The sequence below is a fragment of the Capsicum annuum genome, chromosome 3, assembly GCF_002878395.1.
Source record: "Capsicum annuum cultivar UCD-10X-F1 chromosome 3, UCD10Xv1.1, whole genome shotgun sequence".
Lineage (NCBI taxonomy): Eukaryota > Viridiplantae > Streptophyta > Magnoliopsida > Solanales > Solanaceae > Capsicum > Capsicum annuum.
In genome coordinates this window covers 8,555,340-8,627,428 of record NC_061113.1, presented here as the reverse complement: position 1 = coordinate 8,627,428, position 72,089 = coordinate 8,555,340, and the positions used below count along the sequence as shown (strand labels likewise).

At 36.7% G+C, this 72,089-nt stretch overlaps 1 protein-coding gene, 1 long non-coding RNA gene and 1 pseudogene across 2 annotated transcripts; 2 read left to right on the top strand and 1 right to left on the bottom strand.

Annotated features, from left to right (window-relative positions):
- Positions 1 to 34,981: 34,981 nt before the first annotated feature.
- LOC107864580 (putative disease resistance protein RGA3) lies at positions 34,982 to 36,907 on the bottom strand. The gene has a single exon (XM_016710994.2). The coding sequence runs from the start codon at positions 36,905 to 36,907 to the stop codon at positions 34,982 to 34,984; it is 1,926 nt and encodes a 641-aa protein (XP_016566480.1).
- Positions 36,908 to 38,415: 1,508 nt separating this feature from the next.
- LOC107866598 lies at positions 38,416 to 40,961 on the top strand. Its single transcript, XR_001672997.2, has 3 exons — positions 38,416 to 38,541; positions 40,114 to 40,395; positions 40,585 to 40,961. It is a non-coding gene; the product is annotated as an uncharacterized LOC107866598 (long non-coding RNA).
- A 6,003-nt stretch (positions 40,962 to 46,964) lies between these two features.
- On the top strand, positions 46,965 to 47,877 carry LOC107865731 (annotated as a pseudogene).
- Positions 47,878 to 72,089: the final 24,212 nt, after the last annotated feature.

The window sequence follows — 72,089 nt, the reverse complement described above, 5'->3', positions numbered from 1 at the left end:
AATAAATATCAAGTTGGTAAACTCGATAGTATCATGATAAGTTGAATGGGATGGGAAAAAATGTTTAGGTTCGGGTAGGAAAAATTTAGGAGTGATGTGTTGATTGAATGCTTTGAATGTTTAATTGTGTGTTTTGAATGTGTTTTTTTTAGTTAGCTTATTTAATTTAGATGTATTCATTTGGCCGTGGAATGCCCTAAGGTTTCATGTATTTATTTACCGGGGAATGCCCCGATTTATTATGTACTCAGAGGACGTCTGTGATGAACGCCTGACACATTGGGTAAAGCACTGGAGCGTAGTGTAGGACTAGTGTAGGCTAGCATAGGTTTATATTTTCGCATTTTTTATTTGGGACTGTATAATTGGACTGGACAATAAATTTTGGATTATTTTGTTTTGTTTGCTTGATTGATTGCTTAGTATGTTTTGTGTGATTTATACCTTCGTAGTGTAAAATTAATCGATATTGATCCACCAAGTGACTGTGGTCAAACTACATGATCGAGGGGTTCCTAAAACCTTCCCTTGAGTCATAACAATTTCTTAGTCGGAATCTCTGTTCGTGGATCAGTTGAAAAAAGTCAAAAAAGTTTTAAAAAAGGATTCCTAAAGGTGACTTGGCACACCGAATTATGCCAAGTGGCGACTCTGAGTTTAAATCTAAATAATCCTTTTCGAAAAAAAATTTCATTTTTTGTCACTTTAATAATAAAACCCTTTCAAAACATAAAAATCTAATCTTTTTTTTGACGTTAAAAACTGTGACAGCACTAGCGACTCTGCTAGAGATTTTTCATAATTCGGGCTTATTTTTTGAGTTATATCGGTTTAATTTGACATTATGTGTGTATAAATATTGTTTGTGTTATCGTTTGTTGTTTATTTTATCATTGTTGAGTTCTACGTGTTTACAATTTTTCTCGTGTGTTATCACTTTATATCTGGCATCATGTGTATAACCTGAGTCAATTCTTACTACAACAAGTCCCGTAGTGCACATCGTGCGCATGAACTCTAGTTGAGTAACCCTTATTTTAGGCGGGGGAGCCGTTGAATGTATGGAGTAGGTGGAAAGCAAAGCAGCCACTATCGACCGTATGCTCCCCCGAACGGCCTTGTTAGTAAACCTCAACGTAAGTCAGCTTTTAGGTCATGCTTATGTAGATCATATTGAGACCTTGAGGGGCTCACTTGGTTCTTTGTAGGAGACTCTCCTCAAAAGCATCCCTATGTGCTAATTGTTGCATTTTTTAGGGTAACAAGGTCATTTGATGGACTGAATTGGGGAAAGCATGTGCTAGAATTTAAGAAGAGTGTGCAGGCATGGAAAAAAAAGGGAAAAATGAGAAAAGGTGAATCAAAAAGAGTTTCATAGTTTATGGGTTCTTTATGGCTTTTGTTTTCCACAATTCAAGAATAAGAAAAAAGATTTTTTTTACTTTTTGCACTCATTTTTCAAAATAAAATAAAAAAAAACATCAAAAAAATTTTCTTTTAACAAGCATTCACAATTCGAAAACACCAAAAAAATTTTTTAGGAGCTCTTTATAAAAGAAAAATGTATAAAAGAGTGGTGGAAGTTTTGTATATTTCATATAATGAAAATACCAAAAAGATTTTCTTTCATAGCTGTTGGTGTCATTTTTTATGTGAAGTGTCAAATTGAAAACTAAAAAAAACAAAATTTGTTATGTTGTTCATCGTGTGTCTTTGGTCGTGTCTCATGATAGGGTGAAATCTGTTATTTAATCATTAATTGTTCAATCTGGATGAACTAAGCACCCCTTATTCTCCTCTATCAGGAGTGTGATAGGTATGCAACCTATTGTTGGTTCGGGGATCTTATTTGAAAAAATCCAAAAAGATTTTCTTCACTCTTTATTTAGAGTAAGTGTTTCATGTACATCTTTAAAAGAAAACTACAAAAAGATTTTCCTTTAATAGGTTCAGGTTTTATTTTCATATGAAATTTAAAACTGAAAAACCCAAAAAAAAATTTCTTTGGTATCATAGATTTCACTTTGTATGAGGATGTTAAAGCTGAAAAATTCAAAATCATTTTCGTCAATTCTTTTGACAAATTGTTATTTTCTTTTCTTCTTAAAGTTTTGAGAAAAAGAAAAAAAAGAAAGAAAACAAGTTCAATTGGCCATTATCGCAAGACTTCACGAAATACGCACACCTGATTCTCCTCTTTTGGGAGTGATATACGTAGGCGCCCTTCTTGGGTTCGGTGATCTTTAAAAAAAAGGATAAGGAAAAAGAGGTTTTGAAAAATTGTTGAACTCTAATGCATTTTGCTATCTCTTGTCTATTTAGTTTAAGGTGGTTGGTTTGTGGCATTTTGGATGGTCCTCCATATTGCTCCATGTCACAACGAAAGTTATGGCCAACAAGGATCCCAAGTTAGTTTTCACTAATCAGATATGGAGTTTGGGAAATGAGAATTTAGGATCTAATAAAGAGATTCAGAAATTGAGGCAGCAAATGATAGAAATGCATCGAGTTTGGGCTAATGGGTTGCCGCCTCCTCCAATTCCTACTGATAATCTAGAATATCTTTCTAGTTTACCTCCCGTGTCACATGCACAATTTCCAATTTTTTGTTGATATGCCACAATATGCATCAGGATCGACTCCGGCGCAATAATATCCAACCACTTCCAATGTTTATTTTCTCACTCCCCAATCCAAGACTGCCACATTCTCGGCTCCACCTGTTGTTCATATTTTTACGGTGCCACCCCCACCTGAATCTCCTACTTTTGATGTTCATCCAGAATTTGTTCCTCCCAACTCTACAAAAGAGCCAGTATTGAATATTACTGGTGATCAACGTTACACTTTCGAGCCTACATTCAAGTTGACTGGTCTTTATGGTGACACCCACCCACCAGAATTTCCTCCTAACACTGAGAAACCTGTTATTTCAGAAGAACAAGAGGAAATGACTAGAAAATTGCGAAGTTTGGAACTGGTTATAAAGAAATTGCAAGGACTTGGGGGGTTACAAAAGTGTCTTATAAAAGGACTTATGCATGTTTTTAGGTGTCAACTTCCCTCCTGGCTTTAAAATGCCAAAGTTTGAGAAGTATGAAGGACATGGGGACCCACAGGCACATTTAAGGTGCTATTGTAACTAATTAAGGGGCACTGGAGGGAAGGAAGAACTACTCATGACTTATTTCGGGAAGAGTCTTCCAGGCCTAGATTCGGAATGGTTTGTTGACCAAGACATTGACAAGTGGATTAGTTGGGATGACATAGCTAATAGATTTGTGCAACAATTTCAATACAATGTGGAGTTGATTACTGATGAAAAATCCCTAACTAGTATAAAAAAGATGAAGACTGAGAGTTTCAGGGAGTATGCGATCAGATGGCGCTAAAAAGCTGCTAGAGTAAAACCGCTAATGAATGAAAGAAAAATAGTGGAGGTGTTTATTCAAGTGCAGGATGAAGCATATTAAAGACACTTGTTACCTTCATTAGGAAAGTGATTTATCGAGGTCCTTAAAATGGGGGAGATGATAAAAGAGGGAATTAAGACTGGTCGCATTGTGGGTTTTGCAACATTGAAAGTGAAAACTCAAGAAATTCAAAAGGGTTCAGGAAGTGTTGGGGAGACAAAGAATGAGGAAGTTGCATCTTCTATTATAATTGGACAGAAGTAACGGTCAAGAAGATCCCGTTGCTCTCACTCTCAGGCTCAAACCCAAGTTCATGCCCAAGATCCACATAATCACTCCCAAAATCCATTATACTCTGCTCCTCCACCTCTATATCCAGTATATAATGCACAGACACATGTTCAATCCCTATCTTACTCACAGTGGAACACACCAACTCCTCAGTACCGTCCTCTAACTCCATAAACATACTAAAACACTTCTAAGCCTGATTTTCGATCCAAGCCAAATGATGAAATGAGGCAGAAGTTAAGAGATCTCTTCACACCAATTAGAGAGCCTTATGCCAGTTTTTTTCATAGATTGGTACAATGGGGCATGATCACTCCTCTCCTTGGGTGCACTCTTAATCAACGTTCAACAAATTTTGATCCTAATGTACGATGTGCGTATCATTTTGATGGTCAGGGTCATAGTATTAAAGATTGTCGAGATTTGAAAAGAGAAATTGAAAAGATAATTCAAGATGGATTAGTTATGGTGACAGTGTGGGAAGCTCTAGTCATTCTGATATGCAAACCAGTGGCTAAGATGTCAGACTGAGCAATTAAGAAGTCGCCCTTCTCCCTACTAGGAAGAGGTCTGGTAGTTTGTTTTGTTTTATTTTCTGTTATCTGAATTATTTTAAGGGTATAATTCGGGATCTACCTTGTTTTTTCCTTTTTTCGTTTATGTTCAAACCATTCTATCTTTTGTTTCAACTAAATGAAGTATCCCATTTTTCTTTGTGTTTTAAATATGTGTTGTTTGTTTGTTTTCTTTACATAGTACATTTTATGTTGACTCTAGTGATATGACATTCTACTGAAATTTTCAGCCAGATCTTAATATCCAGTTTAAGCATAAGCACTGAATCAGAGGGTTAAAGTTATAAAAAGAGAGCGTCTGAGAAAATAGATAGAGTGTTAGGGCATTAGGTGATCAAGTTGAGGCCTGCTTTGAAACTTAAGGCAATTATTTTGAGAATCGTGAGAATAACTTTGTCAACAGTTGAAAGACATGTCTCAATTAGGTCAAATAGGGGATGTGTGATCCTACATGCAAATGAATAGTAAAATTAGCTCCACGAATGCATAAGGAATGTACAACAAAGATGGAGTTTGCAGAAGAAGTAGCGACGCACAGTCTCAGTTAAAATTAGTGCTGTAAAAAAATATCACAAATGATCTTCATCTCTCACTTTCATATTGCATGATATGTACTTGCATTTTTAAGGATTGATATGATGAAGGCATTTCATTCTGCTATCCAAACATCGTGCCATCCTTTATTTACCCAATTTGAGCTTTAGTCCTATTTTTTTTCTTACCCCTCTTTTGGAATCAAGATAGAGTCAGCAAAGTTCAAAGGAAAGGTGTCGAGCAAAAAAATTACAAAAGGTATAAAAAAAGAGAAAAAATGTGTCCAAAAAGAAAAAAAATAGTGTAAAGCAAAATAGAGTCAGAAAAATCTCAAAAAGAGAGTCAATAAAAGAAAAGAAAAGGAAATCAGAATCAAGCAAAATAATGAGCCGCTAGAACTATGCGTGACTTGATTTTCCTCTTTCGGGGGTGAGATACATAGGCTGCCCTACTCCGGGCTCGGTCCAACTAAATAAATAATTTATAATTGCCTAGTCAAAAGAAACTGGGCATGAGTTAATCCTCATTGTTTGAGTCGATTTCGAAAGTTGTAAATCCGACCCTACTTTAAGTGTCGTGTGGGCCCTATGTCATCCTTTCTGTCTAACACTATCCAAAATAAAAGTTACAACCAAAGAAAGACCTTTAGATCAATCTTTGAGGTTGTTAAGGCTAAGCATGCAAGTGATATGATGATGCATTCGGGAACTACTTGTCTTCCTCAGCATAAGAAATCTGGAGAGAAATAAAAATGAGAGTCTTATTGGTGAAAACCCTCACGGGCACCGTAAGATGATGGTAAGTTGAGAGAGATAAAAATGAGAGAGTCTTATCGGTGAAAACTCTCACAGGCACCGTAAGACGATTTTGAGTTAAAGGAAAAAAAGATAAGAAAGTCTCATTAGTGGAAAACCCTTATAGATACCATAAGGCAATGGTGAGTTGAGGTAAAACAAAATGAGAGAAGTTTGTTGGTGAAAACCCTCCAAGGCACCACTAGCCGAATGGGATCTTAAATACAATCGACCTAAGGAAGAAACATAGTTTCAAGGCCATTAACTCAAAAACAATGGGTAGAAAGTTTGGATGAAAGGATCAAGCTGCTTAATCCAAAATGCCTGGCATAATCATTAGTGTTGACTGTTATTTTTGGATGAATTTTTTGTTTCTTTGTTCCAAAAGGGGACATTCATTGTCTTTTCTTTCTTCTTTTTTTTTATTTTATCTTTTTTGAGTCAGTTATCCAAAACAAAAATTGTCATTCTTTTTTTCGTTTCTTGTCTGTGAGTCAAGTCTATGTCAAAACAAGTGAGAAAAGATTTCAAAACTAGCTACTAGCTTTTTTAATTGCACAAAGCAAGACAAAAGCTAGCACATGAAAGAGATATGATTGTGAGACGAAATAAGGCATACAAAAAGTTCTGTCAACAAACAAGTCTGGGACCTCATGGAAATACCAAAGTTCAAAGCGTTTATTTGAAGAGCATGGCAAAGAAAAGATACTGTGTTTGTTTCAAAGTCACTCTTAATAATCTGAGTTTGGGTCAATGATGCATCTAGTCAATGATATAAGTAATGGTTGGAAGCAAGGTTAAATGTGATGACGACAAGAACGTTTACCATGAAATCCAAAGCCACAAACTAGCCACCATGTTTTTAAACTCAAAACTTTTCTTTGCATGACACAGGAACACATGTTACTTTCAAATCAAGGATTTCAAAGCCTAAACATCAAGGCCCATAATTTCTCGCATTTACAAATACAGGAAGCAATGTTGCTTCATAGGTTTGATAATAAAATCATAGTAAAAATTCATCATCGTATATCCCTCGGAGACACACTTTCTTGTCCAGGGATTTCAGTTTTCATTTGCTGGGTGATACACTTCTTAAATTAAACCTTCACTCCTAGAAGACGTACATCCTAGTCGAGTCATTCCATTTGAATCTTAGAAGACATACCTTTTAGTTGTTTCATTTCCCTTGATTCTTATAAGACGTACCTTTAAGTCGAGTCATTCCCTTTGATTCCTAGAAGACGTACCTTGTAGTTGAGTCATTCCCCTTGACCCCTAGAAGACGTACCTTTTAGTCGAGTCGTTCCCTTTGATTCCTTTAAGACTCACCTTTTAGTCGAGACATTCCCTTAGATTCCTAAAAGAAATACCATTTAGTCGATTCATTCCCTTTGATTCCTATAAGACGTACCTTTTAGTCCAGTTATCTCCCTTGATTCCTATAAGACGTACCTTTTAGTCTAGTCATTTTCATTGAAACCTAGAATACGTACCTTTTAATTGAGTCATTCCCCTTGATTCCTATAAGACATACCTTTTAGTCAAGTCATTTCCCTTGATTATTATAAGATGTACTTTTTAGTCGAGTCATTCCCCTTAATTACTATAAGATGTACCTTTTAGTCGAGTCATTCCCATTGATCCCTAGAAGACGTACCTTTTAGTCGAGTCATCTCCCTTGATTCCTATAACACGTACCTTTTAGTCAAGTCATCTCCTTTGATTCCTATAAGACGTACCTTTTAGTCGAGTCATTCCCTTTGATTCCTATGAAATACCTTTTAGTTGATTCATCACCTTTGATTCCTATAAGATATACCTTCTAGTCGAATTATTCCAATTAACTTATAGAAGATGCATTTCTTTGTTTGGGATAATTTTGTTTTAGTTTTGATATGATTTCAGGAGCCCACCTGAAGAACAGGGCGAATACAGGAAAAGTCAAGTAACAAGGTGAAGAAATTGAAAGTCAATAGATTAAAAATAGTAAGTCAAGAGCTTGGCTGGACAACAGGGCAAGGAGATTGAAAGCCAAGCAACAAGTTGAAGAAATTGAAAATTAGGAGCCCGCCTGAAGAATAGGGTGATGAAACTTAAGTCAAGAGTCCAACAGAAGCTGTATAGATAGAATTTTTGTAATTTCATTTATGTTTTAACTTGTACTTTTTCATTTTGATGTAATGACAGAGTAGCAGATGGAACCTCGATGGAACCTCACTCGACTCTCCAACTTGGTATAGTTCCTCTCCTTTGAACCCTTTGAGATACCTGTGATTTAAATCTATCATAACCTGGGTAGGTAGGATGTCAAAGACCCGGTGGCCCATCTTTCTTCTCTTTCTTTATTTGAATAATGGTCGGGTCAAAATTTGGTCTCGTTGTCTGCTTTTGTTTTTGTTTGAAAACAATATTTGTTCACACACAAAAAGGGGCATGATGTGGACACCAAATTTTGTCCGTCCCAAAACCCAATTTATCCATTTTTTACTTCTTGTTATTATATACCCTTATCCGTATAATTATATCCCACAAAAATACAAAAAATAACAACCTTTAATAAAATCTCTAACAAATTAAATCCCTCACCTTATCCTAACAAACTTTATCCAAACAAATCTTATCCTCACCACCCCTACCCTCTCCCACGTGACCATTCCCCCTGCTTCTATATTTGTTTTACACAGTGTTAGCTTGGAGAAAAAGAAAAATATCTCACACCAAAAGGAACAGATATACACTTTTCCTCACAAAAAGGGATAGCAATAAACATCCGCATACACCATCACACACTTCCCACACACCAAAATTTAATTCACGGACAATTCACAGATACACAGTAGTCCATATACACTTCTTTTCTCTTCTTCTGTACTGGATTAAGAGAAACACACGCACCTCACTATTCCTTCACGGTCATTGTTCATACACTAATACGTAGATATCCGATCGGGAGAGGGAGGGATTGTGAGAAAAGAGAGGGATCTTGAGAGAGAGTGAAGCAGAGAGTGAGGGAGAGAGACACCTGAGCTTGATCTCATTCTGGCAACCAGATCTAGCCAGGGATTCGGCAACGACCGGTCAGGCGAAGAAAAACCCCATCTCCGGTTTTTTACTGGCCATGTGCGGTGGGATTTACAAATAATATCCCCCAAATTGATAGAAATTGACCCGTTCTGGTCTGATTCTAGTGAAATCCGCCAGAACCGGACGAAACGGGGTTAATTCTTCTTGAAATCGAATTCAGCCATGTAATTTTTTGGTGATTCTATTCTTGCATCAATTGGTTCTTTTATTGCGTGGTTCGACCTTCAATTTTTTACTTTTAATCACTTTAGACTAGATTTTGTCGTTGATTTTTGATATCGGGATGGAGTCTTTTATTTCGAGAGTTTCATTGGATATCAAATCTATTTGGGGTGGATTTCTCTATACTGATTTGGTGTTCGATGTTGAGGTTCGGTTTGAGGTTCTCGGTGCGGATTTCATCTCGTTTAATCGAACAATGATTGAAAGTGGCATTGAAGTCCATTTCTTATCTCATTCTCTATTTTATTTTGGAATTTTAGTTGTTTGTTACGGGTGTGAATAACTTGTTTTTTTAGCATGCTTGAATCTTTGTTGTGTGTACGTGGTTGATGTTGGATTTGGTAGTCGAAGAATTGATTAATTGTTTTGAGAATAAATTTGGGGTGCAATTGAGAAATTGATGAAAATGGTGATTTTAGATTAATATTGGTTTGTTGTCGTTTTGCTTAATTCGTAATAAATATCAAGTTTGTAAACTCGATAGTATCATGATAAGTCAAATGGGATAGGCAAAAATGTTTAGGGTCGGGTAGGCAAAATTTAGGAGTGATGTGTTGATTGAATGCTTTGAATGTTTAAATGTGTGTTTTGAACGTGCTTTTTTTTAGTTAGCTTATTTAATTTAGATGTATTCATTTGGCTGAGGAATGCCCCAAGGTTTCATGTATATATTTACCAGGGAATGACCAGACGTATTATGTACTCGGAGGACATCTGTGATGAAGGCCCGAGGCATCGGGTAAAGCATTGGAGCATAGTGTAGGACTAGTGTAGGCTAGCATACGTTTATATTTTGCCTTTTTTATTTTGGATTCTATAACTGGACTGGAAACTAAATTTTGGATTGTTTTGTTTTGTTTGCTTAATTGATTGTTTTGTATGTTTTGTGTGGTTTATACCTTCGTAGTGTGAAATTAGCCAATATTTCTCCACCAAGCTACCGTGGTTTATGCCTCTGTTCGCGGATCAGTTTAAAAGAGTTAAAAATAGTTTTGAAAAAGGATTCCTAAAGTTGACTTGATACACCAAATTATGCCATGTGGCGACTCTGAGTTTAAATGTAAATAATCCTTTTGGAAACAAAATTTTCATTTTTTGTCACTTTAATAATAAAACCCTTTCAAACTTAAAAATCTAATTTTTTTGTTGGAGTTAAAAAGGGGTGTGACATTTCCAAGTGGTGAAGAACCTTCTTCTTACTCGGAGGTAGCTAGTTGTGATGATTTCGGCTGATGGATAATTAATATACAGAAGGAGATGGAATTACTTCATAAGAATGGCACATGGGATTTGGTGAGATTGCCTAAAGATGAGAAAGTTGTCTGTTGTAAGTGGGTATTCAAAAAGAAAGAAGGAACATCGAGAGTTAAAGATGCTAGATACAAAGCAAGACTAGTTGCTAAAGGTTACAGTCAGGTTCCAGGTGTTGACTTCACAGATGTGTTTTCTCCAGTTGTAAAGCATAGTTCAATTTGAGCCTTGCTTGGTATTGTAGCCATGCATGATCTTAAGCTTGAGCATTTGGATGTCAAAACTGCATTATTATATAGAGAACTGGAGGAGGATATTTATATGCAACAACCAGAGGATTTTGTAGTCTCAGGAAAGGGGGACTATGTATGCTTGCTGAAAAAGTCTCTATATGGCTTAAAACACTCTCCCAGGCAGTGGTATAAGAGCTGTGACTCCTTTATAAACTCTCATATATTTTGGAGGAGTAGTTATGATAGTTGTTTCTACTTCACGGAGGTAAGAGATGGTTCATTGTGTATCTTCTTGTCATGACCCGAACTAGGGCTTGGCCGTGACAGACAACCCAAACCATGAAGGCTCAGACGTCCTACATTATCTGGTAGCCATGCACAATATTCAAATAATAAGAGAAGATGCAGAAATACAATATGATATGGAAACATGGTCATACTCTGAATTCAATTTAACAATAAGGAATGAAATTTGAAATCTACTAAACTACATCTAGAACAATCTACGGAATCTGTACTACATGATCAAATGACAACTGTCTAAAAACTGGGATAAATCCCCTAGTAGACCAAAATAAAAGAAATAACATAATCTGATATAATAGGCCTTCTGGAACAAAGAAGGCTCACCACTACACTTACCACTTCTCTCTGGACACTCTACTGCTTAGCCAGACCTCTAGATTGAGCCTCCAAACCTGAGAGATGGAGGGGTCAATACAGATGTACTGGTATGCGGAGCAAATCCAAAATAATAATTTATAATCAAGAAATACAGGTTGGGAAGGTCGTAAAATAATTCATCAAAGATTGAGAGATAAGAAAGAGACTAAGTCCCTTTGAAACTTAAAGAAATTTATGAGTTTTAGTGTATAAGCATGCTACTAGAAGCTAATACATGTACAATTTTTTAGGGGTTCTACATTATCCCCTTTTGGGATCATTCGTCCCCTAATGATGACGCAAAACACAGATAAGCAAGATTTCAAGCACACTAAGGTGATAAATGAATAAGACAGATTGTACCTTCTATTTCGTCATTCACCGGATCAAATAATTCTGGGTATCTATCTCTCATGTCAGCTTCAGATTCCCAAGTTTCTTCTTCAACTTTCTAATTTTTCTATAATACTTTAACCGAAGGTATCTCCTTGCTCCTCAATTTCCTAACTTGCCGATCTAAGATTGCCATAGGCTCTTCCTCATAAGACAAGGAGTTTGTCACTTTGATCTCTTCTATAGGAAACACTAATGAATGGTCTCCAATAGATTTCTTCAACATGGATATGTGAAATACCGAATGAACAGAACCCAGATTTATAGGAAACTCTAACTTGCATTCAACCCCACCTATATTTTTAAAAATATGATATGGCCCTACATAGCGAGGACTCAGCTTACCTTTCTTCCTGAATCGCATGACTCCCTTGATAGGGAAGAATTGTAGAAACACCCAATCACCAACCTCAAATTCCAAATCTCTCCTTCTAACATCGGCATAGGACTTCTATCGACTCTGAGCTGCCTTAACCGGTTCTCTAATGATTTTCACATCCTACATTACCTAATGAACAAGATCAGGCCCAAATAATCGTGTCTCACCCACTTCATACCAAACTATTGGTGACCTATATCTTCTCTTATATAATGCTTCAAAAGGAGCCATCTTAATACTGGCATGGTAGCTATTATTGTAAGCAAACTCTATCAATGGCAAGTGATCTACCCAACTACCTTTGAAGTCAATTACATAAGCCCTCAACATATTCTCAAGGGTCTGAATAGTGCGCCTAACTTCTCCATTATTTTGAGGGTGAAATGCAGTACTTAGGTTCACTTGGGTACCTAAACCCCTCTGAAAAGATCTCCAAAACTTTGAAGAGAATTGCGTACCTCGGTCAGATATGATAGATACGGGTGCTCCATGCAAATGGACTATCTCCTCAATGTATAACTTGGCATAATCATCTCCTGAGTAGTTGGTCCTCATAGGTAGAAAATGAGCTTAATTGGTCAACCGATCAACAATTACCCAAATAGAATCATACTAATTTCGGGACCTCGGAAGTCCCGTGATGAAGTCCATATTGATCATATCCCACTTCCATAATGGCAAAGCTATCTCTTAGGAAGTACCACCTGGCCTTAAATGTTCAACTTTAACTTTTTGGTAATTTAAACACTTGGAAAGAAAGTCAGCCACATTACGTTTCATATTATTCCACCAATATATAGATTTTAGATCATGGCACATCTTAGTAGAGCTTGGGTAAATAACATACCTCGAAGTGTGAGCTTCGTCGATGATTCTTTTTCGCAAACCATCTACATCTGGCACATATAATCTACCCTGATATCTTAGAATCCCATCAACATCAATTTCAAAAGACATCACCTTCTATTGTCCCACATCTTTCTTAGTTTGCATCAAAATGGGATCTTCGGCCAACTTCTTTTTAACATCTACACAATGGAAAGATTTGTCCATCTTTTGAACAACCACTCCTTTATCTTCGGAATCTAAGAGTCGTACCCCTAGATTTGCAACTCGGTGCATATCCCTCACCATCTCTCTCTTCCCTTCCTCAACATGAGAAAGACTACCCATAGATAACCTGCTGAGGGCGTCTCCTACCACATTCGCCTTGCCCGGATAAAAAGCAAGCTTATGTCATAATCTTTCAAAAGTTCCAACTAATGCCTCTGACAGAGATTTAATTCTTTCTCCAAGAAAACATACTGTAAACTCTTGTGGTCAGAAAATATATCAGCATGTACCATATAAAGATAATGCCACCAGATTTTAAGCGCAAACATCACAGCCACTAACTCAAAGTCATGGGTGGGGTAGTTTATCTTATGCATCTTCAACTACCTAGATGCATAAGCCACCACCTTACTATGCTGCATAAGTACACACCTAAATCCCACTCGGGACACATCACAGTATACAACGAAACCCTCTGTACCTGTCACGACCTGAACAAGGGCCTGGTCGTGACGGACATCCCGAAATATGGAGGCCCGAAATGTTGTTCCCTATTTGGTAATCATGCACAACATTCGTATAAATAAAGAAGATGTGGAAACATAATCTGCTAAAGAAACATGGTCAGTTCTAGATTCAACATAAGTATGAAAATTAAAAATTAACTATATCTAATAATATTTGACTCAGTCTGCCAAATCTCTACAACATGAAAATTTGTCAACTGTCTGAAACTGGGACAAGGCCCCCAGTAGACAAAAATGGAAATAATTAACATAATGTAAAAAGAATGGCCTCTGGAATATGGAAAGCTCACCAACTAGACACCTGCAACTCTATCCGTTAAACTCTACTTCTTTTCTAGACCCCTAGACTGAGCCTCAGAACCTAGAGGTAGGAGAGGGGTCACTAAATATGTACTGGTACGCAAAGCAATACAAAATAAAGATTTAATATAATTAAAATATTAGAGAGAAACTTTGACAAAACATCCTACATCAAGTGGTTTTCAAAATACAAGGGCACTTTCTGAAAGTATGAAACCTTTCTATCAATGCAAATTCTGATCTTTTTATTACTTCTGAGTTAGGTGGCACTCCCATACAAGTTTGATATTCCACGAGCTATATGGAATCCACTATTGACTCATCGAGGAATCCCCCTAATACTAGTGTACCGCAAGGGTTGGCTTGTCTGAGTCTGATATACCTCAGGGCTCTTGGCCAGTGTAATATATGAACTCGGATCGGCAAATCACTGTTTTGACCAATGAGTTATCTAAACTTATGCCTTCTTCGGGGAACCACCTAAGCTCTCTTTATGCCCAATTTTATCATATTCTGAATCATGCATTCTTTCTAGTTTCAACATCTGAAAATCTAATTTCAAACATGTGTTCTATTCTGTTCTGAATTATCATGGCATAATCTGAATTGTTGTTGTCACACCAAGACTTGCAAGTCCTATTTATGAGCCATAATGCATCATGCATAATTCTTTCATTAAAACACAGTTCATACCCCCCAAACGTGCAAATAGTATAAAAGATTTCATGTTCTAAAAATACAAGTCAAAACTATAATGAGATTAATCAAACATATGGTGGTCATGTGTTCTTTTAGCAAACCATACGACTCTTTGTCATATGCGTATTCAACATTTATCAACATGCATAACCCTCTCCTTTTTATTTCCAAATCATATTCAAGTCATAGCATAAATCAAGACATTTCATATCATGTTTTCAAGATGCAATTTAGAACAATTCATATCATATGAAAGATGGAAAAAAATCATAACAAGAGAAGGGTTCATTATAATTCATGCTCTCAATTTAAAATTCATCCTTAAACACATTCATACACACACACACACATATATATATATATATATATAATTTTTCAATCAATTTGGGGGAAGGTCTGAAGACCAAAACAATACTATTAAAATTTCTAAAACATGATTATATTGATAAATCCAAAACCCTTTTCTTAAAACATGATTTCTATACCCATGATATTTTAGGAAAACCTCACGTACCTTGATTATGGAGAGTAATGGATGATTCTTGAATCCTACGGTTTGGGGATTTCAAATCTTCAATCAATTTTCAAAACCCACGGTTGAATCTTGAGGGATCTTTTTTTTGTTTGGGGCTAAGGGGTGTTGTTCTTGAGAGAAAATTGGAAGAAGAAGTATATTTTATTGTTTTTGGAGTAAAATTCCGTGTTTGTGGCTTATATAGGGGTGGGAAAATGACCATTTTGCCCCAAATACGGAGTGTTTAAGTCACTTGGACCACAATGTATGCGGCGCACACCTTAACGCATAATCTAGGTTGTGCGGCACACATTTTATCACAAACATTAGGTTATGAGTCGCACACCTTATAGCATAAGTTAGGTTGTGCGTCTCACACCTTATTCTAGGTGACACACTCCACTTTGCAAAGCCATAACATCTTGCTCGGGTGTCGGATTTTAGTAAAATTGGTATCTTTGGAAAGATAACTCGAAGATCTTTCATTTGATATATAGTAGGTCCCTTTAATTCTATATATATATTGGGAGTTATGGTCGCTGGAATTTGACTCAAGTGGAAACATCCTCTGAAACTTAATCAATAGAAACGTTTTCAACTCGTCTTAGAGTTAGGAGATTTTGGTGATCTCAAATCCTATTCAAAGGTATTCCTACAATTTAGGACTGATCACCACACATATAATAACTAGTAATTTCTTAGTTCGGATCTATACGCATGGGAACGATGGTCTAAATTCTAGTCCAAAAGTACGGGGTGTTACAGTACCTTCCGAAAGAGTCAAAACAGGAGCAGTTGTCAACTTTTCTTTCAACTTCTCAAAACTATTCTCACGTGAGTCAGACCACACGAATGTCACCTTTTTCTAAGTCAACTTAGTAAGTGGAGCAGCTACTGAAGAAAAATTCTCTACAAACCTTCTGTAATATCCTGCTAAACCCAAGAAGCTCCAAATATTAGTTAGAGTCGTGGTTCTAGGCCATTTTACTACTGCCTCAACCTTTTGGGGATCAACCTTAATCCCGTCTCTAGACTCAATGTGCCCCAGGAAGGCAATTGCATTAAGCCAGGATTCACACTTTGAAAACTTTGCATACAACTTATGATCTTCGGAGGTGATTGGCATGATCCTCCTCACTCTTAGAATAAATCAAAATATCATCAATGAAAACTATGACAAACAGATGTAGAAACTAACAAAACACTCTATTCATCAGGTCCATAAAAGTTGCAGGGGCATTAGTCAACCCGAAGGACATAACTAAGAATTAATAATGACCGTACCGAGTTCGAAAAGCTGTTTTGGGAATATCTGACTCTCTATCCTTCAACTGATGGTATCCCAAACGAAGGTCTATCTTTGAAAAATATTTAGCACCCTGAATTTAGTAAAAGAGAACATTAAACCTAGGAAGAGGATATTTATTTTTAACAGTGACCTTATTAAGATGACGATAATCTATGCACATACGCAGGGAATCATCTTTCTTTTGCACGAAGAGTACAGGTGCACACCAGGGAGAAACACTAGGATGGATAAAACCTTTTTCTAGAAGACCTGCTAGCTATTCTTTCAACTCTTTCAGTTTTGCAGAAGCCATTCTATATGGCAGAATAGAAATAGGACAGTTCTCTAGCAACAAATCAATACCAAAATCTATCTCCCTATCAGGAGGTATTCCTGGGAAATCATCTAGAAAGACTTATGGAAATTCATTTACCATAGGGACAGATGGAAAGGGAGGACTTTCAGTATTAGAATCTTTAACCCAAATAAGATAACACAAACAGCCTTTGGAAATAAGTCTACGGGCTCTAAAATAAGATATAAATTTCCCTCTAGGTGCGAAAGAACGCCTCTCCCATTCTATCACTGGCTCATTTGGGAAAGAGAAAGTAATCTTTTGGGTTCTACAATCTAGCATGGAATAACATGAATGGAGCCAGTCCATCCCTAGGATAGCATCAAAATCAACCATATCCAGGTCTACAAGTTCTGCCACAGTATCTCGGCCACAAACAGTCATCACATAACTTCTATACAGCCTCCTAGCCACAACTGAATCTTTAACCAGATTGGAAACAGAAAAAGGCTCAGCAATTACATCGGGCTCAAACCCAAAACCAACAGCTACACAAAGGGTCACATAAGACAAAGTAGACCCGGGATCAAGAAACACATACACATCACGACAGAAAATTTGTAACATACTGGTAACTACATCTAGTGAGGCCTCCGCCTCCTGGCAGTTATTCAAGGCATACAAACAGTTGCGACCGCTACTGACGATTGAAGTGGCACCTTTTTAAGGTGGTGATGGTGCGGAAGAATTAGTTTATGACTTGGCTCCTCCAACATTACCTCCAGTAGAAGGGCAATCTCTTTTAAGGTGGCCTACTTGGCCATAGGAATAAAATTGTTTCCTCTCAAAGTAACACTTCCCAGGATGATTCTTCCCGCAGATACTATAAAGGGGAAAAAATCTTGTGAGCTGCATCACGCTACCCTGTGAATGGGTGTCGTACATCCTTCCTCCACTATTAACCTTAGGATAAAAGGGTGGTTGATGACGTAGAGGCTTGGTCTTGGGGGTGCTGGCTGCAGGCTGAGCATTATCCAAATTCTTTCTCTTCTGCCACTTGCTACCCTAATTTCCACTCTGTGGCTGACTGTGTCTCTGGTCTGCTATTTTGGCTCTCTTTGCCTATCTGTCTTACTCCCTAGATTCAGCGACTTTATGTTTCTTCTTCTCAACTTACTGCATGTGGACTGACAGTTTTGCAAAGTCTATGTCCCAGTTTAGCATTGCTCCCTGACTTTCAAGCACTAGGTCATCTGAAAGGCCGGATGCAAATTTCCTCATTCGGGCTCAACGCTTGATCAGGAAAGAACCGATCAAGGATGGTTTCCACGAACTCGCCCCAAACTGTGGGCTCAGCGATCTCATGCTTCACATCCTTCCACTCGTTATACCACTGACTGGCAATGTCTTTAAGCTGATAAGCTGCTAATTCCACACCTTTCACCTTATCTACATGCATAACTTGAAAGATATTCTCTATTTCATCCGTAAACTCTTATATATCCTCCTCTACCTTGGTGCCAGAAAACTTGGCTGGGTTCATTCTCATGAACTGACACACCCTAATAGCCTCAGATGTAGCAGATGTGGACCCTACATCTTATAACCATTAAGTGTGTGTGGCCACTGACTGCACAAGCATATGAATAGACTGTCTGAATTGTCATTAGACACCTCTCTCTCGAGGTTGGGTGTGGTTAGTCCCTATTTGGGGAGCTCTGGGTGCCCTGGGTAGGCTGTTCTGAGTTGGTGGGACTCCCGGAGTAACATCAACCTCCGGAGTCTAAGCTCTGTTTTGGGTCCTCATTCCATGAGTGGGACGGACCTCATCAGTCTGGGTATTATCGTTAGTGCGATGAGGAGGAATGCTTGTTTTCTGCAATACAATAGATCATTGATTAGAGGACAGATTAGACATTAAAGAATAAACTGAATCACAAAGAGGTGAAATATTCCTAACCGACTAGTAGCCTCCTATATATATGTGTAGTGTGCTACACACCCATAAACAATACTCTACCCGACGTGATTTCACAGACACCCGGGGACCATGAATCATGCTCTTATACCAAGTTTGTTATGACCCGAACTAGGGCCTGGCCATGACGAACATCCCGAACCATGAAGGCTCGAACGCCGTACTCTATCGAGTAGTCATGCACAACATTCATATAATAAGAGAAGATGCGGTAATATAATCTAATACAGAAATATGGTCATACTCTGAATTCAGTTTAACATTAAGGAATGAAATATGAAATCAACTGAAATCTGAAATCAACTAAACAATATCTAGAACGATCTGTGGAATCTCTACCACATGTTCAAATGACAACTGTCTAAAAATTGGGACAAGGCCCCCAGTAGACCAAAACAAAAGAAATAACATAATCTAATATAGTAGGGCTTCTAGAACAAATAAGGCTCACTACTACACTGATCACTTCTCTCTAGATACTCTACTGCTTAGCCGAACCCCTAGATTGAGCCTTCGAACCAGAGAGGTAGGGGGTCAATACAAATGTACTTGTACGTAGAGCAAATCCAAAATAGTAATTTATATTCAACATATATGAGAGCAATTTATAATAGTTCATAATTATGTCATATCGTAAAAATCATATGGGCATTTTTAAAAGACTGTAAAATCATCGGAACTCTGTAACACTCTTTGTTTTTACTTATGCGCTAGGTGGTATACCCTATAATTTCACAGTTTTCACCGACTACCTTATCTCGGTTGCCGCCAAGATAGGAGTACTAGTGAGGGAAGAGCACACAAGATCACACAACTAGGTTCCATAACCCCAATCAAGTCATTATATCATGGTTGGGCTTAAGATCACGAAGAAGGGCTCTAAACCATAAGCCCCGATTTGAAATTACAAAGTACTAGGTACACAAGATCACATAGCAGGGTACAAAGTTCTCACGTCGGCAAATGACGGTTTCCAGCATAGAGTCATTTGACTAGGGCTTTCTTCGGGTAACTACCTAACTCACATTAACCCAGTTTTTAACTCTTTAAAATATAGATTCTCTGAAATTAAACTCTAACTCTATCATGGCATACATTTATATAGTATCGTCATACCATTGACTTGCCAGTCACATTCCCTGAACTATTTAGCAAATTATATCTCTATTCTCAAAACATGGAATTTAGGACCACCACATCAACAATTCTTTTTAAGAAACTCATTCTTTAAAACTCATGTAAGCATATGCAAGTTATCTCTCATTGTCAACATTTCAAGAATTTAAGGTGGTCATGTCAAAGTTTTCAATTACATGTATTTCTTTCTCTTTAACACAAGAACATCATAGTAACACTCTCTCATTATTTCTAAATCATGTTTCAATTACTATGACATTGAGAAAACTACCTTCAAATCACAAGGGATGAATTTCAACTTTTTTCCAACAAAACCATAATCTTTAATTCAACATACGAGTGGGGTTTCATAATATGTGCTCTCAAACAATCTTCAATCTCAGTTTTCATACATAAACATATACTTGTAAATCAATTCAAGGGGGAAAGACCTAAATGCCAAATCAACAATATCATAAAAACATTTATAATGCATAATTAAAACATAGTTTCCAAAAACTCCCTTTAAAATTCATGCTTGATAATCTTTAAATCATGATGTAGTACTTACAAGCCCATATAGTTTTTAGGATAAACCCTACATACCTCAAATTTAGAATTTGATACATGCTTCTTGAAGCCTACGGTTTGGGGATTCAGAATCTTTAACCAGTTTCTAAAACCCACAGTTGAATCTTGAGGTATTTTTATTCTTCGGTTGCGACCTAAGTGTTTAGTTCTTGAGGGAATTGGAGAAAATAACCATATTTTTGTCAATTGGGGGTTTGTTACGAATCGAGACTACTCCCTAGTCGTTACATGGTGCTCATAACCCCGAAGGACCATAAGCTAACCTTTTTTCTGATATCCGTACCTGAACACTGCACAATATCTGGAAATAAAAGCGGAAACAGGCAGAAACAAGCCATAGGGTTCAACACATCTATAAATAATCAAACTAAAAACTAGATACCAATACATTTGTCCTAAATGCCTCTAATTGGCTGAACTATGGAGTTGATAGGACATGTCCCGAACTAACTCCGTCAACTAAAAATAAACTAAGTCTGATATAATAATAGTATACCAAGGATCATCCTTGAATGAAGAGGACTCACTTCTATGTCTACTGCTGCTGATCAGAACAGAACTGCTGAGGTAGCTCTGGATCTCGTGCCTCTGAACCTATGGAATCAAAATAAAACACCATAGCACAAATGCGTCAGTACGGGAATGTACTGAGTATGCAGATAAGGTAAGGCTAAATGCAAAGGCTCGTGCATCGAAAATTACATAACAAAAAAATCATGAGAGTACCGAACGAGAACACAAACATGAATGCACAAATCATAATCACAATCATCACAACTCTAAATACTGAAACGCGAATATCACTTTACTATCATCTAAACTCATTACTAACACTGAGATACTGAATCACTAGTCATCTGATACTGATAACTGATTAACTAAATATACTCAAATCAATGACTGGATTCTGAGCTCATTGCTTTCGACTGACTAGATCGGAGATCTACCTCTCTAACGAATGATTCCATAATCTATTATCAATGATAAGAAAATTATCATGTCCGAATCTGACAACAATAATACTTAATAGAATCTGAGATAGAGATCAATCCTATTAGATGGGAGATCTCTAGATATGATAAGAAGAATACTCAACTAAAGCTGAGATTGAGATCAAGCCTATCTGACGGGAGATCTCTAGATATGATAACAAGAATACTCTACTGAATCTGAGACTGAGATCAAGCCTATCTTATGGGAGATCTCTAGATATGTCAACAAGAATACTCAACTAAATCTGAGACTAAGATCAAGCCCATCTGATAGGAGCTTTCTAGATATGATAACAAGTATACTCAACTGAATCTAAGACTGAGATCATGTACATCTGATGGTAGATCTCTAGATATGATAACAAGTATACTCAACTAACTCTGAGTTTGAGATCAAGCCTATCTAACGGGAGATCTATAGATATGATAACAAGTATCTGTATATGAGACCAAGCCTATTTGATGGGATGGTCCATGAATCAATGGAACTATTTGAATTCCATACTGAGATAGACGACTATACGACACAATCTTGATTTCTGAAGATTGATACTAAAACTGCAACTGTGGGAAGTAGTTACTTAATCAATATGCCCGACCTCCCATAGGTGGGGTCCAACCTGTAACGCCAGCTGGAAGGGTGTTAAAACCGTGGAACGGTTAAAGACCTCTCAGGTCAAGCCTCTCTAATGGGTGACCCTCACAGGAAGTTGGCGTAAGGCAGCATAATAGTCAAACCTCTCTAATAGTGACAGCTTCTAATAATGGGGACTCCTACATCCTGTGCTAGCTATGCAATTCCGGAGTTCAGGGATTGCTCCTAATGACTCGGACTCTCTGACGAGGAGCCGTTATCTCTTTCCTCGCTCAGTACTAGCTCTTACTCCAAAATGAAAGACTCTGAATTGAATTTTCAACTGAACACAAACTGAGCTAAACTTGGTACTGATCCCATTTCTCAAATAAGCTGACTAAATTATGTTGAATTCACATGGTTCCATATCTGATGGAATACTAGTAAATCACGGTATCTGACTGACGATACAGAGTTGAATAGATTGCTCAATCACTACCGAGGCTAAAACTGAACACTTGAATACTACAAGATTTGAGCTGCGTACAACACTAAGGCTAGATTACTAGCGATACAGAGATTACAGAGATTTCTGAGATTTTTTATGTTTTGTATCTGTCTGAGGATACAGGGTTCTATAATTCACTAAGTTCTGAGAATCATGGCTCGACTGGTATTATCATGAAAAATGACATAGGCTCTATACAACAGCTAAATTATCGGGTATAAATACCCCAGGACTCGATAACATAGAAGTAAAACATAACCCTTCTTGACTAGTCATAACCACGGTCAGTCGTTTATCATCACAATCACTAAAGAATCTCTACAAGCATTTAGGAATCATAACCATATATTCTTCATCACAATCACTAAGGAATCACTTCAGGCATTTTGGAATCATAACATATATTCACCATCACAATCACTAAGGTATCACTTCAAGCATTTAGGGATCATAACATATATTCACCATCACAATCACTAAGTCATCACTCCAATAATTTAGGGATCATAACATATATTCACTATATCAATCACCAAGGTATCACTCCAAGCATTTAGGGATCATAACATATATTCACCTTCGCAATCACTATGGCTTCATTTCAAGCATTTAGGGATCATAGACATATAATATCATAGGGTAAGCATACTATTAGATCACACTGTATTCAACAAGGTCTTATATCAAGTACTTCACACGTAGGTTAGTCTTGGCATATATTAGATAACGCATGTTTGGGGAAACTTCATACTATCATGCCACAATTTACTCGTCAAGCAATTGGAATGTATTAAAGGCTTATCATGTATCAAAGAGCACGTAATTGGGAAATTTCCTACTATCATGTCTCAACTTGTTCACGAAGGCCTTTCAACAAATACTACACATGCATGGGTTGCGCCTAATTGGTAATTTCATGCAATCATGCCACAATTCATTCACTAAGGCATTTCAACAAACACTAGGCATGCATGGGTTTACACCTAATTAGGGATTACATGCTATCATGGCAAAACTGATTCATTAAGGTATTTCATCAAATAGTAGGAATGCATGGACTCATAGACAATTAGGGGTTTCCTAATCAACATGCTCTAATGGCCCTAATTCCTTCACATAAGTATTTTAGCAAACATATGGGGAGCATGTTTTTCTCATTCAACAAATTCTACACTTAATTGACATGAAAACATCATCTAACAAGCAACTTGAAGAGGATTTATCATGAACATCACATGGGTATCACATACTAAGGTCAAAGCTTGATAATCTTTTAAACAAACATGAATTACAACTCAATCATTGCAGGAACATCAATTTCAACTAACATGAATCATTAACAACTCATAAACATAAAATTTTTGAGATTTAGAAAAGGGTACTTGAGCTTCTTGGATGAAAGGGACCCAAGAATCAACATCTGCATACCTTGGGGAAACTTCTTTCTTGAAACCCCTTGGAGTGATTCTTGATTTCTCTTGATTCTCTTGATCTTTCTTGAAGAAGGTGTAAGGGTTTTGGTTTTTGTAAAACCTAGTTTGGTGTTGAAGATGGGAAATGAGGCTGACAGCCTCTTATTCGGTAAAAATAGAGGCTGATAAAGTGTGATAAAAGACCCAAAAGCCCATGGAATTGAAATCCGAAATAGGAAAGTAAATTCCAATTTTTCATGCTGGCACAACATGCCATAATCGCGTCTGCCCACTGGAAATTGGACAATTGGGAAATTGCATAACGGTGCGACACAGTGGAAATCGCGTTGCCACCTTGGTTGAAAATTGAAACTACACCACGATATGGTGGAATCGCAAAGGCTTAAGTCATTGTAACAATTGCCATTTTGGCTAGCTCCGCGATGCGCTAAAGTGCTAGGTGGTACACTGTCTCACTAAAATAGCTTTAACTTTTGACCCGAGTGTCAGATTTGGCCGAATTTGGTATCGATGCAAAGCTTATTCAATGATCTACATGACAAAAATTCACTATTAGAGAAATTCTACACGGTTCAAAATATTTCAAATTTGGAAAGACACTCTCAATCTTTTGGGACTGAATTTATGCTTCGTCGAACACTCTCTAAGTCTCAGACTAGAAAAGAACTTTGTGGAGTGTTACAAGGCTTAATCACATGTTTATAGCTGAATAAGGGTGGGGAAAAGACTAAAATAACCCTAAGGAAACAAGGAAAGTTGCAGCAGTCCCTCAGTTGACAGGTTGATGTGCTGAAGTAAATTTGGCTTAACTTTTTATTTTAATGTTGGATTTGGATAAAATTAGTTTCATTGGAAAGAAGACTCAAATAGATTTCATTTGATATAGAACATCTCTCCAATTTTATTGTATACAAAAGTTTATGATCATTTGAAGTCAACCCTAAAATTATGGTCTGAAATGTGCCCGAAATGCTGGAGCATTTCAAAGGCATTTCAAACCGGTGTGTTATGTCCCTAAAATTCATCAAGGCATACTATTTACTTGCCCCATCACTTATTAATAATAAAATCAAGAAACAGAGGTCGGGAAGATTGTTAAATAATTCATCAAATATTGGGAGCTATAAAAGAGACTAAGTCTCTTTGAAACTTAGAGAAATTTTTGAGTTTTACTCTATAAGAATGCTACTAGAAGCTAATACATGTACGAATTTTGTGCCTTGTTACACTTCTCTTATATGTTGATGATATGTTGAGAGTAGTAAAGGATATGAGACAGATAATAAAAGTCAAATCCCAGCTCAGGAGTTTGAGATGAAGGATCTAGGAGCAGCAAAGAAGATCCTTGGCATGGAAATAATGCGAGATAGACAAAAGTGTAAGTTATACTTGAGTGAGAAAAGGAATATTGAGAAAGTGCTTCGCAGATTTAATATGCAAAATACAAAACCTGAAAGTACTCCATTGGTAGCTCATTTCAAAATCTCGGCCACTTTATCTCCAAAAATAGATGATGAGCATGGCTATATGTCTTGAGTTCCATACTGTAGTACCATCGGGTCTCTTTTGTATGTGATAGTGTGTTCCCGACTAGATTTATCTTATGTTGTCAGTGCAGTTAGCAGACACATGGCAAATCCTGGCAAAGAAATTGGAAAGCAGTTCAGTGGATTTTCAAATACTTGCATGTATCTACTGATGTGTTTTTGAAGTTTGGGAGAAACAGAGAGGGAGTAATTGGGTATGTTAATTCTTATTTTGAAGGAGATCGTGATAAAAGGAGATCCTTTAAATACTATGTTTTCTCTATTGGTGGTTTTGCTATTAGTTGGAAAGCTACATTACAGTCTACGGTTGCTTTGTGAACTACTGAGGCAGAGTAAATGGCTATTACCGAATCTTTCAAGGAAGCTATTTGGTTGAAGGGTCTATTTAGTGAACTTAGCAAAGACTTACAGATTATTATGGTCTTTTATAACACTCAGAGTGCTATCTTCCTTATGAAAGATCAGATATTTCACGAGAGGACAAAGCACATCGATGTTCGATATCATTTTGTGCATGAAATTATTGCTCATGGTGATATTGTCGTAAACAAGGTTAGTAACCATGATAATCCTGCTGATATGATGACCAAGATACAACTAAGTTCCAAGTTTGAGCATTGCTTGGACTTGGTTGGTGTTAGCTATTAGGGGCTTTTGTTGAATAGGTGGAGAGTTTGTCTTGGAATGGATTTGAGTTCTGAATTAGAATTCGTGTCAAGGTGGAGATTTTTAGAGTTGTGACCCTAATTATGTTGAGCCGACCCTGAAAGTCCCGCGGTATTGACCATTGTGTTTTTTAGCGTAGGACTTATTGGTATGCATGTATTATATAAGTGCAATTAGTGGGCCTATTTTGATTATTTAGAAAATCCAGACTTCTCCATATCGTACTCTTTCTCCATTATAGTGAAATCTCCTCTGCCTCTGCCAGTTGTTTTTTCTGTAAGGGTTTCTATGAAAATCTTGAGTGTTGTTCTTGATTTTTCTTTGCCCTTGTGATTTGCTTATTCTTTTTAAATCATAACAAACTAATTGTTGGTGTTTGTCCTGACTTTCTTACCATAATTGGGTTTTCCTTTAGGTACCATAATTGGGTTTTCCTCTTAGGAAAAGGAAAATATATTCTCCATATTTGGCTAATCCTTATTCTTGTAGGAAAGGTTATAGACTTTATAAATCGATTCTCCTTTCTTCTAGTTTTGTAGCATCCACAATGTAGTCTGTAATACCCCGGGAAATTTTTCGTTGAAATTTTATGCGTAAACGTGTTGGGTTCTATCTACTAGAATTAATTATAAATTTTCCATGCAGAATGTATTAGATTATGATTCACCGTTGAGTAGAGTATCGAATAAGCTTTCAAACAAAGATGTATCATCCAAAACGGACACCCGAGCGACGAGTTATGAACATTCCAATCGATCCATGAATAGTAGTGAAGAGTAAAAATTGTAGGAAAAAGTACTGAGGCCTGGCGTATTTTTTTTCCAACTTTAAACGATCATAACTCCTTGTACATAATGATCTGGGTGATCTAATATATATCAAAGGAAAGATCTGTGAGTCCTCTTTCTAAAAAAATTGGTTTCATCCAATTTTTCTATCGGAGCAAAAAGTTATGGTCGATCTACTTCAGCCTATCAAAAGCGAATTTATGGGTCAAATTCAAATGATCATAACTTCTCGTACACAATTATCTAGGTGAGATACTATATATTAACGGAAAGATATGAGAGTCCTGTTTTTAATGAAATTGGTTTCATCAAATTTGGATATCGGAGTAAAACGTTATGGTTGATGTACTTCAGACTATCAAAACAGTCCACCAAAGGACAGATTCAAGAATTATTTGATTTTTAGGGGCGTTTTGGTCATTTCCCCTCACCCAAAATCCGTCCAAACCCTATATTAAAGCCTTTTTGAAGTATTATATGTTATATTTCATCAAATTCCCTCAAAATGAAAACCCTAAGCTCCTACATCCAACTTCAAGAACCTCTAAAGTTCACCATTAATTCTGTAAATTTATTCAAGATTCCAAGTTCCTAGTTCAAGAACTCCAAGAACCATCATTCAAAGGCACGATTAACATCTCAAAAATGAGTATCGATCTAAAGTTCATCATTTAAGGTATATGGGGTTTTTCAACAAGAACTCTCTTTCGTTCTTGTGCCCAAAAGTATTTTTCTTTACAAAGGCATGATTTTTATTTGATTTTTATGAATTTGAAGCATGAACTCATATCTTATGATGATTATTATGAAATCTTGATGTTTATGATTTTGAAAGATGAATTTACATGTGAGAAGATATAAAGCATGAATCTTGAATGATATTTATCATGATTTTGATATTTGGGTCGTGAATTTCCATTGGAAATTTTGTCTTTTTGAGAAAGTGTGTGTTATAAGCACGTTGATGTTGAATATTTGAGATATTTTGAATGATCTGACCTTTTGGTCTTAATGGAGTTGTTTTGAACTCGAGTGTGAAAGAAATCCACGTGGTTGATTTTGATAGATGAGAAGCATGATGGCTCCCGATGTATATTTATATATTACTGAAATTGTTTTGTTGTGGATTGTCTTTGAAATGACCTGAGCTAAGTCTTGGAGAAATCTTTAGCACCGACTGGGAGGTGTAGAGCGACCTTACTTCCCTAAAACTGCGTGCCCCCGTAGGAGTGAGCCTAAGGCTGATTTATATAGTGATCACTAGCTTGTGTGGACTTGATATCGATAGTCCTACTTCGATAGCAAGGATAGGATAGCTCTCCCCAACGTGGGATGTACGTTGGACTCCGTGTAGCTCACATGGTTTATGTCGGTTATAGGATCTCCGAGTGTGTGTGTTTCCGTGTGTCTATGGTGAACAGTGAAGTGATTTGAAAGTGGAATTGTGAAAGTTATTTTTTTGAAAGACTTAAATGATATTTACATTATGACAATTGATATTCTTGATGAACTGAAAGTGATTGACAAATTATATGATGACTCACATTTGTTATTGTACTTATTTCATCATCTCATGATTATGATGATTTTCTTTGGGCTATGTGAGTCTTTTATACATCCTGCATATTTCTTATAAATATTTATGATGATGATATTTACAAAACTGCATTCACCCCCATATACTCGGTTCCTTTCCATGGTACTTACCCACATCTTCGGATGTGGGCTACATTTTCTCGGAATGTAGGTTCAGGTGCTCAATTCAAGGATCGACAGTGATTCTTCGGGCACACTGTTCTACATCCTCTATCGTGGTGATTCCTCATGTTCCGAGGATTTGATGCCTGATGTTAGTTTCACGGAATAGTTTACATTTGATAACTGAGTATGAGTCAGTTGGGGCATGTCTTAATGGCTCGCTAATTTTATTGATTTTCTTAGAGGCTTGTCAGACTAGTATAGATGTTGGGAGTTGACTAATAAGTCGTATTTAGTTATCTTCCTGAAATTTTTTTATTCTTGGATGATGATTACTCTGTTAATATTTGAGGGTTATTTATGGAAACCCCGTTGATATGTGTTGAACTGAATGAAAATGGCTCAAAGGGTTAGCTTGGGCTACTCGTAGCCTCAAGCACCGTGTGACGCTCCGGAACCCGTTTTCGGGGCGTTACATAGTCCTAGGGGTTTGAGAGTTTCATTTTGGGGGAGACTTTGTGAGACACAAGTGTTGCAGGATCACTTGTGTGAACCTCTTTTCTATTCTGAGTGAATTTTTTGAGGTTGTCCCTCTTGACAGTTTGTGCTATCTTTTCATAGTGAATTTCTTATCTCCTTTTGTGGATATAGGTCGATTGACCGAACTACGTTAAGTTCTTGTTTCTCGTTTTGTGTATCTCTCGTTTATCTTCTTATGTGGTATTTTTTGAGGTTTACTTTGCTAGCTTTCGCATGACACCTAATTATTTTGATCCTAACAAGTGGTATCAGAGAGAGATTAAAATCGGGGGTTCATCTTGGCAGATTCAGTTCTAATCGCAACCTATTTGAAGATAATGATGATTTTAGTTTGAGAAATTTTATCAGAGTGTTACTCTGTGTAGAGACAAGATTTAAAGAAGGATATTTTGGAGATGGAGATTGAACTTGTTTAATACTACATGAAGAAAGTGGAGCAAATTTATTTTATCAGAAATTCAAGCCAAGGGAGAGAATTGATGGTGTTTGTCCTTACTTTCTTACCATAATTGGATTTTCCTTTAGGTACCATAATTGGGTTTTCCTTTTAGGAAAAGGAAAACATATTCTTCATATTTGGCTAATCTTTATTCTTGTAGGAAAAGGTTATAGACTCTATAAATGGAGGATCCCTTTCTTCTTGTTTTGTAGCATCCACAATGTAGTCCTAGGGGTTTGAGAGTTTCGTTTGGTGGGAGACTTTGTGAGACACAAGTGTTGCGGGATCACTTGTGTGAACCTCTTTTCTATTCTGAGGGAATTTTGTGAGGTTGTCTCTCTTGACAGTTTGTGCTCTCTTTTATATATTGGATTGCTCATCTCCTTTTATGGATGTAGGTCGATTAACCGAACCACATTAAATTCTTCTGTCTCTTTTGTTGTATTTCACATTTATCTTCTTATGTGGTATCTTTCGAGGTTTGCTTTGCTAGTTCCGCATGACACCTAATTATTTCGATCCTAACCATTTTTAAATCGTGGAATGCTATAATTTCCAACATTACATTCACAAAAGTTCATTCTGATCAATCCAAAGCTCTAGGATGTAAAAACTCTTGTTACTGAGATGCCCTCACGAGTTCCAATTTACATATGTGGACAATCTTATTAGAATTATTAGAGGTAAACAACCATTTCCTCTGATAGGATTCGAAAGAACACATTTGTTAGGCTCAAATAATGGCTTGGGACTTTTGAAGAAACCTAAAGCTTATAAGAAATTTGTTCAATTGAATGCATCATCTAGACAACAACACATTCTTGAGTGCCCATACAGGAAACCTCATGAATACATATTTCCACATGCTTGTTGGTTATGTTATGATTCTTACGACGATGATAACAAAATTTTGTATTGATCTATAACTTTTTTTATGTTGTGTACTCTATGAGTAGGGGTTCTTGGACAAAGAAGAAACTACAAGCTGCCCCCAGTATCACAACAACGTCTCCTTGGCTGCGAACTACTCCCTAAATCAAGTTCACGTGAGTGCAGGGAATTAGCTTTGAAGGTGATGCATACTGGTCTCTGAATGAAAAACATGCTCATTATGTACGTAAAAATTCTACAAACATATACTTGATGTGAAGTCGGACGAATTGAAGGAATTTTCGACACTAATTTTGATTGTTACAGATGCACACTTGTTTCATTTGTCTACTCTGATAGGTAGCATTAGTGCATATGGAGGTGACAGTCATTTTACAAAATTGGACATATGGATCATGAAACAAGTTAATTGGAAATGGTTTATGAAAATTTAATTGCAAGTGTTTTCTCAAAAATTATAAGCATTTGTGCCCCAAGGAAGATGGTGAAGCTATCTTTAGTAGAGTAGGGTACAACAAAATTGAGTTCGTTGCATTTGGCGCCTTAATGTGTGCTCTCTTTTTTAACTTAAACCCTATCCTGGTTTTTTTTAATAATTTACACCCTAATCTATTTATTTCCTTACAAAACAGTAAAACCACTCTTATAATAATTTTTCCATGAGGGAAAAATAGGAACAACAATAATAATGATTTTATATTTAGAGAGAGATCTCCAAACAAAAAACAAGTAGCTACCACAATTAAACAAATCTTCTTGACGGATATAGATGATTTAAGTACCAAAAAATCCACAATCAAATATGAGAATGGTAACTTCATAATCATATGCATTTGCTTCCATAAATTGTTGTGTACAAGTGCAAATGCGTGTGAAACTTACTCTTGAAGCCACTTGGAAGTACAATATATATAATACATGAAAGTACAATATATATAATACATTTCTATAACTAAAGAGCTCCAACTTAAACATCCAAAATTTCTTGCAAGATTTAATATCAATTCAGCGCGAGCAGAAGAATCTCATATTATTTCAGTAGTTAGCCAGCAATATGTTCTGTAATAGCCATGCTGAAACTTAGGCCTGGTGATTCAATCCCAAACAGGTTAACTAAACTAGATATACCATGAGTTTCCACTCCCTGCAAAACACGCATTTGAGGGACTGTCAGATTTAGCAGACAGAACTACAACTGTGATATAATGGAAAACTGATCCCGACAATTCTTGTCAAAGATTGGAGAAAGATCCGATGAGAGTACTTTCTATAACTTCGTCACAGGGAAACACCTGAACCGTTAATCTTGTAGCGATTACTGATCAGTTAATCACATGTGATCAGGGTAGCACAATACAATGATGAAATAGATCTACTACAGAACTTAAGGGACCATTCTGGTTGAAACTAAGAATAAGTTCGATGTGTTACCTGAACAACAAAATCAGTAGAACCCTCTTCTGGACCAAAAAGCTTTGGTCTGATTCCTGCATAGCCTGGCTCCAAGGATCCATCCTTCAGACCAGGGTAGTATTTTCTTATCTCTAGGTAGAATTGATTTGCACGATCTTCATGCACAAAGTAATCGAACCTAGAATATCATAAGCATATCATATCAGAGATTAGAATTCTACTCCTATTAGTCTCGTAATGCAAGAAGAGTAACTATTTCCAGCATTAAGCAAATCTTTGGACTATCCTGAGATTCCATTTTCCAGTTAAAGTGGAAAGAAGATGCTTTCAAACCTTTCAATATGCAAAAACTTACATTATCTGTCTAAACATTCATCACCTACAATATCTTGAAAGAGAAAGGAATGTACAAAATTTTGAGCTTCAGTTGGTGCAAACAAAGATGAAATGTCAATTCAATAGCTTGATGTCCATCATCAGAGATAATAACAAGGACATAACAGACAAATTCAAAATTTCTAGTGTCTGCAGTAAAGTTTTGATACTGACATAAATGTAATCTATTTATCCTATACAAAAGAATTTGAATTGTTTGATGTTTCAACATATATAAGAATCTATTTTTCCAGTTTATTACTCTTGTTATCGTGAGGCAAACTGATATGTTTCTTCGTATGAAAGAAAAAGAGGAGAGCAAATAGGTAAAAGTTGTTAGACAAAAACAAAAATAAAAAATACAGAGAGCAGAACAAGAAACATATCATCCCAAATTTTTACCTTTCAATTTCTCCTTCTTCAGTCGATCTTGCAATTTATTTTTATTTTCATCCATTGATATTTACTCGCTTTGTAATTTATCTTCAAAATATGAATTGCCACTTTGTTTACAGTTGTAGGGTTTAACCTAGTTACTGATGAAAAAGTGAATGGCAGGAAGGATTTATTTCATCCAACTTCCTACACTAAAAATTAAATAATTTTTTTTTAAAATATTATTATTCCTAGTTTGCCCTCATAAAAAATGATTAAAAAAGTGATTTTACAAAATATTTTACTTTTGCAAGGAATTAAGAGATCGAGTGTTAGTTAAAAAAAAAAAAGAAACACATACACATTAGGGTGCAAAACGCAACAGACTCCAACAATATTTATATATATTATCCTAAATACCAACAATTTGTTGGGGCAACTTACAATTCAAATCTTAAATACTATGTCTTTTCTCTTGGAGATAACACATGTTTGGATAGCTTTTATTTCCGTAGACTTAAGGTCATACGCAAGAGCAAGCAATAGAGTACACCATCGAAACAAAGATCATATATTTGAGAAGACACATGTGATGTCTACCGAGAAATGACAAATTTTTCTAATTCTATCTTATGCATTGATGTGTAATCCTTGGAAATGACGTCTGTTATTGCTGTTGGTGTCACCGAATTTGGAGTTAGGTGGTTGAAGTATGGTAGGGATGGTGCTGGTGCTGTGGGTATAACTTTTTTCAGGTGTTTCTATGCCAGAACAATGGCGAAAGTAAGGGTGATTCACGACATAGCTAATGCGGAGCATGGTGAAGTGATCAATGGGGCTAGAATCAGAGGGAATTAATTATTGTGATTGCATTTCTTGAACACTAATTTCTTTTTGCGGTTTTTATGCAAAAATGTATTAATTGAATTCTGGATGAATTTAAGCGTGAGAATATTAAGTTGCATCTTGATATTTATAGAAGACTTTCTTTCTTTTAGCTTATTCTACTGTTTTTGGGGGGTCTATGCATTCAGTATTTTTTCCCCTTCTTTTCTGTCTGTTTATTTAGAGTTTTATCAAAATTTTGGATGTTTTTCATTTATTTCAAATATTTAATTCACAATCCATTTAGAAAATTTTCGTAAAAGCCATCCCTTTTAAACTTTAGGGTCATAACTCTTGTGTAGATTTGTCTTGCTCGCTTTTGTCATCAATAAGGACTTTAAGCAAATGCAAGGGTCTCCCGAGGCCAAAATGACAGCAAAGATATAACACGTCAGATATTCAGTCAAAATATTGTTGGACTCTTGTCTCTCAAGATTTTCACACTTCTGAGTTGTCAGTTAGAATGTCACTACTAAGTAACGACAAGCCAATTCCGTGTAAATAGTCATCCAGGCAAGCAAAACCATTTTTGTCAAGGTCTATATTGTATCAAGAAGTTTAAAAAAAGAAAAAAAAAAACTAAAATACAAGACATTAAAATCTTGCCTATTTTGAACCAAACTTTCACACCCAAAATCTCTGCTTCCTTAGTCCTTGTCTACACAGTACGAGGATTAAACAGATGCAAATTGTGAACAATAAATATAGAGGATACATATAGCTGAACCAACTAGTTTGGAATTTAGGCAAATTTGTTGTTGTACTCTTATATCATGATATCTAACAGAAGGAAAATGCATTTATTTTAGCTACCATAAGATTTGGGTTTTCCAAGACTCGATATTTTTTTGACTTGATCATATGAAAGCAAGAAAACTAAAATTCATCCCCATTTCCTAATAAACTTTCCAAACCCAAAATTTCTAAATTCCTCGCATTGCTCTTCGACATTTGGAATGAAATGGATCCAAATTTCTCACTGTGCTTTCCTGGAGTATTCTTCAATGGAACAGTCATAAAATATATAGCTAAGGCTAGCACTAACAGGGCTAATCCTCACATGGTGAGCCAAGAGGTCTTTGACTACACAAGGGTCAATCAATGGTGTTACATCTTATACATGTGTGGAGAGAAGTGAAGTCCTGGCCATCGGTGTACGTTTAAGCAACGAATGGCATCATTGGTGAAACTGTGGAGATGATAGAGAACAACTAGGATGCGAAAGATCCAATTGCACTACACCTTTTCACTACACCCGTCGGTGTTCTTTCTACAATTGCACGGACACGTCCCATGAATTTAATGCTTAAGCTATTTCTGATATCAACAAGGCCTTTTAGTTCATTCAACTTGTCACTTGCCTGGCCAGATGTGCAACTTTCTTTGCCTATGATAAAACTTGTCAACGTCTGTAGAGATGTTAATTGACCAATTCCAGGTGGCATATCTTCCAGGGATGAGCAACCATCTAAATCTAAATGCATGAGACTTTTCAACTGCCAAAGTCCTCGGGGAATATGGGTTAATGAGTGACACCTTCGACATACAAAACATCGAAGGCTCACCAATCTCCAAATATCTCTTGGCAAATTTTTTGAGTTCTTCGCAATCATCAAACTTCAGAACTTGTAGATTATGCAGTTCTTCGCAATCATCCAACTTCAGAACTTCAGAACTCGTAGATTATGTAGTTCTTCGCAATCATCCAACTTCAGAACTTGTAGATTATGCAATTTTGTGATGGAATTTGGTAAAGTAGAAATGCTCCAAGAAAATATACAGAGATAACTTAGATGCTTCAGCCCACCTAAAGATTTAGACAGAAACTCTATCTTCAGGTGACCTAGATGTAGGAGGCGCAAGCGTGAAAAACTTGAAATCATTCTCGCTAAAGTTGAATTGCTAAGGACATTGATTGGAGATTGATTTAGAAAAATAAATGCACGCAACTTCATATGCTTCCTATAGAATGAATTGGGAAATGCTGATGAACCATCAATCTTGAATAAACAAGAAGCATAGAGAGTTTGTTCTGGTACAACTTCTGTATCTTCAGTTTTAGTGATACTAAAGAAGTCCCTATCTGCAACTTCTTTCGCAAGATCATGAATAAGATCATGCATTTTGTAAAATTGCATAAACGATTCATGTTCTTCAGTTTCTTGAAAGAATGACCTTCTTAACAAATCCGTGAAATATGAATTTGCAACATACTCCACATTATCTGTGTTGCTAGTAGTTGCTTGAATAATGCCTTGAGCAATCCACATGGTAATCAAATCAAATCTACCAATTTTGAAATCCTTTGGATAGAGGGAACAATATGCAAAGCATATCTTTAAATGCCGAGGAAGGTGATTATAGCTCAATCGCAAAATGACCATTACATCATTTCCTCCTCGAGTGATACTTGACAAATCTTTGAATTTGAAATATATCCACTCATCCTCCGTTCTTTTGAGGTGTAGTAGGCTTCCTACTGACGTTATTGCAAGAGGAACTACTCCACACTTTCTCACAATTTCTTTTCCTATTTCCACCAAACTTGAATTTTCTCTCTCTTTGTTCCATCCAAATGCCATTTTTTCAAACAATATCCATGCTTCTTCCTCTGAAAGGTCTCCTAATTTATGTTGGTGAGCACTTCCTGAAACTTCCGCCACCACGTCTGAACGAGTAGTCAGCAAAATCTTACTTCCCTTGCCTCCACCAATCAACATATTCTTCATTCTCGACCATTTCAAAGGATCTTTGTTCCACACATGATCGAGCACTAGCAAATACTTCTTTCCATCAAGCATTTTCCTAAGCTCGTTTTGCACTGCATCTTGTTGAACGTAATTATCCTTCTTCCCTCCCCCAGATTCAGTGATTTTTTCTGCAATTCTTTTCACTTCAAATACATCCGAAACACATACCCACAATGTTTTTTCGAAATTCTCCTTAACCATTTCATCATTAAACGCACATTGTACGAGAGTGGTCTTTCCTAGCCCCCCAAGACCAACAATTGATATGACCACAACATTCTCTTCAACCTTAGAATCCAAAAGAAAATCCACAATTTTCTTTTTATCATCATTTCTTCCAATTACTTCTCCTTCAGGCACAAATGAATAAGTTTCTCTATCCAAATTGAATTGGACTGAATAAGGCTCCCGAAGAAAAGGTTCGCTCCTTTCAACTAGGTTTAAGGAGGCCTTATCTTTTGGAATTAGATCTAGGTCTCGTCGAATAGAATTGAGACGATGACTTATCTTACAATTACAAATTATAGGATTTGATTTTGAGAAGAAGATGCCTACCTTATTAAACAATTTTCGATGCTTCACTTCAGTGGCGACGTGATCCAAGAGATCAACAGCTTCAAAAAACACTTTTTTAAGCCTTTTTATCCAGTCCCTCACCAGGTAGCTACTCCCCTGCTGCTCCTCTGCATCAATGAGTACGGCTTGGATGGAAGAAACAGTAGCAGAAAGATTTTTAAGCTCATCGAGTAGTCCATAAATAGATTCTACTTCTTCAGTACCAAGAGAACCCAAGCTTTTCAAGATTTCAGCAGCGAGATTGAACAGAATTTCAGCCATGATCAGCAAGATGAACAAGTTTGCTGCTTCTTTTTTTGGGTTGCAAAATGTCGAAGTTGCCTTTGCCTACCACAAACTAGAATTTATATGTGGTACAAATGACAAAAACTTTTTGTGTGGTTGATTCTTTGCTTGTCCAGATTTTCTTCCTATATTCTTTTCTTGGGATTGTTAGGTATAAAGTGGAAAAAAAGAATATAACTACTTGGTGCTTCTCCTACCTAGAACAATATATATACTTCGCAACACTTATTTACAATTAGATGTAATGTAATTTCACTCTGATCTAGTTATTCTTAAGATTAATTATTTAGTTAAATATAAATTTGGAATGCTATTAATTGTTTACATTGCTAGTACTATCGAAGATTTCATTACTTAAACGGGGTTGACAGTCAAAAAATATGAGAAAAAAAACTTTTCACCTATTAGTACTGTTATTTAAAAAGAATATTCAATTAATCATCCTTGAATTCCGCCATTGCTTCTAGCACAAATGGTAGCTTAGTATCTTTCCATAGAAACTTATTTGTATTTAGTATTTACATTTAACTAGTATATCGCGCGGGAAAATAGTGTAACATTTAAATAATTATAGATTTCAATGACATTCTATTTTTAAAAGTAATTGTTCATTTATTTTTAGTATAATAGAATTAAATTATTTGCATTTGATTAAGAAATTGTTATTTGATTTAGAAAAATGGGGGAATGGATGTAATTAAAATGTGGATTTGAAATTATTTGACATTTAAATAGTCATTAAATTCTTATTCAATTTTTTGTAGGCATTTAGGACATTAAAAATATCATTAAATAGAATGGTAAAAAATGAAGTATTTTTTAAAAGGAGTGGCATAAATGAATAAAATTATTTATAATAATGACATAAATATGCATATATTTAACGTATGAAATAAATGTTTAATATTTCTATGTTCATTGACAACTATTTATTTTTAATTAATATTAAATTATTCTTACATTAGTTATTTATAAATTTTTGTATTTTCTTATTGAATGTAATAATATATTTTTTTTATAATTTTATGATTAAGAAAATGAGAAAAAAAATCTATAAAAAGATTAAAGAATGATAAATCTAAAAAATTAGATAAAATAATAAAGATTTATACGTGAGTGCCTGAATATTATTATTTTGTTTAAAGAAATAATATATTAGATGTTTTTTCTTCTTTAAGAAATGTTATGAATGAGTTAAATTGATAAAAGTAAAATATAAAGGCCAGGCTATACACAATTATAAAATTTATAAAAAAACTCAGTCCAAAGGACAAAATATATTAAAAAAAAAGATTATATTCTTATAGATTTTTCTAGATTTGGGAAAGTACCTTGTCAGCGTTTCTTTTTGTCCGAAAAGTTTCCTTTTCACTTTCATCTCAATTTGGAAACTCCATATTGTAAGATATCTTTTAGCAAATATGTTATTATTTACTCATTTGGAACAAAAAATGGTAGCTCTTTCTTCTTAGTTATATCGAAGTATTCCGAATTGTTTAATTTGGTTCTTTGAAATAATTCAAGCTTTTTATTGTTAAGTTTCTATAGATCTATGAAAATACTCACCATTTATGTTGTTTGGTATCTGATTGTGGACTTGGTAATGTCTGGTAAGTTCTTCTGTTAATTTGATCTTTCTAGATTTGAACATTTAAGTGAAATCTATGGTTTATTAGTTTTTGAATTAGTTATAGATGTCGAAAAATAAACTCCAGTCATTTGTTAGTAACTGATTTATGGTCTCTGTAAAGTCTGGCAAATTCTGCTATTTTTGTGATTTTTTCCAATTTTAATTTCAGCATGCAATTGAAATATATGGTTTATGTTGTTGAATTTGTAGTAGATGTTGGAAAATAATCTTCTTTTATGTCAGATTTCGTGGTCTTTATAATGTTTGGTATGCTCTCTTATCATTGCAAGATATTCTTTTCCTCTTTAATTAGTACATGCAAGTGAAATTGGAGATCTAATGCATCTAAGCTGATAAAATATAGAATGAAATAAAATTTTTTGACTAAAATATAGAATGAATCTAACCTGTTATTGTGGTCTTAGCAATATCTAATAAGCCTTTTTCTTCCTTAGTTATTTTTATTCATTTCTGATTTGAACATGCAAATAAGATTTGAGCTTGATGTAGCTGAAAATAATCATTATAAGCTGTAACAACATGGTTAAGTTACCAAAATTTGGTATGTTTAAAGGTTTTTCAGGCCTCTGTTGTACTTTTCTATTTTGTATTGAAGAATCTATAGTAGATATTATGTAATTTATATCTATAATGGTCTAACGTGTTGTTGATTGGGTTTTGCTTTCTTGTTATTGTTGTGACTATTGGTATTTTCATTAGCTTGGTAATCATCCATGTTGATTTATTTTTCCATGTGGTTATGATTCTACTGAAAATAGTATAATTGATCTGCAAAACTTTCTAGTATTGTGTTGTTATTCTCATACAAAACAGTAATGTTTATATATGTTATTTATATATTAATTATATACTGATTCTAATGAACATGGTTTTGATTTGCAATTGACAGTATCATTTATTGTGCTGTGATATTCAAGTTTTGTAGTGAATCTTGAGATTTATTCAAGCCTTGTTCATGTAACATTGTAGTTTCTTGTCCTTCTGTTTCTTTTACCTAAATTATCGTACATTTTTGTTGTAGTTTTTTTTCTGTTACTATCTGATCCTTTGTATAAGTATCTGCTTGCTTTTTCACTCGCATAACTTTTCTTGAAACTGCTTAGGAATGTTTTCCTTTAGTTGAGGGTCTATTGGAAAAAACTCTTAACATCTGAAATACGGGTAACGATTGTGTACACTGTACCTTTCTGAGACTCTATTTTGTGGGACTATACTATATATGTTGTTGTTTTCTTAGATTTTGTTGCTACCGTATTCCCATTTCTGATGATTATGTTGTGTGATTCTAAGCAAAGTGCTTAGTCATTCTGATTTTGCAACAACACATTAATATTTTGGTTTATATGCTATAGTGCAATTCAAATGGAATTGTGCATGGATGTGGACGTACTATTAAGTCTCATGGTTTATTTCAACTTTCTTTTTGTTGGTTCCTTCTCCTTGATTGCGTTTGCTGCCCTGCAGTAAACTTAATGATTGCTAAAGAAAATTGTAATTGAGTTTAACTTGTCTATGACACTGCTATTTTTAGAGATAAAGCTTGTAGATGTTCTTGAATTGAGTTATACTTCAAAAGATGAGCCTCATCCTCGTCGAGAGATTTGTGGTAGATTTCGTACTATTTTTGAAGGCTATTACAAAGATTAAGTGTAGAGGTACAAACCTTTTGCTTACTGATATATTTTTTTTCTCATTGATATCTGTTTATTGACCTAGTAGTTAACAGGAAGGAGGTAATTTATGATTACTATTGGACGATTACTGGTGTTATTGGAGTATGGTCACTTGGAGGAAATTTGAATATTATTGAAAGGTAGAATCTACTTGACATGATTAGGAGTGACATCATTAGATATTTTTAGTTTGAGATACAAAATAACTTGTTCCTTCCCCATCGTTGTATATTAAATTTTACAATGATATAGTTACATTGTTCTTAACTTTAATTTGCCCATTTTTGAATTAAGAACATATAACTTTATCAGCTTTGCTTGTCTTCCAGGGTTGAATATTATAAATGCTTATTGAGGACAGGAAGAAGAATAATATATTAAAGTTGGGTTCTCACTTGTAACGTTTGTGTCATGTCAGTATTGGATGAGTACGATGTTTAATAGCTAGATAATTGGGCTTGTTAATTGGACAGCTGCTGGATGGGGGAATATGGGTGGTGGTTCTAATCAACTCCTTATGCCTTTGATCTATGATATAATTCATAGAGTTGGGACAACTCCGTTTACTGCTCGGAGTAGCGCGTTATTTATTCCTGGTTGGCTTCATGTTATTATGGGAATTTTGCTTTAACTCTTGGTCAAGACTTGCCTGATGGTAACCTTGCTTCTTTACAGAAGAAAGGTGATGTTACAAAAGATAAGTAATCCAAGGAGGGTACTAGTTAACGTTCGCAGAAATATGTTAAGATCATCATATCTGAGAATGGGTCAAGGACATATTAACTGTATATATCTAACAGTTTCATTTAGTTGACGATATAATATTTCATTTGTCTTTCCGTAGATATTGTGGTATGCTGCAATAAATTTTTCACGACCCGAGCCGGGGCCCTAGCCGTGATGAGCATCCCGAACCATGAAGGCCCGAATCACCCTGCTCTATCTATCTGTTAATCTTGCACATAATTCCTATGATAAAAGGTAATGCGGAAAGAGAAATATAATACGGAAACATGGTCAATCTAAATATGATCATAATACTGAAAACTGAAATCCAAAATATATTTCAATAATAATGTCTGACTCTGTCTGTGAAATCTCTACCATGAACTAATCAAAGTTGTCTGAAAGCTAGGAAAAGGTTCCCAGTAGACCAAAACCTAACTAATAGCAGTAATATGAAATAACCAGGCCTTCTGAATCATAGAAGGCTCACTATTGCAAACTCCGGTCTGTGATCTGAAATCTCTACAATTTATCTGGACCCCTAGACTGTACCTCAGAACCTGGAAAGAGGGGGGTCAGCACAAATGTACTGGCACACGAAGCAATCCAAAATAGAGTAATTGAACATATATATATATATATAATACGTGAGAGCAAATTTTCATCAAACATTATGCATAAAACAGTTTCTGAAAACGCATGGGCATCTTCTAAAAACATGTAACCTATTTATAAATCTCAAACTCTGATCTGTGTATTACTTCTGAGTTAGATAGCACTCCCCTACAATTCTGATATTCCATGGGCGATATGGAATCCGCCATTGACTCGGCGGGGAAGCCTCAAACCTGAGTATGCTACAAGGGTTGGAGTATCTGAATTTCATACGCCACACGACACTTAAGTCAGCGTATAATAATATACCTGGGTCATAAAACCACGATTTTAGGAAATGAGTTGCTTGAACTCAAGCCCTCTTCATGGAACCACCTAACATCTTTGTATGTCCATTTTTAACCTTTTCATACATGCAACATTCTGAATGTCTAAAATCATAACAATCTGAAATGTTTATTAGTCTGAGTCTGATATGGCATTGGTCTGAATTGGTATCGTCATACCAAGACTTGCAAGTCATAATTGATGAGCCATAATACATTAAGCTAAATAATTCATTTACAGCAAAATTTAGACCACCAAAAACATGCAACTGATATAGAAGATTTCATGTTTCGAAACTCAAGTCAAAATCATGCAAAAACTTCATCAGCATATGGTGGTCTAGTGCCCTTAGCAAATCCATGCACTCTTTCATTAAATACATTATGAACATTAAACATTCATGCTAGATTCCCTCTTTAGTGATTTAATACCACCATTAAATCATAACTAGATTTCAATCATTTCATAGAGTGCTTTTCAAGGATGCATTGCAAAGCACTTCATGTGCTATAAGAAACCTGAAAAATTCATAACCAATGAGACTATATCCTTGAGTCTCTAACCTATTTGCAAGATGTTTCATCATAGCCTTCATTAATCGTCAAGGTATCATGACTATACAAAATCGTATCCCTAAAGGTAGTATATGATGCAGGTAGAAAATAGAATAAAAACAACCCTAGATCATCCTCATAGTACTTAACCTCCAGCATCTCTAAGTCAGAGATAATTTCTTTAAAGACAAATAGGTGATCTTTCAAAGACACACGATGGGAATAAAGTTGTTGTTTGAGATGCAACTCACTTGTTAGGCTCTTTGTCATGCATGAAGATTCCAGTTTCAACCACAATGCAGCAGTTGTGGTCTCCTTCAAAATACCTGTAGAATCTGATTGGATAAATGAAAGTAGATTTGAGATAGAGGCTTCTGATCCTTACGTCGTTTGTCCTCATCCTTCCACAATGAAGGCATCTTCTAAAACCCTAATAAAGCATCTTACAAATTCATGTGCATGAGCATAGTCCGTATCTTAACCTTCCATAGTAAAAATCTGGTGTTGCGATCCAATAATGGAATATCATACTTCATGGTTGCCATCCCCAAAAAAATAATTGAACATTCTCTTATACCAGTTTGTTATGATTTAGACAGAATAAGAAAACCACAAGTAAAAATAAAAAATCAAGAATAACACATAAGATTTACGTGAAAACCCTAACGAAAAAAACCACTGTCAGAGATAAAGGATATTTCACTATAATAAAGAAAGAGTACAATGTGGAGAAGACTGAATTTTCAGAATAATCAAAATAGACCCACTAATTGCACTTATATAATACATGCATACAAATAAGTCCTAGGCCCAAAAACATAAAGGTCTATACTGTAGGACTTTTAGGGCCGGCTCAACATAATTCGAGTCATAACTGTAACAAAAATAGATTTAAAACACAACAAAGATGTAGCGTATACCTATATAAGGATGCTAAAAGGATATCATATGAAAGAAGATGTATCCTTTTTGATACGACTCCCCTCGATTTTCTTCTGTTGTTTTTCCTTTGACATCACTCGAAGATCAATTCAGAGAGTTGATTATGGTTAAGTTCTACAGCATGAAGTGCAACATGAACATTCTATTAGGATTATTGTAAGAAATATTTCTAATATTTGTCAGCATATAAGATACTTATATATGATCCACCTATATAACATAAACTTTTTCCATAATTAATGGGGAAAGTAAGTCCATGAATACGAGAAAGAAAAAAAAATTCATTTAATGTAAGTATGCTTCAATGCTTTTTCTGTGTGGCTCACCTAAAATTGGCCCCAAACTAGCTAAATATTTTTTTTATTTCCAGTATCGTCGGTATCATCAATATCAATCTCATTAAGAAGAAAATGTTTAGACTTGTTATCCAGGAACTTGTTTAGAAATATTCTAATGAGAGGAACATATGAGTTTTCCACTAGGTATTTGACCAAGTAGGGTTGTCCAGTTCCTATAAAACTTATCATTAAAATACTTTTAGAGGGGGGAGCAAAAATGGTTTTCCATGAAATGGGAAATGAAAACTACTTGATATTCTAAAGTCATATTAAAGTCCAATTAAATTTGTCTTTGAGTTGGAAGTTCCTACATTAACGAGTAAAATGGTTACTAACAAAGATGACTTCATATTAGAGTTGTCAATCCGAGCTAGGCTAGTCCATCCGAGCTTTGGAATTTGTTGAATGACCGATCCATTAAGATTATCTATCATAAAATAGCAAGCCCAACCCATCATTTTGTAGGTTTTGGGCCGCGACTTGTGAGCTGACTTTTTAAAATAGTATAAATTTCATAAATCCCAACATATTTGAAGTAATTACATCCTATCTCATTTTTTTTAGTTAGTTTAGTCTCTCTCCCATTTAATGCACATTCTTTAAAAGGCATATACATAACAAGTAATGTATATTGTAATCTATTAGAGTCCTAGAAAATAGGTAGTAATGGATATTCCACATTCATTGGTGTAAATGGCACAACTAATTTAATACGTGGATTACTGCATCCCATAAATCATGTTTAATAAATAAAATTTTAAATTTTAAAAATCACAAATACGTAAAAATGCAAATATGATGCAAAAGCATAAATCAAAAATTAAATTCCATCTCTATTTTTTGTTGTTACTGAAGAAAGCAAATTATTTTCAATTATTGAAGATGAATATTGTTATTGTTTTAAGGTACTCAGGTAAATGGACATCTCAAACAGAATATGTGGATTATAAAAGTGAAGGGATTGTTGTTGCTGAATCAGTAAATTATTTGTGGTTGATTTTGTTGATTACTGATGAACTAAACATTGACAAAACTCGAAAAAATATTGATATACGTTATGTTGTTGACGGGAATGATTCACCTTTTCATATCTGTAATGATAATAACGTACGATTGTATGTCGAGTTGAAAAAAATCAATCGGCATTCATGATGCATCCGTTATGTATTTCAACAATAGAAAAATGTGAAGATGACATATTGTTCTATAGGAAAACAGGAGCTGTGAATTGCCTGGAAGGTGTTGAATCTGATGCTTTGGCTTTATCTGTTGCAAGACACAAAATGAGCATGCTTTGTATGTACCAGAGGTGGAAGATGACTTGATATGTGATAGCAAGAGCATTGATGTAAAGGTGAAACAGATGTATAAGGATAAAAATACGCTTGTTTCAGTGATGTCAAAATATAAGGTGACTAATGCACTCACTGTTAGAGCAAAACGATCAGGAAAAAAAAGGTGAAATTGTATCTTTTTATACTAAGCAATATGATATATGAAATCATTGAATATTTTATATTATTTGTTTTTAATTAAAATGTTACATATAGTTGCATGAACATGTGTATTTTTTTGTGCTAAAACTAAAATCGAAATACAAATTATCAGTGTGACCTTTGCAATATCTGTTTGTTAGTATGTTAATGTTATGTCTGTTTATGTGAGGTAATGAATTTCAATTTACAATTTTTTTTATTTTTTCTGAAAAGCCATCGGATACATACAACAAAACTGGTTACCATTTTCTTCGTTATTAATATTTCTGAGGTACTTGATTTAATATACATATAAGTTGTTATGTATATGATTTTAATTGCTTATATTATCAGTTTTGGTAAGGGAAATATGTTATGTATATTAAAACATATACATTAGTAATTATGTATGTGTAAAATATACATAACTGGTAACATGTCTGTAGATGTGTTATTTAATCCATAATCTGCATACTTCGTCTTTAAATTTTATTACTTGAATTATTAGATTGTATATAGCTTTGTTTGATGAAATATTATACATGTCTATGCTGTATTATAATGGATTTGTAACAATTAAATTGTTAAAACTCATGAAATGATGCAAAATATAATCATTTGAATTGTGTTTTTTATATTTCAGCTATGTACTCCTCTATTACAATGAGAAATGTACGTGGAAGTTGGAAGCATCTATTTACAAAAAATAGATGTTTTTATTATTTGAAAATTTAATCTAGAACATACATGCAATTTGAGGGATAGGGTACTACAGAATATTTTGGCGACAACTTCTTTTTTATATGAATTCACAACTCCAAAACTAGCTAACTATAAGAGAAGGCACACACCGGGGGACATCATTGAAGAAATAAAAGTTGTATATGCTATGGATATAAATTATATGAAAGCATGGCATGCGAAGGAGCATACCATCACTTTGCTGAGGGCCGGACCTACGGATGGTTATAGACAGATGTCGAGATAGATTTATATGTTAAAAAATATATATCCTAATTCGCACGTTGCAATGCACAAATCATGGGATAATCGGTTCATGTATTTGTTTATAGCATTGCATCCCATGATAAGGGGTTTTAAGTATTGCAGGCATGTTGTTGTTGTTGATGGTGTACATTTAAGTGGACCATATCAAGGCACATTTGTCTCAGCAAGTACTCTTGATGGTGCAAGTATGTGAAAAATCATAAATCCCTGATTTTTTTTAAACATTCATTGTATTTCATATTTAATTTTTTTTTAAGTTATCGAAAAAAATTCATTAATCTTTTTTTATATTTAAAAAAAACAATAAAAATTGGATTTATTATCACGAATATAGTTATGTATATTCTAATAACATATGTTAACTATGTATATGTTAACATATTTAACACATATAAAAATTTTGTCCAGTAGACTTTAGAAAACTCTTGTTGTTCTTCTACTAATACAGTTTTTACTTAATTTAGGATGCATATTACCACTTGCGTATGGGGTTGTGGATACTGAGAATGATAATTCATGGACATGATTTTTCAATCAGTTCAAAGCTGCATTGGCTGAACGTGAAAACATGTGTGTTGTTTCTGATAGGAACAAAAGCATTATAAAACCTGTCAGTGTCGCATATCTAAATGTCCCACATCTTGCGTGTATATGGCATATTTGAAAAAATATTTATAGTTACTTTCATAAGAGCAAAGAAAGTATTAGTGATTTGTTTTATTCAATGGCTAAAGCTTGTAGGAAAGATGATTTTGAATATTTGATGGCAAAGATTGAAAAAGTTGATCCGAGAGTGAAAAATATTTACAAGAAGCTGGATATGAAAAGTGAAGTAGATGTCATTCACTGGTAAATAAAGGTCGGATGATGACCTCGAATATTGCTGAGTGTATTCATGGTTGTTTGGTAGAGGCCCGGGGATTGCCAATATATGAATTTTTAGAAGAAGTTCAAATATTATTTGGTTCTTGGAACTGTAAGAATAGTTAAATAGCTTCTTATAAAAGTACCACTTTGGGTCGTCAATTTGAAGAAATTCTTACTCTCAATGGTGTGAAAGCTTTGAGAATGATGGTATGCATAAGCTTTAACTTTTTAAAATATGTATTGTTTGTTTGACTGAAAATAAGTGTATTTAAATTTATATTTCCAGTAAAAATATTTGGTTGAAATTTTGTTATTTATTGTTTAGGTGAAGGATTCTTCAACATATACATATATATTCGGTTTATGAATCTGAGATAAAATACATTGTTGATTTAGAAAATGGCTCATGCAACTGTGCGAGGTTTCAAATAGATCAAATCCCTTGTGCTCACACTATAGCTGTATTGAAGTCTAAACATGTAAAAGATTTTGGAGGTTACTGTTTAGAATACTACAAGCCAAACAAATTGGTTAAGACATATGAGGTTCCAATTGTTCCAATGCCAGACAAGAAAGACTGGGATGTTCCCAATAATGTAGATGAAGAAGAAGTGTTGCCACTGTTATACAAAAGAATTCCAGGTATATCGAAGAAGGGGAGGAAGAAGAAATCAAGTGAAACACTTTCTTCAAGCACAAATCATTGTGGACGATGCGGCCATGAAGGGCACAATAGGCATTCATGTAGTTTTTTTCCAAAGGAGAACTAGTTTATTGTTTTTCTATACTCTTGAAGAGTATAACTGATTTATTTCCGTGTTTTTTCTGTTTTAAATAAATTATTGTTTATTTCGATTTAATTTTAGTGTTAATTTATTTTTCTTATCTGTGATTTTTATGTATACGCTAGTGTATTTTCATAAGTGCTTTGCAATATTCTAGAGTAACACAGCTGTGTATAGTATCAAATAATGGTAACGTGTATAACATAAAACGTACATAGCTCCAATGTAAAATCTGTGATGTGTGTCACGACCCGAACCGGGGCCCTGGCCGTGACGAGCATTCCCAAACTCGAACGCCTGGAACGCCCTCTGTCTATCTGGTAATCATGCACATAATTCATATGATCAAAGAAATACGGAATAGAAACTATTATACGGAAACATGGTCAACAATTTAAAACAGTTAAAGGCCTGAAAACATGCCCAACAATATTTAATAAACATCTGCAATAGTCTGCGAAATATGTACTAACATACTATATGAATAATTGGGACAAGGCCCCCAGCAGACCAAAACCCATACTTAAAAAAATACCTAAATGACTAGGCCTTCCGAATCAAAGAAGGCTCACCAATTGAAATCTGAGACAACCCTTTCTGTAGACTCTACTAAGGATTTAGACCCCTAGACTGTGCCTCAGTACCTGGGAGGAAGGGGGGTCAGCACAATTGTACTGGCACGCGAAGCAATCTAAAATAGAGTAATTGAACATATATATATATATATATATATATATATATATATAATATGTGAGAGAAAATGTTCATCAAACATTGTACATAAAATAGTTTCTGAAAAACACATGGGCACCTTCTGAAAACATGTAACCTGTCTATAAATCTCAAACTCTAATCTGTGTATTACTTCTGAGTTAGGTGGTATCCCTTACAAGTCTGATACTCCATAGGCGATACGGAATCCGCCATTGAATCGGCTGGGAAACCTCCAACCCAATATGCCTCAAGGGTTGTAGTTCCTGAATCTGATACACCACACGACACTTAACTCAGCGTATAATAATATACCCGGGTTGGCAAACCACTATTTTTGGCACGGAGTTGCTTGAACTCAAGCCCTCTTTAGGGAACCACCTAACATCTCTGTATGCCTATTTTTAACCTTTTCTGTATATGAAACATTCTGAATGTCTAAAATCATAATAGTCTGAAATGTTGTCACGACCCGAACCAGGGCCTGGCCGTGACGAGTATTTTGAACCATGGAGGCCCAAAACACCCCTATCTCTCTGGTAATCATGCACCTAATTCATATGATCAAAGTAATATGGAAGAAACACAATAATTCAGAAACATGGTCATAAATATGAAAAGAAACAATAACAGGGAGATAAGGTTCCCCCAACATCAATTAATCTCTAAACAACAGTCTGTGAAAATCTCTAACAAATTACTGAGTTAAGTAACTGTATATAAACTGGGACAAGGCCCCCATTAGACCCCAAAACTGAATATAAGATAAAAGGACTGTAGGACATAAGACCTTCTGAAACATAGAAGGCTCACCACTTGTCTCTGTAACTCGACCTGAATGATCTACTGATTTTTTTGAGGCTTATACTGAGCCTCTGAACCTGAGAGGTTGGAGAGGAGAGGGGGTTAGCACAAAAGTACTGGCACACAAAGATATCAAAACAAAACATAATATATTTACAAAATATAGTTGAGAGCCATTATAAAGCAATTTCGTATCAAATCATTTGAAAACACATGGGTGTAATGCAATAGTATCTCAACAACAATGAAATGCAACTGCGCTAGGTGGAATAGCCTACATAATTTACACCAATTGTCTAACCTCGGTTGCCACTAAGATTAGAGTATAAGTAAGGGAGAGACACTCAAGACCATAAAGCATGGTGTCTCGACCCACTAGTAGTGTCCAAGATCACTTATCCCGGGCTTCTACCTATAGTCCCAATTTGGGAATGACATGAAGTCATGTACACAAGATCACTTAGCCTGGTACCAAAATTCCGTGTCGGGAAACACGTTTTCTAGCGATGAGTCCTTACTCTCAAACGCCTTCTTCAAGCATCCACCTTTCTCATGTAAAATCAATGCATTCAAATTTCATCTGATTCAATCACATATCATGTTATGTAGGGTATCTTCATACCCGACTTTCAAGTCCTCAATATCACTTCCACATATGCATAATCATGTAAAAACCAAGGTGCTTCATCACTTACAAGTGGTGAACAATATTTATTTCAAATTCATGCTCTCTTTTGTTGATCACAATATGATATGGGGTATCAAGGCATTATCATGGGAATTTGAAAGCAATTTATCATTCATATTTATCAAACTTTCATGAAAAATCTCAAATCACATATGCATGTTTTCAATCATTGAAGTATATAGGCAAACAATTCCCATGACATAAAGAAAAATGAGTTAGAAATCATATTGAAAGCAAGTTGTTAGCACTTGATTGAAAACCTCCATTTAAAAGCATCCATGTTCATAAAAACTACACCCATGAGATTTTAGGATAACCCCACGTACCTCTATTTCCAAGGATAATAGATGTTTCTTGAAGCTTGCGGATTGGTGATTCAAAATATGTAATTATCTTTGGAAACCTACGATCAAATCTTGAACTATTTGGGTTTTTATTTTCAAACTCTAAGGAGAATCTTTGAGCACTTTTAATGAATTAAGGTGTATTTTAGGGTCCTTGGAACTGAATTTCATGTTGTAGGGCTAAGTATGGGTGGAAAAGGGTCACTTTGTCCCTAAAACGGAGTGTTTAAGTTACTTGAATTCTTTACATAGGTGCCACCCATCCCATTGCCTATGTTCACATAGGCGCTGCCTAGGCTATCGCCTATGTTTACAAAGGCACTGCCTAGGCTATTACCTATATTTACATAGGGGCCGCCTAGGCTATTGCCTATGCTTTCCAGTGGCCAAGAGAGATTGGTTAGGCGAGGCATATCACTTTGAATGGCCATAACTTTTTGCTCGGGTGTTGGATTTTAGCCAAATTGGTATCGTTGGAAAGCTAACTCGAATACCTATCATTTGAAACATAGTAGACTTCCTAATTCGACATATACAAATAGTTATGATCGATGGAAGCTGACACACTTTACAATGTCTACTGAAACTTAGTCTACAGAAATAGTTTCAACTCATCCATGACTTGAAGAACCTTTATGGTCTAAATTCAAGCTTAAATGGATTCACATACTACACAAATAATTAACATGCCGTATTGGCATAGGATTTTATGGCTTCGGGATTATCAACACATCAAAATCATGGTCTATATTGTAGCCAAAAATGCGAGGCATTACATTATCCCCCCCTTAGGATCATTCGTCCCCAAATGATGATGCGGGACATAGACAAACATGATTTCAAGCATAATAAAGGACTAGGAAAGATAAGATAGGAATAGTACCTTTTGTCTCATCCTCCATCGAAGCAAACAAATTGGGATATCTAATTCGCATGTCATCTTCTGACTCTCAAGTGGCTTCTTCGACTTTCTAATTCCTCTATAGTACCTTTATTGAGGCTATCTCTTTGCTCCTCAGCTTTCGAACTTGTAGATCTAAAATTTCAATGGGCTCTTCTTCGTAAGAGAAGGAGTCTGTCACTTTGATACCCTCTACTGGCAATACCATATAATGATCTCCAATTCATTTCTTCAACATGGATACATGGAATACCGGATGAACAGAACCCAAACTTACAGACAATTCTATCTCATAAGCAACTATACCAATCTTTCTCAGAATTTGATATGGCCTTACATAGCGAGGGCTCAATTTACCCCTTTTTCCAAACTGTATAACTCCTTTCATAGAGGAAACCTTGAGAAATACCCAATCACCAATTTCAAACTCTAGTTCTCTTCTCTAAAAATCGGCATAGGACTTTTAATGACTCTGAGCAGTCTTGATTCATTCTCTAATGATCTTTACTTTCTCCATCGCCTTATAAACAAGATCATGACCATACAACTGAGTCTTACCTACTTCATACCATCCTATCGGAGACCTATATCTCCTCCCATACAAAGCCTCAAAAGGAGCCATCTTGATCTTGGCGTGGTAACTATTATTGTAAGTGAATTCAGCCAGTGGTAGGTTATCTACCCAACTACCTTTGAAATCAATGACGCATGCCCTCAACATACCTTTGAGGTTCTGAATGGTACGCTAAGCTTGCCCATCCGTCTAAGGGAGGAAAGGTGTACCTAAACCCTTCTGAAAAGATCTCCAGAACTGAGATGAAAATTGCATACCTCTATTGAATATAATGGACACTGGTTCCCATTGTAATACCCCAGGAAATTTTTCGTTAAAATTTTATGCGTAAATGTGTTGGGCTCTATCTTCTAGAATGAATTATAAATTTTCCATGAAGAATGTCTTATATTATGACCCACCATTGCATAGAGTATCGAATAATATTTCAAACTATAGGTGGATCATCCAAAACGGACATCTGAGCGACGAGTTATGAACATTCTGATCGAACTGTGAATAGTAGTGAACAGTAAAACGTGAAGGAAAAATTACAGAGGCCTGGTGTATTTTTGCTCCAACTTTAAATGATCATAACTCCTTGTATATATCAACAGAAATCTCTGCGAGTCCTCTTTCCAATGAAATTGGTTTCATCCAATTTGTCTATCAGAGAAAAAAGTTATGGTCGATCTACTTCAACCTATCAAAAACGAATGTTTGGCTTAACTTCAAATGAGCATAATTCCTCATACACAATGATCTGCATTAGATACTATATATCAATGGAAAGATATGATAGTCATCTTTCTAATGAAATTGGTCTCATCCAATTTGGATATCGAAGTAAAACATTATGGTTGATCTACTTCAGACTATCAAAACAGTCCATCAAAGGATATATTCGAGAATTATTTGATTTTTAGGGGCGTTTTGGTCATTCCCCCTCACCCAAAATTTGTCCAAACCCTATATTAAAGCCTATTAGAAGCATTATATGTTATATTTCATCAAATTCCCTCAAAAAAAAACCCTAAGCTCCTACATCCAACTTTAAGAACCTCAAAAGTTCACCATTAATTCTGCAAATTTATTCAAGATTCCAAGATCCTAGTTCAAGAACCTCCAAATTTCATCATTAATTCTACAAATTTATTCAAGATTTCAAGTTCCTAGATCAAGAAAAACAAGAAACATCATTCAAAGGCACGATTAACATCTCAAAAACGAGTATAGATCTAAAGTTCATTATTCAAGGTATGTGGGTTTTTTCAACAAGAACTCTCTTTCGTTCTTGTGCCCAAAAGTAATTTTTTTTACAAAGGCATATTTTTATTTGATTTTTACGAATTTGAAGCATGAACCCATATCTTATGATGATTATTATGAAAACTTAATATTTATGATTGTGAAAGATGAATTTACATGTGTGGAGATATAAAGCATGAATCTTGAATGATATTTATCATGATTTTGATATTTGGGTCATGAATTCCCATTGGAAATTGTATTTTTTTAGAAAGTCTATGTTATAAGCACGTTGATGTTGAATATTTGAGATATTTTGAATTATTTGACCTTTTGGTCTTAATGTTATTTTTTTGAACTCGAGTGTGAAAGAAATCCACAATGTGGTTGATCATGATAGATGGGAAGCATGATGGTTCCCGATGTATATTTATATATTACTGAAACTGTTTTGATGTGGCTTGTCTTTGAAATGATCTGAGCTAAGTCCGGGTGAAATCTTTAGCACTGAGTGGGAGGTATAAAGCGACCTTACTTCCCTAGAACTACGTGCCCCTGTAGGAGTGAGCCTGAGGCTGATTTATATAGTGATTACTAGTTTATTTTGATTTGATATCGATAGTCCTACTCCGATGGCAAGGATAGGAAGGCTCTCCCCAACGTGGGTTGTATGTTGGACTCCATGTAGCTCACATGGTTTATGTCGGTTATAAGATCTCCCTGTGTGTGTGTGTTTCCTTGTGTCTATGATGAATGGTGAAGTGATTTGAAAGTGGAATTGTGAAAGTTATTCTTTCAAAAGATTTAAATGATATTTACATTATGAGAATTGATTTTCTTGATGAACTGAAAGTGATTGAAAAATTATATAATGTCTCACATGTGTTATTGTACTTATTTCATCCTCTCATGATTATGAGGATTTTCTTCAGGCTATGTGAGCCTTTCATGCATCCTACATATTTCTTATAAATATTTATGATGATGATGTTTATAAAACTACATACACCCCCATATACTCGGTTCCTTTCCATGGTACTGACCCACATCTTCGGATGTGGGCTACTTTTTCCTGGAATGTAGGTTCAGGTGCTCAGTTCTAGGTTCGACAATGATTCTTCGGGCACGCTGTTCTACAACCTCTATTGTGGTGAGTCCTCATGCTCCGAGAATGTGATGTCTGATGTTGATTTCACCGAATTATTTACATTTGATAACTGAGTACGAGTCAGTTGAGGCATGTCTCAATGGCTCGTTGGTTTTATTGATTTTCTTAGAGTCTTGTCAGACTAGTATAGATGTTAGGAGTTGACTAATAAGTCATTTTTTGTTATCTTTCTAAAATTCTTTTATTCTTGGATGATGATTACTCTATTGATATTTGAGGGTTATTTATGGAAACCCTGCTGATTCGTGTTGAACTGAATAAAAATGGCTCAAAGGGTTAGCTTGGGGCTACTCGTAGCCTCAAGCACCGTGTGACGCTCGAGAACCCATTTTTGGGGAGTTACAAACTTGGTATCAGAGCCTAAGGTTTTAAGGTGTCCTGGGAGTCTGACAAGCCAAGTTAAGTAGAGTCTTGATAATCGGTGTGTAGCGCACCACATCTATGAGTAAGAGGCTACAACACATTTAAGGAAAAAGTGTGATTCTTTCTTTCAGAAGTCTATCGTGCTTAAAGTGTCTCTCTCTGCTATTGATTCGTGCTCTCCTCCTTCAGAAATATGCTTCCACATCGAGCGAGAAGAAATAATGATGGTCAGCAACTTCAACCCACTAACACATTAAATGAAAGCGTGTCTCATGCTGAATTTTAGGCAGCCATTCAGGCGCTGGCCCTATCTATTACTGCAAATATTCAGGCCAACCCGGCCCCTGCTCTACAGCAGCAGGGAGGTAATTTAGCTGCTGCTAGGATCTATGACTTTATGCGGATGAATCCACCAGAATTCTATGGGTCCAAGTCTGATGAGGATCCACGGTTGTTTTTAAAGGAGGTGCGGAAGATTACTCAGGTGATGCATGTATCTGAGGAACATAGTGTAGAGTTGCTGCGTATAGGTTGAAAGACCTTGCTTATGATAGGATTGTTGCTTGGAGAAAAGGTAGAGGTGAGAGAGTTGTCCCTACAACTTGGCAAGATTTTCAGGATGCATTCCTGGATATATTTTTCCCTTTGGAGATGAGGAAGGCAAAGGTGGAAGAGTTTATAAACCTGCGATAGGGCTCTATGACTGTTAGGGAGTACTGTCTAAAGTTCAATCAGTTGGCCAAGTGTGCTCCTGACTTAGTTGCTGATAATCGGGCTAGTATGAGTAAGTTTGTGACTGGAGTGTCTAGTTATATGGTTAAAACAGTGTAGGTCTGCTATGCTGAATAGTGAGATGAATCTTTCTAGGCGGATGACTCATGCCCAATAGATTGAGGTAGACAAGATTAAGGAGAGAGATAGAATGAGAGGGAATAAAAGAGCTAGGTTCGAGCAGCACGGATAGGGTAAGACTAGATCACAGAGAGGGAGTCACCCTTAGTATCAGGATCGTTCGTCTATGCCAACACCATCATCTGCTAGTGCTCCTGTGCCTAGAGGTAGGTAGGAGCAAGGTAGCAGGTCATATAAATCTAGGTCCTAGTACGATGCTGGCAGTAAGCCAAATTATCCCCTGTTTCCTAAGTATGGTAGGGCTCATTCGGGTGAGTGTTTGGGTAAGAAGAGGGGTCATTTCCGATGTGGTGACATGGGTCACAATGTTAGAGATTGTCCACAGGATGGACAAGGGCGTCGTGACTATCACCCTCAGACCCAGACTTAGATTGTTAGTGCTCCAGTTCCAGTGACTTGTCCAGCCCCAACTCAGGGCGCCTCTTCTAGCAATGATGGCAAGCAGTGCCAGAATAGATTCTATGCTTTATCGTCCCGCCAGGAACAGGACTCTCCCAATGTTGTTACTGGTATGCTTTGTAAATTTCAATTTGATATGTATGCTTTGTTGGATCCTGGATCCAATTTCTCATATGTTACACCTTTGATTGCTGTGAATTTTGAAAAGAGTCCTGAGATTATTCCTGAGCCTATCCTAGTTTCTACCCTAGTCGGTGATTTGATTATTGCCCAGAAGTGTATAAAAAGTATCCTGTTACCATTTTTCATAGAGTCTTGTTCGCTGATTTGATTGAGTTAGACATGGTAGATTTTGATGTGATTCTGGGTATGGACTGGCTGTATTCTTCTTATGCTTCTATTAATTGTCGAACCTAAGTGGTCAAGTTTCAATTTCTGGTGCATCCATGTTTGAGTGGTCTGGGAATTCTGTGTCACCCAAGAGCCATTTTATCTCTTACCTCAAAGCTAGAAAACTTATTTCCAAGGGGTGTATTTACCATATGGTTAGAGTCAAAGAAACTATGTCTGAGACTCTAACTTTCCAGTCTGTTAATGTCGTCAATGAGTTTTATGATGTCTTTCCAGATAATCTCCCATGGATACCTCCTGAGAGAGAGATAGAGTTCGAGATTGATCTTGTTCCAGATACTCAGCTCATTTCTATTCCTCCTTACCGTATGGCCCCTGCAGAACTTAAGAAATTGAAAGAGCAACTGAAAGATCTACTAGATAAGGGTTTCATAAGGCTCAGTGTTTCTCCTTGTGGTGCTCCTGTGTTGTTTGTGAGAAAGAAAGATGGCTCTTTGCATATGTGCATTGATTACCACCAACTGAATACAGTCACTTTAAAAAATAAGTACCCTCTTCCGAGAATAGATGATTTGTTTGACCAATTGCAAGGTGCAAGTTATTTCTCAAAGATAGACCTTCGTTTCGGCTATCATCAACTCAAAGTTAGGGAGTGTGACATCCCAAAAACTGCTTTCCAAACTCGTTATGGCCATTTTAAGTTTTTTGTTATATCTTTCGGGTTAACTAATGCGCCAGGAGCTTTGATGGACCTTATGAATCGAGTGTTTAGACCATATCTTTGTTATACTGTTCATCGATGATATACTGGTGTACTCCCGTAGTGAGGATGAACATTCTGATCATCTCCGAACTGTCTTGCAAACCCTTAAAGATCACAAGTTGTTTGCCATGTTCAGTAAGTGTAAGTTTTGGCTAAGGTGAGTTGCTTTTCTGGGTCATATTATTTCTTTCGAGGGTATTAGAGTTGATCCCCAAAAGACTGAAGCTATTAGAAATTAGCCTAGACCTATTTCTCTGACTGATATTCAAAGTTTTTTGGGTTTAGTAAGCTATTACCACCGTTTTGTTGAGGGTTTCTCCTCTATAGTGTCTCCTATGACTCGGTTGACCCAAAAGAGAGTGAAGTTCTTGTGGTCCGAATCTTGTGAGAAGAGTTTTCAGGAATTGAAGACTCGACTCATTTCAGCCCCTATTTTGACTTTACCTGATGGTGTTGAGGATTTTGTGGTGTAATGTGATGCTTCGAGAGTTGGGTTGGGTTATGTATTGATGCAGAAGGGTAAGGTGATAGCTTATGCTTCTAGACAGCTGAAACCCCATTAGAAAAATTACCCTACCCATGACCTTGTGCTGGCTGCTGTTGTGTTTTCTTTGAAAATATGGAGACACTATTTGTATAGTGTCTATGTTGATGATTTCACTGATCATAAGAGACTGCAGTATGTGTTTATCCAGAGAGAATTGAATCATAGGCAGAGACGATGGTTAAAATTATTAAAGGACTATGATATGAGTGTGTTGTACCATCCGAGCAAGGCCAATATTGTGGCGGATGCCCTAAGTAGAGTGTCCATGGGTAGTGTTTCGCATGTGGTAGAAGGTAAGAAGTTGGCTCGTGATGTACATCGTTTGACTAGATTGGGGGCTAGGCTGTTTGACTCTGCAGAAGGTAGTATAGGGGTTCAGAGTAGTTTCGAATCCTCCTTGGTTTCGGAAGTAAAGGAAAAGCAATACTTAGATGCTAGTTTGGTCAGACTGAAGGAGTCAGTCAAGGATAAAAAAGTAGAGGTTTTCTCCCAAAGGGGAGATGGTGTGTTGAGATTGCAGGGTAGATTGTGTGTCCCAAATGTTGATGATCTGAGACAGAGGATTATGGCTGAAGCGCATGGGGCGCGATATTCTATTCATCCTGGTGCCACCAAGATGTATCGAGACTTGCGGGAAATCTATTGGTGGAGTGGTATGAAGAAATATATAGCAACATTTGTAGCTAAGTGTGCAACATGCCAATAGGTTAAGGTTGAACACCAAAGACCTGATGGTATGATGCAAGAGTTTAGTATTCCCACCTGGAAATGGGAAGAGATAAATATGGACTTCGTGATGGGTTTACCTCTTTCCCGACAACATCATCATTCCATTTGTGTTGTGGTTGATAGGTTGACTAAGTCTGCTCATTTCTTGCCTATTCATACTTTATATACTGTTGAGGATTACGCTAGATTATATATCCGAGAGCTAGTCAGACTGCATGGAGTTCCCTTGTCTATCATTTCGGATAGGGGTACTTAGTTCACTTCACAATTTTGGAAAGCTTTTTAGAAGGGTCTTGGTACCCAAGTGCTTTTGAGTTCTGCTTTTCATCCGCAAACCGATGATCAGGTTGAGCGGAAAATCCAGACCATAGAGGATATGTTGAGAGCTTCTACACTTGTCTTTAAGGGAAGTTGGGATGATCAATCACCGTTGATAGATTTTGCTTACAATAACAGTTTCCACTTTAGTATTGGCATGGATCTTTTTGAAGCCTTATATGGGAGGAAGTATAGATCACCCATAGGTTGGTTCAAGGTGGGTGAAGTGGCTGTGAGTGGTCCTGATTCGGTATTTAAGGCTATGGAAAAAGGTAAGTTGATTAGGGAAAGGTTTAAAACTACGTAGAATCGTCAAAAGTCATATGCGGATGTTAGAAGGAGAGACCTTGAGTTTGAAGTTGGTGACCTAGTGTATCTGAAAATTTCACCCATGAGGGGAGTGAAGAGATTCGGAAAGAAGGGGAAGCTTAGTCCCCGTTATGTTGGTCCTTACAAAATTCTTAGCCGTGTTGGTAAGGTAGCTTATGAGGTTGAGTTGCCTTCCGAGTTGTCCTCTGTTCATCCAATATTCCATGTCTCCATGATTAGAAAGTATATTAGCGATGCTGTGGTAGTGGATTCCTCCGTGAGTGCTGACACTCAAGAAAATCTTTCTTTTGATGAGATTCTTGATTTCAGTGTCCGAAGAATAAGGATCAAAGAAGTTCCCTTGGTCAAGGTGTTGTGGCGAAACCAATCTGTTAAGGGTGCAACTTGGGAAGCTGAGGCGGATATGCGAACCAAGTACCCACACCTACTTTCTGCGACCTCCGATCAAGCCGAAGGTACCGTTCTTTCCTAAACCATGCACTTTTGATAAAAGGTGCAGCAGTTCAGCTGTCATTTATTACGGGTTCAGCTATAGTTTCTAGAATTTATGCATTCTATGTTGCATTCGGAGTGAGAAACGATGTGGTGTTGAGTCTAACGAATGGTTTCAGATGTATGCTCTATTCCCTATCTAATCTTGGCATGTCAAGCATCATTCGAGGACGAATGTTTCCAAGGGGGGGATGATGTAATGCCCCGGGAAATTTTTCGTTAAAATTTTGTGCGTAAACGTGTTGGATTCTATCTTCTAGAATGAATTATAAATTTTTCATGCAAAAAGTCTTAGATTATGACCCACCACTGTGTAGAGTATCGAATAAGCTTTCCAAAGATATGTGGACCATCCAAAACGGACACCCGACCGATGAGTTAGGAACATTCCGATAGAACCATGAATAGTAGTGAACAGTAAAACGTGCAGGAAAAAGTACTGAGGCCTGGGGTATTTTTGCTCCCAATTTAAATGATCATAACTCCTTGTACATATTGATTTGGATGATCTACAATATATTAACGGAAAGCACTAGGAGTCCTCTTTCCAATGATATTGGTTTCATCCAATTTGTCTATCGGAGGGAAAAGTTATGGTCGATCTACTTCAGCCTATCAAAAAAATTTTTTGGGTCAATTTCAAATGATCATAACTCCTCGTACACAATGATCTGGGTGAGATACTGTATATCAACGGAAAGATATGATAGTCATCTTTCTAATGAAATTGGTTTCATCTAATTTGGATATCGGAGTAAAACGTTATGATTGATCTACTTCAGACTATCAAAATAGTCCACCAAAGGATAGATTCAAGAATTATTTGATTTTTAGGGGTGTTTTGGTCATTCCAACTCACCCAAAATCCGTTCAAACCCTATATTAAAGCCTATTAGAAGCATTATATGTTGTATTTCATCAAATTCCCTCAAAAAGAAAACCCTAAGCTCCTACATCCAACTTTAAGAACCTCCAAAGTTCACCACTAATTCTGCAAATTTATTCAAGATTCCAAGTTCCTAGTTCAAGAACCTCCAAAGTTCACCATTAATTCTGCAAATTTATTCAAGATTCCAAGTTCCTAGATCAAGAACTCCAAGAACCATCATTCAAAGTCACGATTAACATCTCAAAAATGAGTATAGATCTAAAGTTCATTATTCAAGGTATGTGGGTTTTTTCAACAAGAACTCTCTTTCGTTCTTGTGTCCAAAAGTAATTTTTTTACAAAGGCATGATTTTTATTTGTTTTTTCCAAATTTGAAGCATGAACCCATATCTTATGATGATTATTATGAAAACTTAATATTTATGATTGTGAAAGATGAATTTACATGTGTGGAGATATAAAGCATGAATCTTGAATGATATTTATCATGATTTTGATATTTGGGTCATGAATTCCCATTGGAAATTGTATTTTTTTAGAAAGTCTATGTTATAAGCACGTTGATGTTGAATATTTGAGATATTTTGAATTATTTGACCTTTTGGTCTTAATGTTATTTTTTTGAACTCGAGTGTGAAAGAAATCCACAATGTGGTTGATCATGATAGATGGGAAGCATGATGGTTCCCGATGTATATTTATATATTACTGAAACTGTTTTGATGTGGCTTGTCTTTGAAATGATCTGAGCTAAGTCCGGGTGAAATCTTTAGCACTGAGTGGGAGGTATAAAGCGACCTTACTTCCCTAGAACTACGTTCCCCTGTAGGAGTGAGCTTGAGGCTGATTTATATAGTGATTACTAGTTTATTTTGATTTGATATCGATAGTCCTACTCCGATGGCAAGGATAGGATGGCTCATCCCAATGTGGGTTGTACGTTGGACTCCATGTAGCTCACATGGTTTATGTCGGTTATAGGATCTCCCAGTGTGTGTGTGTTTCCTTGTGTCTATGGTGAATGGTGAAGTGATTTGAAAGTGAAATTGTGAAAGTTTTTCTTTCAAAAGATTTAAATGGTATTTACGTTATGAGAATTGATATTCTTGATGAACTGAAAGTGATTGACAAATTATATAATGTCTCCTATGTGTAATTGTACTTTTTTTATCCTCTCATGATTATGATCATTTTCTTCAGGCTATGTTAGTCTTTCATACATCCTGCATATTTCTTATAAATATTTATGATGATCATGTTTATAAAACTACATACACCCCCATATACTTGGTTTCTTTCTATGGTATTGACCCACATCTTTGGATGTTGGCTGCATTTTTCTGGAATGTAGGTTTAGGTGCTCAGTTCCAGTTTCGACAGTGATTCTTCGGGCACGCTGTTCTACATCGTCTGTTGTGGTGAGTCCTCATGCTCTGAGAACGTGATGTCTGATGTTAATTTCACGGAATTATTTACATTTGATAACTGAGTATGAGTCAGTTGGGGCATGTCTCAATGGCTCGTTGGTTTTATTGATTGTGTTAGAGGCTTGTCAGACTAGTATAGATGTAAGGAGCTGACTAATAAGTTGTATTTTGTTATCTTTCTAAAATTCTTTTATTCTTGGATGATGATTACTCTATTGCTATTTGAGGGTTATTTATGGAAACCCGTTGATTCGTGTTGAACTGAATGAAAATGGCTCAAAGGGTTAGCTTGGGGCTAATCATAGCCTCAAGCACCGTGTGACGCTCCAGAACCCATTTTCGGGGATTTACAAACTTGGTATCAGAACCTAAGGTTTTAAGGTGTCCTACGGAGTCTGACAAGTCGCGTTAAGTAGAGTATTGATAATCGGTGTGTAGTGCACCCCATCTATGACCAAGAGGCTACAAGACATTTTAGGAAAAAGTGTGATTCTTTCTTTCAGAAGTCTATCGTGCTTAAAGTGTCTCTCTATGCTATTGAATCGTGCTCTCCTCTTTCAGAAATATGCTTCCACATCGAGCAAGAAGAAATAATGATGGTCAGAAACTTCAACCCGCTAACACATTAAATGAAAGCGTGTCTCATGCTGAATTTTGGGTAGCCATTCAGGCACTGGCCCAATCTGTTGCTTTAAATGTTCAGGCCAACCCTGCCACGGCTCCACAGCAGTAGGGAGATGATTCAGCTGCTGCCAGGGTCTTGGACTTCATGCGGATGAATCAGCCAGAATTCTATGGGTCCATGTCAGATGAGGATCGACGTTTGTTTTTAGAGGAGGTGCGGAAGGTTACTCAGGTGATGCATGTATCTAAGGAACATAGTGTAGATTTGGTTGCGTATAGGTTAAAAGACCTTGCTTATGATAGGATTGTTGCTTGGAAGAAAGGTAGAGGTGAGGGAGCTGTCCCTATAACTTGGCAAGAGTTCCAGGTTACATTCTTGGATAAGTTTTTCCCTTTGGAGATGAGGGAAGCGAAGGTGGAAGAGTTTATGAACCTGCGATAGGGCTCTATGACTGTTAGGGAGTACTGTCTAAAGTTCAATAAGTTAGCCAAGTGTGCTCCTGACTTAGTGGTTGATAATTGGGCTAGTATGAGTAAGTTTGTGACTGCAGTGTCTAGTTATGTGGTTAAGGAGTGTAGGTCTGCTATGCTGAATAGTGAGATAACTCTTTCTAGGCTGATGAATCATGCCCAATAGATTGAGGCAGACAAGATTAAGGAGAGAGATAGAATGAGAGGGAATAAGAGAGCTAGGTTCAAGCAGCACGGACAGGGTAAGACTAAATCACAGAGAGGGAGTCTCCCTCAGTATCAGGATCATTCGTCTATGCCAGCACCATCATCTTCTAGTTCTCCCATGCCTAGAGGTAGGCAGGAGCAAGGTAGCAGGTTAGATAAATCCTGCTCCCAGTACAGTGATGGCAGTAAGCCAAATCGTCTCCTGTGTCCTAAGTGTTGTAGGGCTCATTTGGGTGAGTGTTGGAGTAAGAAGATGGGTTGTTTCCGGTGTGGTGACATGGGTCGCAGAGTTAGAGATTGTCCACAAGATGGATAAGGGCGTCGTGACTATCGCCCTCAGACCCAGACTCAGACTGTTAGTGCTCCAGTTCCAGTGACTCGTCCAGCCCCAGCTCAGGGCGCCTCTTCTAGCAATGCTGGCGGGCAGCGCCAGAATAGATTCTATGCTTTACCGTCCCACCAGGAACAGGACTCTCCCGATGTTGTTACTGGTATACTTCGTATATTTTAGTTTAATGTGTATGCTTTGTTGGATCATGGTGTCCATGTTGATGTTTTCACTGATCATAAGAGACTACAGTATGTGTTTTCCCAGAGAAAATTCAATCTTAGGTAGAGACGATGGTTAGAATTGTTAAAGAACTATGATATGAGTGTGTTGTACAATCCGGGCAAGGCCAATATTTTCGCGGATGCCCTAAGTAGAGTGTCCATGGGTAGTGCTTCGCATGTGGTAAAAGGTAAGAAAGAGTTGGCTCATGATGTACATCGTTTGGCTAGATTAGGGGCTAGGTTGTTCGACTCTGCTGAAGGTAGTATAGAGGTTCAGAGTAGTTTCGAATCCTCCTTGGTCAGACTGAAGCAGTCAAGGACCAAAAAGTAGAGGTTTTCTCCCAAGGGGGAGATGGTGTGTTAAGATTGCAGGGTTGATTTCGTGTCCCAAATGTTGATGATCTGAGACAGAGGATTATGGCTGAAGTGCATGGAGCGCAATATTTTATTCATCCTGGTGCCACCAAGAAGTACCGAGACTTGCGGGAAATCTATTGGTGGAGTGGCATGAAGAAAGATATAGCAGCGTTTGTAGCTAAGTGTGCAACATGCCAACAGGTTAAGGTTGAACACCAAAGACCTGGTGGTATCATGATTCCCTTTGGGTTGTGGTTGATAGGTTGACTAAGTTTTCTCATTTCTTGCCTGTTCATACTTTATATACGATTAAGGATTACGCTAGATTGTATATCCGAGAGCTAGTCAGACTGCATGGAGTTCCCTTGTCTATCATTTCGGATAGGGGTACTCAGTTTACTTCACAATTTTGGAAAGCTTTTCAGAAGGGTCTTGGTACCTAAGTGCTTTTGAGTTCTGCTTTTCATCTGCAAACCGATGGTCAAGCTGAGCAGACCATCCAGACCTTAGAGGATATGTTGAGATCTTGTACACTTGACTTTAAGGGAAGTTGGGATGATCACTTACCGTTGATAGAGTTTGCTTACAATAACAGTTTCCACTCTAGTATTGGCATGGATCTATTTGAAGCCTTATATAGAAGGAAGTGTAGATCACCCATAGGTTGGTTCGAGGTGGGTGAAGCGGCTGTGAGTGGTCCTGATTCGGTATTTGAGGCTATGGAAAAAGTTAAGTTGATTAGGGAAAGGTTGAAAACTGCGCATAGTAGTCAGAAGTCATATGTGGATGATAGAAGGAGAGACCTTGAGTTTGAAGTTGGTGACCTAGTGTATCTGAAAATTTCACCCATGAGGGGGGTGAAGTGATTCGGAAAGAATGGGAAGCTTAGTCCCCATTATGTTGGTCCTTACAAAATTCTTAGCCGTGTTGGTAAGGTATCTTATGAGGTCGAGTTGCCTTCCGAGGTGTCCCCTGTTTATCCAATATTCCATGTCTCCATGCTTAGAAAGCATATTAACGATGCTGTGGTAGTGGATTCCTCTGTGAGTGCTGACATTCAAGAAAATCTTTCTTTTGATGAGATTCTTGATTTCAGTGTCTGAAGACAAAGGAACAAAGAAGTTCCCTTAGTCAAGGTGTTGTAGCGAAACCAATCTGTTGAGGATGCAACTTGGGACACTGAGGCGGATATACGAATGAAGTACTCGCACCTATTTTCCACAACCTCCGATCAAGCCCAAGGTACCGTTCATTCCTAAACCATGCACTTTTGATAAAAGTTGCTGCAGTTCAGCTGTCATTTATTTTGTGTTCAACTATAGTTTCTTGAATTTATGCATTCTATGTTGCATTCGGAGTGAGAAACGATGTTGTGTTGAGTCTAACGAATGGTTTCAGTTGCATGCTCTACTCCCTATCTAATCTTCGCATGTCTAGCGTCATTTGAGGATGAATGTTTCCAAGGGGGGATGATGTAATGCCTCGGGAAATTTTTCGTTAAAATTTTGTGTGTAACGTGTTGAATTCTATCTTCTAGAATGAATTATAAATTTTTCATGCGGAACGTCTTAGATTATGACCCACCATTGTGTAGAGTATCGAATAATCTTTCCAAAGATATGTGAATCATCCAAAACGGAGACCTGACCAACAAGTTATGAACATTCCGATCGAACCGTGAATAGTAGTGAACAGTAAAACGTGCAGGAAAAAGTACTGAGGCCTGGCGTATTTTTTCTCTAACTTTAAATGATCATAAATCCTTGTAAATAATGATCTAGGTGATATACAATATATCAATGAAAAGCTCTGCGAGTCCTCTTTCCAATGATATTGGTTTCATCTAATTTGTCTATCAGAGCGAAAAGTTATTGTCGATCTACTTCAGCCTATCAAAACCAAATTTTTGGGTCAATTTCAAATGATCATAACTCCTCGTACACAATGATCTGGGTGAGATACTAAATATCAACGGAAATATATGAGAGTCCTCTTCCTAATGAATTAGTTTCATCCAATTTGGATAGCGGAGTAAAACGTTATGGTTGATCTACTTTAGACTATCAAAACAGCCCATCAAAGGATAGATTCGAGAATTATTTGATTTTTAGGGGAATTTTGGTCATTCTTCCTCACTCAAAATCCATCCAAACCCCATATTAAAGCCTATTAGAAGCATTATATGTTATATTTCATTAAATTCCCTCAAAAAGAAAACCTTAAGCTCCTACATCCAACTTCAAGAACCTCCAAAGTTCACCATTAATTCTGCAAATTTATTCAAGATTCCAAGTTCCTAGTTCAAGAACTCCAAGAACCATCATACAAAGGCACGATTAACATCTCAAAAACGAGTATCGATCTAAAGTTCATCATTCAAGGTATGTGGAGTTTTTCAACAAGAACTCTCTTTATTTCTTGTGCCCAAAAATAATTTTCTTTACAAAAGCATGATTTTTATTTGATTTTTATGAATTTGAAGCATGAACCCATATCTTTTGATGATTATTATGAAATCTTGATATTTATGATTTTGAAAGATGAATTTACATGTGTGGAGATATAAAGCGTGAATCTTGAACGATATTTATCATGGTTTTGATATTTGGGTCGTGAATTCCCATTGGAAATTGTTTATTTTTAGAAAGTGTGTGTTATAAGCACGTTGATGTTGAATATTTGAGATATTTTGAATGATTTGACCTTTTGGTCTTAATGGAGTTGTTTTGAACACGAGTGTGAAAGAAATCCACAATGTGGTTGATTTTGATAGATGGGAACCATGATGGCTCCCGATGTATATTTATATATTACTAAAATTGTTTTGTTCTGGATTGTCTTTGAAATGATTTGAGATAAGTACTGAAAAAATCTTTAGCACCGAGTGGGAGGTATAAAACGACCTTACTTCCCTAGAACTACGTGCTCCTGTAGGTGTGAGCCTGAGGATGATTTATATAGTGATCACTAGTTTCTGTGGATTTCATATCGATAGTCCTACTCCGATGGAAAGGATAGGACGGCTCTCCCCAACGTGGGTTGTACGTTCTACTCCATATAGCTCACATGATTTATGTCGTTTATAGGATCTCCCAGTGTGTGTGTGTTTCGTTGTGTCTATGGTGAATGGTGTAGTGATTTGAAAGTGGAATTGTGAAAGTTAGTCTTTCGGAAGATTTAAATGATATTTACATTATGAGAATTGATATTCTTTATGAACGGAAAGTGATTGACAAATTATATAATCACTCACAGGTGTTATTGTACTTATTTCATCCTCTCATGATTATGATGATTTTCTTCAGGCTATGTGAGTCTTTCATACATCCTTCATATCTCTTATAAATATTTATGATGATGATGTTTATAAAACTACATACACCCCCATATACTAGGTTCCTTTCCATGGTACTAACCCACATCTTCGGATGTGGGCTGCATTTTCTCGGAATGTAGGTTCAGGTGCTCAGTTCTAGGTTCAACAGTGATTCTTCGGGCATGCTGTTCTACATCCTTTGTTGTGGTGACTCCTCATGTTCCGAGGACGTGATGTCTATGTTGATTTGATGAAATTGTTTACATTTGATAACTGAGTATTAGTCAGTTGGGGCATGTCTCTATGGCTCGCTGGTTTAGTTGATATTCTTAGAGGCTTGTCAGACTAGTATAGATGTTGGGAGTTGACTAATAAGTCGTATTTTGTTATCTTTCTGAAATTCTTTTATTCTTGGATGATGATTACTCTGTTGATATTTGAGGGTTATTTATGGAAACCCCGTTGATTCGTGTTGAACTGAATGAAAATGGCTCAAAGGGTTAGCTTGGGGCTACTTATAGCCTCAAGCACCGTGTGACACTCCGGAACCCATTTTCAGGGCGTAACACCCATGAAATCGAACTATCTCCTCAATGTAAATCTTAGCATAACCTCTCCCAAATAATTAGTCCTCATAGGCAAAAAGTGCGCTGACTTTGTCAACCGATCTACAATCACCCACATAGAATCATACTAGTTTCGGGATTTCGGAAGTCCTGTAATGAAATCCACGTTTATCATCTCCCACTTACATAAAGGTAGGGCTATCTCTTGGGAAGTACCACCTGGCCTCATGTGTTCTACCTTCACTTGTTGACAGTTCAAACACTTGGACACAAAATCAGCTACATCACGTTTCAGGTTATTCCACTAATACGAACTGTGAGCCTCATTAAGGATTCTTTCCCGTAGCCTATAAACATTTTGAATGCACAACCTACCATGAAATCTTAGAATACCATCACCACCAATTTCAAAATGACATAACCTTTTGTTGACCTACATCTTTCTTGATTTGCATCAAGATGGGATCTTCAACCTGCTTCTCCTTAACTTCAGCACAAAGGGATGAGTTAGCTAACTCATGAACAATCACCCTTCCATCTTTTGAATCTAAGAGTCGCACTCCCAGATTTGCAAGGAGGTAAATATCCTTCACCATCTCATTATTTCCATCTTCTACATGAGAAAGGTTGCCTATAGACAACCTGCTGAGGGCGTCGGCTACAATATTTGCGTTGCTCGGATGATAATGCAGACTCATATCATAGTCTTTCAAAAGCTCCATCCAACACCTCTGCCTAAGGTTCAATTCTTTCTGTGAGAAAACATACTGCCAACTCTTATGGTCAGTATAAATATCAACATACACTCCATAGAGATAGGGCCTCCAGATTCTAAGTGCAAACACCACGGCTGCAAACTCCAAATCATGAGTAGGGTAATTGCGCTCATGCACCTTTAACTTCCTAGATGCATAAGCTATTACCTTACCACACTGCATCAATACACAACCAAGTACAATACGGGACGCATCACAATAAACCACAAAATCATCTACACCCTCGGGAAGGGTCAAAACAGGAGCAGTAGTCAGCCTGTCCTTCAACTTCTCAAAACTGTTTTCAGACAAGTCAGACCACACAAATTTCATCTTTTTCTGAGTCAGTTTAGTAAGAGGAGCAGCTATAGAAGAAAAACTCTCTACGAACTTTCTGTAATACCCCGGCAAACCCAAGAAGCTCCGAATATCGGTTGGAGCCGTGGGTCTGGGCCACTTTCTCACTGCTTCAACTTTCTGGGGATCCACTCTTATCCCGTCACTGGACACAATATGCCCCAGGAAGGCAATAGCGTCTAACCAGAATTCACACAAAAAATTTGGCATACAGCTAATGATCCTTAAGGGTCTGAAGAATAATTTGGAGGTAATTGGCGTGATCCTCTTTACTCTTAGAATAGATTAGAATATCATGAATAAACACAATGACGAACAAGTCAAGAAACTGACGAAACACTCTATTCATAAGATCTATGAAGGCTGCAGGGGCGTTAGTCAACCCGAAGGACATGACTAGAAATTTGTAGTGACCATATCGGGTTTGGAAGGCTATCTTGGGTATGTCTGACTCCTTAACTTTCAACTGATGATAACCCGAATGAAGGTCTATTTTTGAAAAACACTTGGCACCCTAAAGCTGGTCAAAAAGGTCGTCAATCCTAGGAAGACGATATTTATTTTTAATCGTGACCTTATTCAACTGATGGTAGTCTATGCACATCCGAAGGGACCCATCCTTTTTTCGTACGAAGAGCACGAAACACTAGGATGAATAGAATCTTTGTATAGGAGGTATGCAAGCTATTCCTTTAACTCCTTTAGTTTGGAAGGAGCCTTTCTATATGATGGAATAGAAATAGGATGAGTGTCTGGCAACACATCAAGCCAAAATCTATCTCCCTATCAGGGGTATCCCTGGGGGATCTTCGGGAAAGACTTCTGGGAATTCATTCACTATAGGGACTGACTGCTAAGGAAGGTTTTAAAGTTTTGAATCTTTTACTCGGATTAGATGATACATACAACCTTTGTAGATAAGCTTTCGGGCTCTAAGATAAGAGATAAAGTGACCTCTAGATTCCACAGAACTCCCTGCCCATACAATTGGTGTCTCATTGGGGAAAAAAAAGTGACCTTTCGAGTTCTAAAATCAAGGGTGGCATAACACGAATACAGCCAGTCCACCCTAAGGATGGTATCAAAATCTATCATATCCAGTTCTATAAGGTCTGCCACAGTTTCCCTACTACGAATAGACATGACACAATTTCTATACACCCTTCTAGCAACAACAGAATCACCTACAGGAGTAGAAACAGAGAAGGATCTACAATAACTTCGGGCTCAAACCTGAAACCAACATCCACATAAGGGGTCACATAACATAAAGTAGACCCGGGATCAAGCAATACATAAACATCACGTGAAAAGATTTGTAACATACCGGTGACAACATCTGATAAAGCTTCCGCCTCCTGGCAGTTAGTCAAAGAATATAACCGGTTACGACCGCTCCCAGAAGTTGAAGGGGCACCCTTAGGAAAAGGAGCTGTGGAGGCAGCTTGGGACATAGCCCCCCCCCCCTCCTCCTCCATATTTCCTTCAGCAGAAGGACAATCTCTCTGATGGTGACCTACTTTGCCACAAGTATAGCAGTTCCACCCCTGAAACTAGCACTTACCTAGATGATTCCTTCCATAAACCTCACACCACAGATAAGTACGACGCTGCTGGGCCATACCACCCTGAAACTGCGTACCTAGAGCTTTGGATCCATGAGGAGTCTAAAAACTCTGAGTTTGTCTATCTGTCGGTTGTCTGGGTGTTGGGGCGTTGGCTGCTAACTTTGCATTATTCCAAAACTTCTTCTTCTTCAACCACTTATTACCCCAGTTACCACTCTGCAGCTGAATTTGGTGGTGGTCCGCAGACCTAGCTCTCTTAGCCTGTCTGTCTTTCTCTTTAGATTTAACAATCTTTTTCTTCTTCTCTTCCACCTACAGCATATGAACGGTCAGTCAAGCAAAGTCTAGTTCCTTATTCAACATAGCCCCTGGCACTCAAGTACCAGGTTACTAGCAAGGCCAGATGCAAATTTTCTCATCCGAGCTCTTATATTATAGTCAACTCTGGTGCATAGTGGGCTAGTTTATTAAACTTCAAAGTGTACTTCTGGACACTCATACTGCCCTGCTTCAGATTTATAAACTCTTCCTCTTTGGTCTCCCTCAACTCCAGAGGAAAGAATCGATCAAGGAAAGCTTCTACAAATTCGCCCCAAACTGTGGGCTCAGCACTTTCACTTTCTGTATCTTCCCAGTCGGCATACCACTGATTCGCAACATCCTTGAGCTGATAGGTTGCTATATCCATCCCTTCAACCTCATCCACATGCATCACGTTAAAGATCTTTTCCATCTCATCCATGAACACCTGTGGATCTTCCTCCACCTTGGTGCCAGTGATTTAGGTGGTTCATCTTTATGAAATGTCTGACTCTAGTAGCATCAGACGTAACAAATGCAGACCCAACATCTTTTGATCATTAAGCCTGGTTAGCTACCAACTGTGTAAGATATGAATAGACCGTCTGAATTCTACATTTGAGATATCTCCCTAAGCAGTTGGGGGATGGTTGGTATTAGTCCGCAAAGCTCGAGATGGACTAGTTGGGATAGGAAGGACTCTCAAAGTAGGGACAAATTCTAGAGTGTGAGCCCTATTACGGGTTCGCATCCCATGGGTAGGACGGACCTTATCTGCCTGAGCATTCTGATCGATGATACGACCTAGAGGCATAATTGTGTTTCTAAAACACAAGTGATCATTGATTAGGGGACAGTTCAAAATCTGAAGCACAAACTAAATCACAAAGAAGGGAAACATTTTCTAAATGCCTAGTATCCCCCTGCTTATAAGTGTGGCGCGCTACACACCCATAAACAGGAATCTACCCGATGCGATTTCACAGACACCCTGTGACTATGAACCGTGCTTTGATACCAAGTTCGTCATGACCCTAACCAGGGCCTGGCCGTGACGACCATTTCAAACCATGGAGGCTCGAAACACCCCTATCTATCTGGTAATCATACACCTAATTCATATGATCAAAGTAATGTGGAAGAAACACAATAATTTGGAAACCTGGTAATAAATATGAAAAGAAACA

What these genes read in the sequence shown, in the direction of transcription:
- LOC107864580 (XM_016710994.2), bottom strand. Translation starts at nt 36,907, where the DNA reads ATGGCTGAAATTCTGTTCAATCTCGCTGCTGAAATCTTGAAAAGCTTG.